General features: G+C 44.1%; 2 protein-coding genes across 3 annotated transcripts; both read left to right on the plus strand.

The window, feature by feature from the left end:
- Positions 1 to 1,953: 1,953 nt before the first annotated feature.
- On the plus strand, positions 1,954 to 30,695 carry LOC106628271 (uncharacterized). 2 transcript variants are annotated; one of them, XM_014254112.2, is made up of 18 exons: positions 1,954 to 2,051; positions 2,556 to 2,811; positions 11,632 to 11,736; positions 12,638 to 12,724; positions 13,628 to 13,801; positions 14,512 to 14,660; positions 16,494 to 16,667; positions 17,173 to 17,572; positions 17,767 to 17,929; positions 19,645 to 19,756; positions 23,080 to 23,170; positions 23,720 to 23,806; positions 25,499 to 25,651; positions 26,155 to 26,284; positions 26,422 to 26,454; positions 28,051 to 28,154; positions 29,203 to 29,286; positions 29,917 to 30,695. In XM_014254112.2, the coding sequence occupies exons 2-18, from the start codon at positions 2,776 to 2,778 to the stop codon at positions 30,019 to 30,021; spliced, it is 2,187 nt and encodes a 728-aa protein (XP_014109587.2). In that variant the 5' UTR covers positions 1,954 to 2,051; positions 2,556 to 2,775; the 3' UTR covers positions 30,022 to 30,695. The 2 variants fall into 2 exon arrangements, with proteins under 2 accessions (XP_014109587.2, XP_087920677.1); XM_088064551.1 differs by having other exon boundaries at positions 1,984 to 2,051; positions 2,598 to 2,811.
- A 9,222-nt stretch (positions 30,696 to 39,917) lies between these two features.
- On the plus strand, positions 39,918 to 44,462 carry CBLN4 (cerebellin 4 precursor). The gene is made up of 3 exons (XM_005524860.2): positions 39,918 to 40,419; positions 41,624 to 41,740; positions 44,161 to 44,462. Exons 1-3 carry the CDS (start codon positions 40,153 to 40,155, stop codon positions 44,356 to 44,358), a joined length of 582 nt encoding a protein of 193 aa, XP_005524917.1. The 5' UTR covers positions 39,918 to 40,152; the 3' UTR covers positions 44,359 to 44,462.
- Positions 44,463 to 70,423: the final 25,961 nt, after the last annotated feature.

Genomic DNA, 70,423 nt, shown 5'->3' on the forward strand with positions numbered 1-70,423 from the left:
TTATTAGTTATTTAAAGAATAATTTCTTTCAGCTCACATTTTTTAACCTGAAATAACTTATTTCATTATGTTCTTTTCGTAGGTATGAGAAGGTTTAGGAAAAATTCTGTAATGAAACAAAAAAGAGACTTGTTCCTATTAAACACATATTTAGGTTGACTGAAAACTGGTCATAGGTTTAGGGTTTTTTTTTTTCTCTTTAACTTCCACAAAAAGCACAAAGGAATGAGTTATCCACAAGATGATATTGGAAAACCTTTTGGGGTTTGGCATTTCAGAGAGCAGGTGGGGAATTTGTTTTCTGGCCTGTGAGGTGACTCTCAGGGCTGTGAGATAACAGAATCAGGGAGGCTGGAATGGATGCTCTCACCTCGTGGATGGAAGGAAGTTTGGGAAAAGGTGTTCAGAATCTCTGGGAGTAAATCTGAGACAATCCAGTCTTTTTAGCCTATTTTTTTTTAGATTTAAGGAGAGAACTGTGATTGTTCAGCCTGGAGAAGCTTTGGGGTGACCTCATTGAGGCCTGAAGGAGGAAAGGTGGAGAGAGAGGATTTGCAAGGGATGGAAGGACAGGAGCCAGGGAATGGCTGCACACTGCCACAGGGCAGGGCTGGATGGGATATTAGGAGAAAATTCCTCCCTGTGAGGGTGGGCAGGCCCTGGCAGAGGGTGCCAGAGCAGCTGTGGGAAGTGTCCCAGGCCAGGATGAACAGAGTTGATGTTTTCCTACAGCACAACTTGCCCTGCTGGTCCAGAACATTCCCCTGGTGCACTGCTCAGACAATGCACAAAGTGTTCTTGTTCTTCCACCTTGATTCCAAGCCCTTTCCCCCATAATTTCCATCCCCACTGGAGGGTGGTTTGTTCCAGCAGGGAATTTCCCCGTGTTTGCTGCAGCAGGTGATTCTGGCACATGTTGGAATCGATTCACTGAGAGCAAAGAAAAGCAAATGACACCAGAGCCTTTATTAAAGGAAGGTGTAATTAACAGCTTCAGATTAATTGAAAATGTTTGCTCTGAGAGTAGCAATTGAGCTCTGCTCTGATTAATTGCTTTCTCCCAGGTTTTGTGGCCTTGCAGAACGTGCTGCTCTCCAGGCAGCAGAGGGGAAAAGACCCTCTCACACCTCTGCAGAACCTTTGTGAGAGAAACCTGTCATTTTCCCTTTCTGAATGTTCTGTGCTGCTATAATCATGCTATAAAGACAAGTTCCTTAGGATTCTTTAATTTAAAAAGAAAATTATAATTCCTCATGGGCTGAGGATTCTAAGGGGGAATAGGCCAGTACTAGAAATGTGATTCTGAGTGAATTAGTTGCTATTTTATTTTAACCAAATAGCTTCAGATAGCTGTCAAAGAAATGTGTTTCCCATGAATCCTTTTTCTAGTTTAGTGAAAAATTTCCATTTATCACGCTGGACATAGAGCAGACAGAAATGAGGGCACCGAAAGACAATCTTTTATTAAATATTTCTTTAGAAGACCTGTATTTAGTCAGGCCCTGTTACATTATTGGCTGTGTTAAGCTAACGCTCCTTCAAAGACTTTTAATCAGTTCAAATGATTAAACCCTGTTTATATCAGCATATATTGACCTTCCATTTAATTTCCAGTGCCTTGAGTGATCCGGGAGAGTTTGTTCCTATTCCTTCCTCTCCCACTTGTCTCTGCAGAGCTCTGGCACTGGCGGGTGGGGTTTGTTCCTGTGGGGATGAGGCAGAGCCCACGCTGGGCTCAGTGTGGTCCAGGGGCACCTGCTCTGCCCCATCCCCTCAGCTTCCTCTCTTGTTTCTATTAAAAAAGCTGCTTTTAGAGCAGCAGAGGAAGGAGACCCGTTATCAACCCCAAATGTTTTCAATTCCTGTTGCTTCTTAAAAACTCTGCTTTGCATTGACGTCTCAGAGCTTTTGCTTTTTCCACTCTGTCTCTGCTTGGAGGAGAAGTTGTAAAATGTGAAGAGTTCACCTTCTAGCTGTGTCTCCTCAGAACTTTCAGTGTCCAGATTGATTCTGACGTGGGTTTGTGACATTGCAGGAGTCACCATGTGAAGGTGAGGAACACAAGGTGTGTTTTCCCTGCAGCTCATGAACAATTTTTATCAGGGCTGGGATTTGATTTCAGGAATGCTTTGCTGGAAATTCCCTCTTTTAATCACAATTCTCCCCTCCAGTACAGACAGAAAAAGTTTAAAATATTGTTTATCTTTGTGCACTAAGCTGCAGGTGGCTCAGTGAGGAGATATTCAGTTTGGAGATGTGTTAAAATTGCTGCTGTGCATAAAAACACTGCTGGGAATGTTGAGTGCTGTGTTTGCAGCTCCTCAGGCAAACTTCCTTACATTTCTCATGGAATTTATTTGGGAATTAACATATGCTGGGTGTTCAGACAGATGCAATGTAATAAATCATAATAAGCAGTAATAAATCATAATAAATAGTAATAAATCCTAATTTCAGCGTTCAGGGCTCTGTGATCTCAGGAAGTCACTGGAACATAAATATCAGTTCAGGAAAAGCAAACAAACAACTTCTACATTTTTCTGGTCTTTCCACAGAGCTGCCATAAGGAAGCAAAGCATCATTATTGTTTCTTTCAGTTCTCAGCAGAAAAGGAAGTAACACTTAACAAAAGCCATTGGCTGCAAGATTTCATAAGAGAGAGAGGCAGAGAGAGAGAAGGAGCAGCATGCTGTGGAGAAGCAGGTGTGATCCATGAATAAAGTGCTCCTTGCCACCCTGTAGGATACTGATGAAACAAACAGAATTTCCCCAGACATGGATAACACAAGAACAGCAGACACTTTTTCACAGGTAAAGGCAGAAAGTGTTATGGCTGGTGTGCAAGTGCTGCTTGTTGTGCCCAGCTGGAGATGCTTTATCAGAAACTGGGAATGACTTTGTGCTTTATTGGCGAGGAATTTGCAGTAGGTTTTGATGTAATGGACTATTATGTGATATGAGCTCAGCCTGGTCTAATATATCAGAGAGTGTTTGCAGAAGGTGTGTAGCAGACAGTATTTTTCTGTGCTTTATTCTTGAGAAAGTTAAAACGTGCAAAGTTTTCCTGATAGAAGGAGAGAAAATCAGTCTTTCTCTTGCCATGCTAGAGAGGATTTATTAACACTTTATATTATATGTGCTAAAAATTTCCATAGGGTAATTGGAGGGGAGAAAATGTACTTTTATATTATAGGCAAAAGCAGTCTTTTGATAATCCTGCTGGAATCTGAGGTGACTGATATGCCAGGAGTGAATGTACATCAGCACTGTGGATTTGTCTGAGTGCCTGCCACACACAGACTGGGAGCGTTCTGCTTGTTTAGTATTTGGGAGTCTGGAACCTGGAGAATTGAGTGGGGGAAGCTCCTCTCTGGCTGGGACAGCTGGTGGGATTGGCAGAGGGAAAAGAGCAATCAGGGAAAAGAAGGATTGTGGTGTTTGGTGTGCTGAGTTCTCCTGACTGGGTCATGTGGAGGATCCAGCCCTGCTTGCTTGCTTCCCCTCATTCCTCAAGCGTGAGAGATTCGCTAGGCCAGGCTCTGCAAAACCCCAGAGCAATCCCACAAACGAGGAGGAAAACCTATTTCTTGCTCTTTGGTTTGTGCCAGGGGAAGAAGGGCTGTGGTTACAACACCATCTCCCTTGGCCTGAGAAAGCTTCGGAGCAGGGCTGGGATGGGTGACCCAAAAACCAAATCCCTGAGCTTGGCACACATCAACTGCTCCACCTGAAGGGAAAGAAGACCTCAGCTCCCATCTGGCTCTGCCCCAGGGAGAAGCTGAGGTGCTGCCATCTCCCTGGAGCAGCTGCTGATGCCAGAGGGGTTGGAAAGGCAGAATCCCTGGGATGTTTTCCCTCTCCCTGCTGCCCGTGGGTGGTTCTGGCCTGGCACAGACCCACAGGCAGCTGGTGAATCTCTCCTCTTCCCTCCTGGGAGGTCGGGGGCAGCACAGATGTGGAAACAACCAAATGTTTGCTACCAGAGAGCAATTTTTTACTTCATGTGAATGAGAACCAGCAAACAGGAAACCATGGCCAGATGGTGCCACTTCTCACTGATTTTCACCCCCAGGCCTGCAGTGTGCACATGCACAGAGCTCAGCTTGTACCAGCACCAAAATACCCACAAACCTGAGAAAAAGGAGATTGAAACTTCTTGTGAACTCCCTCTAAAGGCTGACTTTGTCTTCCTGAGGCTTTTCATCTGAGAGCTGATGAGATCATGGTGCAGGGTCAGACCTTCTGCTTTTCCACCCTGCTTTACTTTAATCAACAGCTTTAAAGTACTTTATCCCCGTGGATTTCCCCTACAATTTTCATTAGACTTTTTCTTAAAGGCCACCTTTCTTAGGTGATGGATTTTTTTCCCTATTTTTTTAGTTTTTTTTTAATTTCCCTGGTCTTTTCTGAGGTAGAAAAGTGGATTTTCACTGTATATTCACCAAGGGATCAATTCTATTTAAATGAGGCCAAATGATTCCATATTTTCTCATGTGTGTATCCATGAACTTTCACCCAGCCTTGGCAGCAGCTCTGGTGGCCTGAGGGACAGGGCTGAAGCACATCCTGATGTGTGTCCTCCTCATCAGCCAGACAAAGCTCAGGCCCCTCAGTTAAATCTCCTGATTTGGAGCTCCACGTGTCCTGGTTCACTCTCAATATTGCCCAAATTCCTGAAACTGGCAGCACAGTGAATATTCCCAAGCCTTTTTTTGAACAGAAATGATTTCCTGACTGTAAGACCCAGCTTAAATAGATGTTCAGGTAGCTGATTCTGAGCAATCTGACTGTTTGGAAAACGTGGTGTATTTTTATAGGCAAGTCTTGAGAACAGAACAAAACCCTTTATACAGGCAAGGATCACATCCTGCTAAATCTCTTGGAGTTTAGGAGGAGATGGATAAGGAGGAATTCACCTCAATATTTTGCCTGGATGATTTAGTAACAACCCAGAATCCTGGGGAAAGGCAAAGTCGGGTCAGAAATGATACATCAGCAGATGGATGCTCACTGGGGGGGGTTCTGCAAGCTCTTAGTCCATGTTTTGATTGGAACATAATGAAGGGTTTGCTCATTAAATGTTCCAGCTAATTAACATGAAACTCATGGAGACCCTGGATCCCCAGTTAAATGTGCATGAAATCAGTGCTGCTTCCTCTCTGTTGCACTTCATACCTTTTGCTTTGCAGGTGTTAATGTGATTTAATAAACCTCCAGCAGAATCAAATCTCTTGTTCAGCATTTCGTCATTTCAGCAGCCCAGTTCCTGCTTGGAATGAATCTTTCTTTTACAAGACATGAGGGCACAAGATGAGATTGGGAGCCTGTCAGCAGAAGGATGCACGTTTTTCTCCAAAATAATTAGATGTCACTGTTAAGTAGCCCAGCAATCTTTGTTTCTTCACAAAATTAATTTGACTCTTACATTAAGAAGCAAATATGATAATCCTTGATGCTTCTTATCACTATTTTACTAGTGGATTATTTTAATTACCATCACTAAAGGCACAGAACGTTATTATTTTAGTAGCAAACTGAAATGCTCCTGTACGAGCCACCTTCTTTATTCTGTTTCAGACCATTTTGTAGCAGAGCATTTAAACTATACCTCAGCACACCAAGAAATTGCTGGCCAAGTTCACACTTAAGTACTGAAATCAAGAATAATTTAAAATATTCAGGCCATGGACTGTGGTGATGCTGAGGCTGGTTCTGATAAAGGAGCACGTGGTGCCTGAAGGAGATTTCCAGGAAATATCTCTGTCTTGGAAATAAAAGCTCATCATCTGGGTGGAGTTTTCCAAACTTCTTAAATCTCTGCCTGCTCCTTTCCCCTGGAAAAGCAGTGGAACCTTCAGTTCTTTGCAGGCTTGGAGTGAATTAAAGTGCCAAACAAGGTTAGATATGACCCAAAGCTTTTGTTTAATTTTGTTTAATTTTGTTTAATTTGTTTAATTCTTCTTGAGGCTGTTTAGGGGTGGGAGACTCCATAATTTGCCCTGGACTGCTCAGTGTTGTCCTTATATTTTCCAAACTTCTCAGCAGAACCTCTTTTGCTGTCATTTCTCTCGTGTTTCTCCTTACCCCACCACACAGGAGCCTCCTGCAGCCTGTGCCTGCCCCAGGCTCTGAAATCCCCATCCTTCCCTTGGAAATCCTGTTTTCCCAAAGCTCTGATGGCTTTCATTACCCTGAGCTGGACTCCAGCTCTTTTCTGGAGTGGAAATCTCCCCCCTATTCCAGCAGAATCCTTTGGCAGTGCTGAGCACTCTTATTCCACTGTTTTGCTGCTGGAATCTCCCCGAGGGAAATTCCCTTTTATTGCAACAGCACCATGGTGGGAACTGCTGTCACTTTGCAAGCTGCTCAAACTTCTGGGCTTTTTCTGCAAAAAAATATGTTCTTCAGCCAGTGCTTGTGAAGCTGGCAGTTCCTGCTGAACATCCAGATTTTTTTTTTTCCTCTGCCTGCTGAATTATAGATTATTGCTGCTCTCGTTTGTCAAGGTTGTTTGGAATTTGAGTCCCCCTTGCAGTTCTTTCCATCTGCCCATCAAAATCTGCAAATTTAATAAACAGAATCTCCAGTCCTTCAGCAGAGCACTGAGGAAACAGTGAGTAACGCAAAAAGAAGTCAGCACCACTCAATTTATCCTGAATTTTCGCAGTGAAATTATTTCCCAAGTGTCATTTCCTGACGAGTTCTCAGAGCTGATGGAGCAGGACGGTCCAGAGGGAAAATCTGAAGTGTTTGTCTCATGTGAGACCTAAAAAAGGTCATTTTTTTTCCAAGGGAATTTTAAGAAATGTCAAGGCTTTGAGGTTCTTCAATAGGGTGATATTTTCAATATTGAAAATAGTTAAAATTGTTGATGTTGTAACTGTGCTATGGACATGTCACTGGGCACCAGTTTCTATCCTCATGTGTTTGAGAACTGTTCTTTGAGAGTTTATGTTGTAATCAATCACTCCATGCCTTTATACCAGTAAGAAATAAATTACAATAAAATATCTTTTGGTCCCTCCAGCTCCTTCTGGAAGTGGCAGAATTTCCAGTGTTTTCAAGGAAATCAAGCTCCTGTTTGATGAATCCCTTCTTCTTTGAATAAATGTTGGCAGATACTATTCAGCCAGATATGGATCTGCAAAAATAATGCAAACCATTATTACAGATGGATAATTTATTTGATGAATAGCAGCTCTGTTTGACAAATAATATCAGTCTGTCTCTAGGCCTGGCTACAGAAGATGGTATTGCCACATAAAAATACCACATCAGTCACCTGGTTTGAGATTGCATGTAAATTAAAACTGAAGGCCTTTCAGATACCCTGGTCCTAGGAGAAAGCCACTCCCCTGGAAATGTCTGGGAGCACTCAGCACATCTTGGGCCGACCTCAAACCTGGTGAAAGTGAATAAATTAGGAGAGGGAAGTTGGTAACACCAAGCTGGAGCTTTAAGGCAATCCAGATTGCATCTGTTGTCTTTAAAATCACTTAAATGACACATTCAGCATGCAGGCAGATTTACACCCCAAAATAATGAGTTCTGTGTAAAGCAACAGCTAGCCCGACCTGATCCTTTCCTCTTGGGCTGAACCCCTTTTCCTTGGAGCACAGAAGTGCAGAAGATGCTGCTGTGGAGGATTTGGAACAATTTCCCCAGCCCCCTTCCCTCTGGATCCTCTGGAGCTCCTCTGGAGCTGCTGTCTCTTGCTCCTGGGAGGGAGCAGGTGAGGATGTTGAATGTTTAATCAGGACAAGTGTAAGGAATGCTTAACAATGAAAAACTTGTCTAGAAGTGAATCAAGATCGCTCCTCTCCGGTGCAGGGAGCAGGATTTCTGCATGGCTGGGCTTTGCTGTTCCAGGAAGTGACAGAGCTGGGGCTGTGATCTCCTCCCAGGTGAGCCTGGGATGGTGCCTCAGCCTGTCACACCAGCCTCTGTGACATTCCAGGAGTGGTTTTTTCCATCAGATTGCTGCCATGTTGTAGGATTCAGGCTGGGTGGTCCGAGGAGTAAGAACAAGCTGAGCAAAAGGCACAGAGAGTTTGAGATCAGCTCCAACTCCTCTGCAGGCAGCGCAGGGAAAGGGCTCTGGGGTGGCAGGAGAGGTGTGCAGGGCTGGATTGTCCCCTGGAGAAGCCCAGAGAGCCCAGGTGGCTGCACAGGAGTCAGAGCCACCCTGTGACCCTCTGGGGAGGGTGAGAGGCAGAGAGAAGAGCCAGAGGAACACGTTTGGTGTTTTATCCCTGAGCAGTCCCCCAGGTGCTGTGTGCTTCCCTCTGCCCTGCTCCAGAACAGCTTGGATGATGTGGCTTCAACCCCTTCTTCTTCACTGGCTCTTGGAGGATCTGGGATTATTCCAGTAATATTTCTACAGCATCTGGACTCTGTGCAAACCCTCTAGAGGGTCCTTTTAGGTAAAGGGGAGAGGCAGGAAGGCCTGGGAGGGGTTGTGTGCAGGGCAGTGTTGGCAGCCGCCCCAGAACAAGGCAGAAATCTCTTCTCTCCCCATTAAACACATTTTATACCAGGCCAAAAAATAAAAACCTCACCTCTCCTTCCAGGGAATGTCTGGAGCCCCACGCTCTTCCTTCAATTGTGAATTCTTTCAAATCACTTGTGTGGCTTTACTGAATTTGGGGAGGGTGATGAAAATTTAATCTGTTTTAAGCAAGCTGCTTTAACCTGGCAGGTGAGTGCATTATTAACACAATCTCGTGTATTTCCTTAATGTGTCTGCTTTAAAAAGAGAAGAATTTATTTTTTTTCAAAGTTTTGTTATTCAGTCTTGTATGAAACATTCAGTTTGGTTGCTCCAGTCACATTTTATTAGGCAATATAGCACAGACTGGCTTATATCCTCATTTTGGTGGCTAATATGACAAATTTTGTTTCTTTTTAAGAAAAATATAAGCAAAACAAACACACTACAGAAATTGTGTCATGCTGAGAGAAAAGGCCCAGAGATACCAAAGGATAAAGGTCAGGGTCTGATACAGAACTCTTGTTTGCAAGTAAAAATACCCTGAAACGTGATTGTCAGCAACCTAAATGAACCAGACTTCTGACAAAGAGTTCTGACAGTTCTCATAAGCTGGAAAATGCCTTTTTTGGCCTCTCTTGGCTTTGGAAGTGTTCCCCTCCTCCTTCCAGATGTGCAGAGAGTTAAGAGAGGTGTAAACCAGCAAGGTGCTGTTAAAAATAACCTGCCCCAAGCAGTGCCTTTGTGTGCTCCTCCTCTGTCAGGGGTCTGAATTCCCAACAAACCTTCCTGGATTTAAACAAACAGAATGATTTGTTTCTCTTTTGTGAACGTTTTTCCCTCCTTCATCCATTTTTAATGGAATTAAGACATGTTGCCTGTTTCTTTCACATCTCGGGCAGAAATTCATTTGAGTCTAGAGGAGAGTTTGGCGAAGGTAAGCAGAAGAATTGAATATTGAGTCGAATGTCTTCCTTTCTACATTTTTTTTTAAAGAGAATATCTTAAAATATTAAATTTGGAAAAAAAAATAGAAGAAATTAAAATTATCATCATGCTGCAAAAATTCTTTGAACCTTTCTCCAGAAAGCCCAACAGGCAAAAATCCTCTCCAACTTCATCTCAGGAGCTGCTATCCTGAACAAATAGCTCTTGCACTTTGGAGCTGGCAGAGTTTTGCCTTAAGGTAACTGCATTTTTCAGTTCAAATATATCCATATTCGTGTTTACTCACACAGAGCCTGTTGGGTGGGGAATTGCCTTGTTAAGATCTAATGCTACCCAGTGCGTGTGAGGTGTGAATGTGTGGCCATTTAAAATCCGGGGAGATCATCGTAGGAACCTTCTGTGAATGAAAATTATCCGGCAGCTTTCCCTCCTTCCTCACTGCTCCCGTTCCTGTTTGCAGCTGGGAGCTGGCCCATAACTCACCTTTCCATTAGCACTGAAAATTCCAGGCCTTTTAAAAACAAAATATTTCTCTTGCTTTTATTTGGAGGTGGTAAAAACGTGCAGAGTTTGTGTCCAGGGTGAGCTGGCAGAGATTTGGTGAATAAGGAGTGCTGGGCGTAGTGTGGTTGGGGAAAAGGGGGAACCTGTGGCTTTGCTGGACCTCTGGGGTGGGACTGGTGGTTTTTATGGGGCACATCAGCTGTGCCTGGGGTCTGTGGGGTTGGGGTGGGTGGAGGTGGTCAAGGAAGGACTGGACATGGTGGGGATCCACCACAGGTTGGGCACAATGGTCTGGAGGGTTTTGCCATCCTCAGTGATGCTGTGTGGCTCCAGGAGGAGCTTGTGCTGTGTTGCTGGGGTGTCCAGCAGAGGAGCTGCTCTCTTTGTGGAGAGTGGTGGGTGTAGGGAAAGCAGGGCAGGTCCTCAACACCTCCAGCTGCAGCTGCAGGGGAGGCCCCTTCCCAACCCTGCTGGTCCCTTCCCAACCCTTCCCAACCCTTCCCAACCCTTCCCAACCCTTCCCAACCCTCCTGGCCCCTTCCCAACCCTTCCCAACCCTCCTGGTCCCTTTCCAACTCTTCCCAATTCTCCTGGCCCCTTCCCAACCCTTTCCTAACCCTCCTGGCCACTTCCCAACCTTTCTCAACCCTCCTGATCCCTTCCCAACTCTCCTGGCCCCTTCCCAACCCTCCTGCCCTTCCCTTGCTCCTGCCCAGCCTGTGCTGGGCTCTGCTCCTGGGGAGTTGGGAAAGAATGATTTGAAATCCCTGGAATCTCTCTCTGTGGTGAGGTTGTTCTCAGGGCACCGGGAACACTGGATCCCGGAGTCTGGATACAAAAATCTCCAAGTTCCCGAGCTCTGCTGGAGCTCCAGGCTCCTTCCAGGCTGCTGCTCTGCTGAGGAAGGGCTGTCACAGGGGGGCTTTGTGCTGTGTCCCAAAGGAGGGAGGTTTGTGCTCTGCAGAGCACATCCAGCTGTGTGCCAGCTGTGCTTCTGCATCCCTGCTGCCTCCCCTGGCCTTTGGTCCCTGCTCGGTTCCTGTTCACCGTCACAGGGAAGGACAGGAGGCTTGGGAAGGCTTGGGAAGGGTTGGGAAGGGGCCAGGAGGCTTGGGAAGGGCTGGGACATCACAGCAGCGACACAAACCCGTGTGAGAGTTCATTGGCAGCTCAAGCTCCTGCTCTGGGGAGAGAAAAAGGGGAAGTGCAACGCTGGTTTTTCATGTGCTGCACTAAGTCCCCGTGGCAGCTGCACCTCCCTGAACCAACAGCAATTTGCCCCTTCTTCATCCTGAAAATTTCAAATGCTCCTGGTTTTCCTTTCATGTTGTCCTGTAGGTAGGGCTTTGCACTCAGGATGAGCCAGGCTGCCATGCAAAATTGATGTTTTCACTTCTTGCCAGGGTTTCTAACTCAAAAAGGTTTCCCCCTGGCAGTTCTATCTCCAGATATTACCACCACATCTTCCAGAGCTGTAAAAGCCCCTGTATATTTGATATCTTGTGGACTTTCACCGGGTTTCAAAGGGAGATTATATTTGCTGGGCAGGTCGTCAGTAGAACATAAAATATGAGTGAAATTGTAATTTTCTGGCAGCTACCGTGGCTGTATCACGAGCATTCTGTATCCTCCACAGCCAGATGAAAAACCGTGTCCCCTAAAACATTTGACTGACTTTTTTTATTTCCTAGTTAAACCAGGAAAAAATCCTCAAAATTATGAACATGGTGAAAAATAAAGAAGTGAGCATTGAAGGAGCGCTGCATTTGGCACAGAAGGAGGTGTATGCTGAAAAGGTGAGGCCGCTCCTTTGATGTATTTTGTAATATATCCAGGTGCTCTGGAGAGCCCTGCTGAGGTGAGGAGCGTGTCTGGATTGCTCCCAAGGATACAATCCTGGTTTGGGAATCACAAACAGCCCAGCTCCTGAGTGAACAGGACAGGGGTGACTGGCTGGTGCTGCCTGTGTGACGGCAATTCCCTGGAAGTGCTGTGGCTGCACTGAGGGTTACCTGGATTAAGGAGTTCAAATCCATACAAAGGTTGTTATTCCGAGGGTAGCGGCAAGTCCTGGATTAATAAATGTGGGGCAGAATCAGGGCATTGCAGAATCACAGGATGGTTTGGGTTGGAAGGGACCTTAAAGCTCATCTTGTTCCACCTCCCTGCACCTCCCACTGTCCCAGGTTGCTCCAAGCCCTGCCCAGTCTGGCCTGGGACATTTCCAGAGATGGGGCAGCCAAAGCTTTTCTGGGAATTCTATTCCAGGGCCTCCCCTCCCTCACAGGGAAGAATTTCTTCCCAATATTCCATCTAAACCCCCTCAATTTCAGTGTGAAGCCATTTCTGGCACTCCATCCTTTGGAAATCTTTGTTTTTTCTGCAGCTCCTTCAGGCAGGGCAAGGCTTCTCTTTTCCAGGACCTCACCACCCTCACAGCAAAGAATTTCCTCCTGATATTTAATCCAAATTCAGTCTCTGTCAGTGTGAAGCCATTCCCCCTTGTCAATAATCTCTCTCCCCATCCTCATTAACGTGATTAACAAAAGTCAGGAGGACACATCTATCTGTCCCTGTGGAATTCTCCTGCAGGGCTCCTGTTTCTGTTCACAGAGAGAGATTTCACCTGGGAACAGCTGGATTTGGGTGGCCAAACCTTATCCCAGCGTGGGATGTGACTCCTGTTCTGTTTTTCAGGACCCACAGGATTTGTTAACTGGGTCCCAGTTTAACTTCATTATCTACAAATACAAACACTACCGGTGGCAGAAACGGATTTTGCAGGTAACTTTAAAAATTCTCACTTTCGCTGCAGTGAATAAAAATATATTAATGCAAACTTCTGTCAACAACCCCTGATGGTGATTTCCTCCTTTCATGAAGTCAGGGACAAAGGTTTCATGTTTTTTTCCCTGGTTTTCATTAAAACTACTCATAGATTGGACAACATTTGATAATGGACAAGTCCGAATCATGGATGCTACAGGGTGGTTTTTTTATTTACTACATCTTAACTGTACAAAATGTAATTTTCCCACCATTATCCACCATTTTTTTGGAATGAAAAGATTATTTATTTAGACATAAAGCAGAAAAATGGAGAGACGTGTAGTAGATGTGGGAATTATCAGTCTGAGAATCTGGATTGGTTTAATTTCAGTTCTCTAATTACCAGCAGCCTTCAAAAGTCAGAGATAATCATGAGAAAGGTTCTGGAGGTTTTCTGCTATAAACAGGACAGAGGGAAAGGCCACAGTGTGGGCATTTGCTGGTGTGGTCTGCACGTGCAAGTTTTTAACTTAGAAGTGCTTTTGTAACCACCTGCACTTCAGAGACTGAAGGAGTGAGGAACTGAGTGAGTGGTTCTGCCATTAGTTTGTGCTGAAGGGGAACTTTCTGCACTGGGTTTTGTGAGACGAGGAGAATTTACAAAGAAAGAATATTTCAGAGCGATGCATTGATGCATATTCATCTAAAGAGATGTGTGGAAACACAGCTTAGGAGGAATATCTGGGGGCGTTTTTGTGACTAAAACAAACATTGGGCAGCATCTTAATGGTGGAATGTAATTTTAAAATGATATTTATTCTGGTCTTTTATCTAAACCCCTTCACGTGATAACATTGGGATGCTGCCTTTGCCTTTCACCAAAGACGGCCTCGAGCGATGCAGAATTTTCTATTGCAGCTGGATTTCGACAGCAGGACCATTTTTAACATCGAGAAAGGGACTATTAAGAAGCAGTTCCCCTTCTCACAAGTCAAAGGCTGCGAGGACGCAGAGAGGAGGCGCTTCAGCATCGTGTTCCAGGGCAGGCAGGAGTACGAGCTGGAGGCTGTGTCCCTCGATGATAAAAGGAAGGTGAGCTGGGCTGGTGGCACCCAGGCACTGCTGTGAGTTGTGCAGGCAGGGAAGGAGGGAGGGGTTCACCCCCTGGCCCTTGGAACAAAGGGAATGCCAGCTCGGGATGGAGCTTGGCCGCAGGATTTTGGCACAGCTCGAGATGAGATGTGCGAGTGGGGCAGTTCTGCAGCCACAGCATGGATGGAACTGCTCTGGGAGTGTTCAAACAGGCAAACAAAACTGGTGATGTGCACAGCTGAATCCCAGCTGGAGCTTTCAAAGCACTTTTTTGTTCTCTCTATAAGGTATTTGTTAAAATGCCCGATTTTAAGGCTGAATGAGGCTTGTCCTCACGCTGAGAACAGACCCAGTGGTTCATCTTTGAGCATTGTCTGAGATTTTCAGCTGAATCAGTCGAGTGCTGCTTGGGCTTGAGCTGAACAGAAACTTTGTCCTGGACTACTTTAGACATGAATTAAAAAGTTCTGTTTTACAGTAACCCCTTCAGAGTAAAATCATATTCTCCTTAGACAGACAGGTTTAGGCATAGAACCAAAACTCAGTGAGGTGGTTTTGCATCATAGAAAGACCTGAGATATCTTATGTTGATTTATTTTACCCATTTGGCTGTGGCTTTGCACTTGTAAAATCCAACTATTGAAGTCTTCATTCATTCAAGGGAATTAATATGGAAAATATTTTTTTCTCTGCTGTCATTTATTATTTAGATAATCTACCTGCTGAGCAGAGTTATACAGAGCAATTCTTCCAAGAGACCAGTGGAGTCCTGCCCTGGGAGACCTGCAGAATGTGATGTGATCCACGAAGGGCTGCTGGATTTGCAGCAGAACACTTCAACCTCCACTGAATGGGTGAAGTATGAGCTCTGGATTTTGTTAAATTTTCTGATAGAGGCATTTAGATTTGAATGTAATGATAACTTAATTATTTATTTGATTTTTTTTTTTTTTAAAGTGTAAGGTAGATGCCGAATCTGCCTGCGATGGAAGCACTGCAATGAGCTGTCAGTGCAGTGGTGCTACCCAAAAAACCCAAAAAACCCAAAGCTGTGATCTGGAGGCTGCTGGGAGCTTTGGCAGCCCAAATCTATAATGGTGATGGTGCTCAGAACAATTTTGATGCTGTGACTTTGTTTCTCTCTTGACTTTTCCCTCCATTCTCAGTAATCCAGGGTTTTTTCCATGGTTTGCTCCCCGTGCTGCAAACAAACCACCCTTCCCCAAGACAGCTCCTGAAACACCTGGAAATTTCTTAAACCATCAAAGGACAGAAAGAGAGAGGAAAAAATTCTGTCTAGCTAATGGAAAAAAATTCCCATTGTAATTATCTTCACAAGGCAATTATCTCAAAAGACTTCACAGTTCACAGAAAATGATTTTAATTGCTTTTAAAAGGCAACACTGTAAGTCTTGTAAACACTATCCTCGAGTGTGTCCAGGATTTGTTACCTTGCAACACTGAACAGGTTTGTTAACAAACAAAAATTGATTTCTGTTTATCTTGTGAAGCAAAGCCCTTGTTGTTTTCTCCTTGATATTAATCCTCTCTCCTCCTCCTCCTTTTTTCCTTTTTTTTTTTTTTTTGGCAAAGTAAGTGATGGTGGAAGCATCTGGAGATCTGATTGAACCATAAGTCCCTGCCTGGAAGAAAGGAGAGATCAATAGCACTGCCAGCTCCATTAAACAATTCTTATCACTTTGACTGTTTGTATGGGAATAGATGCAATTTATATTTTATGTTTAATTTGTTCTGGAGCAGCTAAACTTATTTAAATTCTTTCTAGAACACCTTAATCAACCAGCCACACCTTGAAGAGAGAGGGGAGGGAAAGAGAGTTTTGCTGGAACTGCCAGAACGATAAAGAAAGGCAGAAATCTTCCAGAAAAATGAGAAGGGAAAAGCTTAAATAAGAATAAAACCCACAGTAAAACCCAACCTCTTGTTGGGACCTTTGTTATGAAGAGCAGGGCAGAACTCCAGAGGAGAGGCTGCAGCAGAGGGTTCTGCTGGGATGGAAGCTCTGAATGCTCAGGCAATTCCTTCCAGGATTCATTATAATTTAAAGAGCTTTTCCCCAAATTTTGGCACAGTCACTTCTGCTGGAAGCCCTCAAGAGCAGAATACTTTGACCCTTCCCTGCCAAGTGACTCCCAGGAATGAGGGATGAGCTCCCATGGAGGAACAGGATTTCCAAGAGAGAGGGATATTGGGCTGGATGATTGGAAACTAAACTTGGTGATTTGCTTATAGCTTGGTGGAGTGAAACCTGGAAGACACAAAAACCCTGAAGCCTCGTTCTGCACTGCTCACTCATAAAATTCCTTTAAAAGCTCAGAGTCCCAAAGATCCACCGCCCCAAATAAACACGAGGAGTAAATGGACAGGGAGGGACAGAGCGTGGCCAAAAAATTAACAGGACTTGGGTGATTTTGAATTGATGGTCAGATTTAACTTTAGCTCTCAGATTTTATGTCCCACTTTACTTCAGTGTCAGCTGAAACACAGAAACTTTCAAATAAGAACATCCCAAAGATTTTGTGCGCTGCTATTGATATTTTTGACTGTTCCTTGGAGGGTGCTGTAAGAATGTGGAGCTTTATTGACACTGGAAGGTGCTTTAACAAGGGCCAGGCTGTGTGAACACGAAGGCGGTGAGGAATGAGCTGTGTCTCCATCCCTTGTCCTTCAGGTGCCTGGCACAGCTGCGGGAAGGAGAACTGGCTTTGTACTGCCTTGGGCTGGGGGGCAGGAGCCCTGCAGCCCCTGCCACAGCCACAATTCCTCTGGCAGCTGGGAATGTGGGGCTCAGCAGGGACAGTGGCTGCAGCACCTTCTCCCTCCACACCAGAGATCACCGATATCTGTAAGTACAATTAGGAATTTGTCAAAGCAGAGTTGCTGCAAACAAGGCCAGGCAGCAGAGGATGGCGATGGCCCAGAGGAAAATAGCAACACAGGAGCAATGAGGCCACCAGAACGACACAGATTCCCCCTCCCATTGCTCTGCAGAGATCTGGGGAGGGTTTCAGGAGGAATCCCAACCTGATGTGTTGGGATCCTGCCTGTGGCACCTGCTGGAGGTGCTTTGTCAGGAGCTGGGGAGGAGATGCCCCACACAGCTGCTGGGACAGATGTGAGCGGGTTCTGAGGGGCTGTTCCCCCCAGGCAGGTGTGACACACCTTCCCCAGGTGGAGAGGAGGGATAGTGAGGTCACTGCACGGCCAAACCCCAGCGATTAACCGAGGAGGTCAGAGCCAGCAGCACCGGGCCCCTCAGGCAGGCGCAGCACTCTGCTCAAAGCAGGACTCTGCTGGGCAGGATATTTTTCACACTTGTGGCGTTTCTGGATGTCCTTTTTCCCTTGCAGGTTCCGGATAGCCCCCACAGTGCAGAGCAGCAGGCCTGAGGCTGCTGGCAGGCTGTGCAGAGAGTGGCTGTCCCTCCTGGAGAGGCACTGCCAGCCGGGCAGCGCTGCGCCCCAGCAGGGAGCTGAAGGATGCAGCTCCCCTGAAGCCGATTATGAGGAATTTATTGTGCCTGTGAATGAGCAGAAGGAGGAGACTCCCCACCCTGGTGGGAGCTGTGCAAGGAGCAGCCTGAGCAAGCCCCCAGCCCCGCTGGCAGGAGCTGCAGCCCCAGCTCTGCCTCCTGCCATGGGCACAGCTGAGGGTCCCCCAGCCCCTCCTGCCCTCCCCCAGCCCTGCAGCCCCTCTCCAGCAGCAAAGAGAACCAAAGCCTTGCACTGGGATGTCGTTCCTTGTGACAAGGTGAGCATGAGACTGAGGGGAGCTGTTAGAGGTAAAAAAAAACCTAAATAATGTAGCCAGTTTGACACGGATATTTATGAGAGTCCAGCTGTGCCTGGACAATGACCTGGATGCCCCTCTCTGTGTTTGCATGGAACAAAGAGCCTCTGTTCTTCTGGCTTTTTGTTTACCCTGTGTCCCTTCTGTATTTTTAGATTCAAAAATCTGTCTGGGGGTCGTGTGACCCATGCAAGAGAAAAATAGATGTCTGCAGGCTGTGTGAGCAGTTCCAGATCCAGGACACAGCAGTGCTTTTGGGCAGCGAGCCTTCAGTGAATCAGCACATCCTGCTGGACAGAAAAGTTGCACATAACTTCAGTAAGTGGATTAACAGGGGCTGTGTGCTCCTCTCTGGAGCTGAGCTCTGCCTGCCTTTGCTATTTCTGCTTTCTGTCATGCAGTAAGCAAGGCTGTGTGTAAATCATCTTTTAACCCAGTGCTTCTCTCTCTGGAAAAAAAAACAACCCCATGGCTCAGTTGCTCCAAAGGTGGCCCTGGATGCTGTAGAGATAAATCCCCAATACGCTGTTTTGATACAAACCTGGGTGTGCCACTGAGCTGTGATGCTGCTGTCGTGGGGCAGATGTGTGAAGTCATCCACAACACCCAGGAAATCAATTTAAGCTTCTGAACACAAAGGCTTTCCAATTTTGTGGGCTGCAAAGTCACCAGGAGCAGGTTGGGAGGCAGAACTTGGAGTGCTGTGCTGCAGTGGGGCTGAGAACCCGTCTAGGGGGAGGTGGGTTGGTGAGAGGAGCCTTTGGGGCAGCTCTGGAATTCTTGGCTGTTCCCAGGCTGAGCTCAGGCTGTGCACAGGATCCTGCTCTTGACACCCTCTGCTCTCCTGTTTCAGGTGGGATTCTACCAGAAGCCTGACCTAGAACAGCCTTTCAGAGCTAATGAAGCAGCTCAACACCCAACCCTGGTCTCCCTATTAAAATATTGTAGAGGTCTTTTCATTCCCTTGTGAGAAGTGGTAGATACTAAAGGGGCAGCAGTAATTGTTCTTCAAAGGGCACTCTGATTTCTGCCACAACAACACCTTTCCAAAAAATATCTGTAAAACCTAGAGATGCTTTAAGATGATTACATGTGTAAAGAATTTGAGGCAGTCAGTTCTGAAGTTTTAATGATTCCATCTTGATGAACATGAATAAGAATGTATTTTGGAAAGCGCGTAAAGTTTTAATTGGGAAATGTAAATGGAGATAACTCGGAATTATTGCATCCCTTGACTAACAATTGGAAGGGTTAAAAGAAAGAGTGATGGGAAAGTGCCGTTGCAGATAAAAGAATCTTGTAATAGCACTTTTATCTACTAAATTATTGCAGTTTCTTTGAGGAAATGTCTTGCTTTGCAAATAGCACCATTCCTCCTTTTGATCGTGTTCCTCTTCCAGCACTTTTCGCTGGGATGTTCTACATCCCTTTCTTAATCTTATCCTCATCAGTGAGAGTTTTGGCATATCCTTATTATAATGGACATTACTCAGATCAAAAGTTAATTTGATCCTGAGAATTCTGATTAATCTTCCTGCAAGTGCTGCAAACCACAGTCCTTAAATTAATGAGGAAAAAGATGAAGCTCCGAAGTGCCAGTAGGTTAGAAATCCTGGAGATTCTGAACGAAGTTGTGAAAGCCAGAGGAAAATGAGAGTTCCGAGAGATCTCCACACTAAATTCAAGGCCAGCCTAGGAGAAAATAAAAAATAAATAAATCTAAGTTCTCTAATGGATTCTTGTTGAAAAAAGAAATTTCTGCCACACAGGGAGCAGGTATCAGCAAGAGACAAAAAAATCATCCTCAGATTTGTTTTTCCTTGATGACTGCTATGTAAATTTAAATACAATATGAAGGCCGAGTTTTTACCTCATGACAGCAGCTGCTAAATATTTCTTATTCTTTTTGTTCATTATTTATGTTTTTTTTTTGCTTTCTTTTTTAATTCTGCTAAGTATAGATGAGATACTTTGGTGATTTTCCTTCCCTTGAGCATTCCCTTTCAAGTAACCCAAAAATCCTCTTTCTCCAGACATTTTTCTTAAAAGTTTCCGTATAAAACCGAGTGAGCTGAAGGACAAACTCTTCATCATCCACGAGGAGAATGGTGGGCTCACAGATGAGCAGATTACAGCACTGAGAAGGTAATTCTGGGGGGAATTGTTTGCTTTTGGGACCTTTTGGAGAAGGCAGAATCTTCTGCAAGTGATGTGAAGTTTGGAAGGTTGGAGAGGAGGAAGGCAGACAAGAATTAAAGGAGGTTTATGGGATATTGGGAATATTTGAGGGGCAGAGATTTGGGGGGTTCAAGCAGAGTGGAGATTTCTGTAGCTGTAACAAAATTGGACACATTTTGGGAGTGCCAGCAAACTACTGGCATGTGAAATTCACGGGAACTGGATTTTATCTTTTTGAATAGTTTGAGATGTAGAAAGAAAGGAAAGAAGTGGGATCCTAGAGTGGGATCTGCTCCACATCCCAGTCCCCAGGTGATATTTGGGCCATTTTAAGAAACATTTTTACATTCAAAAGCTTGATGTGAAACTGAAAAAAATGAGTGTTTTGCTAAAGAAAACTGGGAAAAAGAAGACACTGGCAGATAAAGTGAGGAAGTAAATAATTGATGTTTCTGCTTCTTGTGGAATCAGTTTAATTTTGGCCTTAAAATCCTGATCTGAGACAGTAATTTTGAAGTCTGGAGAATCCTATCTGTACTTGGGAAGCGATGTGAGGAAGAACAGACACGAAACATGGAATTAATGTCATACTGTGGGATGGTTTTTGAAGTAAGGAGGGACATGGGTAGGATTGAAATGTTTTTTGATTTCTGGGGGGCGTTTCCTTGCTGTCCCAGTTAAACCCCACACCAACTGGGATCTGCTGGAAGGTGCACAGCCCCTCTGAGGGGCTGCTGAAAATCTGACCCTAAAAGCTCAATGAGAACAAAAATATTTTATTGCAGTGCTGGAATTGGGCAGGAAAGAGCTGCAGGGAAATGTTTGGACATGGAGACGCTCTCCAGCGCCACAGAGCTGTTTCTGGAATGGCAAAGGGAAAGGAAATGTCTCCAGCCCCATTTCCCAGGGCATCCCCTGCTCCCACCTGGGTTCAGAGGGAAGCACTGACCCCACTCTGCTGCTCAGGACTCAGTCCTGACCCTGCAGACTCAGTCCAGGATCTCCAGACTGCTGAAATTGCTGCGCCATCGCTGATTTATGGCCTCTGGGCTCTTTGCCATCAGACAATAATAATAATGATGATGGCAATGAAGCTCGAAATATCATATTTTATTCCTTGAAGTCTTTCTTTGATGGCAATAATGCTGAGGGAATATTCCCAGCAGTGGAATGTGTAAGGGATATTGATTGTTGTATTGCTCTATGTTGTAAAATTTCAAGGATTCAAACGATGCTAGCTGGCTTCAAGGATTCTGTCCCTGGGATTATTATTTACTGCCAAAATTGATGAATCCATGTGCAAATCTTGCACTGAGAGGTAGCTGCACTTTTTTCCACCCCGAGAGTTTTGAGTGTAACTGGAAGAGTTGAGATCCATCTCAAAGTGACGGCTTGGATTCCCAAGGATGGAAGGAGCAGACAGGAATTCTCCTGGAGCATCAGCACTCCCAGGTTTCCCTGGCACGACACAAGGAGGGCACTCAGCACCTCTGAGGAGCTTTCCACCCCACGGAGGTGTCCCATGGGAAATCTCTCCTTGGAGAATGGTGTGAACCGTTCCCAGGTGACTCCGAGCCCGTGGGCAGGACAGCAGAGCTGGCAGGAGGCTGGAAAATTCCTCTCAGTGCAAATTGTACCTGCCAGAGTGTCTGAGCCAGGGCACAGTGTCCAAATCCTGCTGCTGGAGAGTGAGAAATCCTTCCAGCCACAGCCAAATCCCGTTTTCAAGGCTGGGACCAGGGAGCAGCGTCCTGCTCATGCATCCAGTGGAAGTGATGGGATATCACTGGGAATGTCAAGAATGAATTTGATACAGAAACCTCTCCATCTCTGAATGATTCCTTATCCTCATTTCTTAACAGCAAAGCACTCCACGTCCCTCTAAACTTATTTTTTTTTTTTTTTTCCAGAGAAATGGGAATCTTTTTCATTGTGCAAATTCCATTAGAGCTGCATTCATGTAAAAAGATATTTATGGAATGCATTCATGTGTTTTTGTGCCTCCTTTCTCATGGCTCCCATTGTTTAGTGCTTTGAGCTTTAAACCTTCCAGATAATCTGTTAGTTCCATTTTCTATGCATAATGCAGCTAAAGAGTTTTATGGGATATCAGACTTCTGATTAAATGAAGATGTTTGCTGTCACCTTTTAAAATACATTCTATGAATTTGCTTAAAAGCTCAAACTATTTTTAATGTAAATAAACACCCTTTCATTTGCCAACAGCTAACTTATTTTTAAATGAAAATTCTCTTTTTTTTTTTTCCTTGATGTTAAAGTGGGCTGAAAGGATTACATTTCAATCTGCTACAATATAGAGTTAATTCAAACCCCAGCAATTTTATAATTGGAATGTCATATTAATTATTGACAACAGTAAAATAAATATTAGTGTTTGTCCTGTGTTTAACTTGCTAAAATATTTGCCTTTTTTTTATCTTTGAGTACATTCCCTGACTTTTACTGGAAATGTATAGCTCTGCCCATGAATGTTTAATCACTCTTGCTGCAAATTTAGAAGTTTGTTTTAAGAGAAAGAGAAGAGAGTAGGTCTGAATACTGATTTCAGCTTCTTTACACTCCTCACATGTGAGCTCTGACATCGATTCCATTTTTCTGAAGAAAGCTGTGAATTCCCCCAGTGATGGCTCAGACAGGCAGGGAGATCTGTGTTTGTTTTTCCAACTGGAGGAATATTTGAAGACATCAACCTTCTTAAAATCCGTGGCCCTGGAGGATTTTCTGCGACCTTGTGCAGAAGGGAGGAAGGTGTGGGTCTGTGTTTTGTGCTGTCACCGTTTAAGCAAGTGAAAAACCCCGTAAAAATCGTGATAAAGAAGAGAAACCCTCGAGGCTGGGGTTGTTGGGGTGTCTGTGCAATGCCAGGAGGGACAGGATGATCCTTGTGGGTCCCTTCCAGCTCAGGATATTCTGTGATTCTGCCTTACCAGAGATAAGAAAGGATCCAACCTCTTTGGAAATCAGGGCCTGAACTCCTCTGTCTCGTATTTCTAAAATATTCTGTCATTCTGAGTTCTCTGTATGTCTTGGGGTGGACATTCTGGCTGTTTCCAGCCTTATCTACGTAGAAGCTTTTCCAGATATCCAGAGGTGTCTGCAGATCTCTTTTGCCTCCCATCTCACACTTGGTTCAAATGCCTACAGAGGACAAGCAGTAAATATGAAACACAGACCACACAAAACGTAGGGAGCTCCAGGACAAGGGATTATTTTATCAGAATCCAGAATGAAGAGGAAGATGACACCTAATTTTAATTTTGTCTTTACAGATATTTGCCCACACCCAAAGATGCAGGAAGGTACCTGTCCTTCAAGGGCTCTTGCTCAGAGCTGCACGTGGTTGACCAGTTTATGTTCGAGGTGAGGAGTTTCAATACTAAAGGACACCACATCCTATTTTTAGGGCATTCTCCAAGCTAAAACCACTGCAAGAAGCTGTTGTTTAGAACCTAAATTTACAATCTCACCCAGAATCAGCATAAAAGGAATATTCTGATGAAGAGTTGACACAGGTAGATAACAAAAAGAGAACTATGGATCTCTTTGTGTCTCCAAGTCACGCTCCCTCCTCTTCCTACAGAGTAGGAACTGATTTATCCTGACCTAAATCCAGATTCCCAAAATCTAGAAGCCATCATCTATAAAATTATATGTATTTAACCATTTTTGCTCACAAGAAAGGATTAAAATTGATTTTAATACTGTCTGCCCAGGAGCATCCAGTGAATTTGCAGTTATGAGCCAGAGCATATCCAGGATTAGGATTAAGGCCCCGAGGAAAATGAATAAATGAGCACAGAAATCAGGCAAGCAATGGCCCAGCTGAATTGCTCAATAAATAATGAAAGGTATACACATGTTTTGGTATAAATGTAAGTTTTTATTCTGGTTCTGCTCAATTCTGTGCAGATGTGTAAAATCCCTCAGCTGGGCCAGAGGTTGGATCTCCTGCTCCGTGTCCGTGAGCTCCCCGAGAGCATCAGAGATCTGGAGCCTGTGAGTACCAGGAGCCTTTTTTTGTGCCTTTTGGTGAGTGTTTGTGATCAGCATCTGTCTGTTTGCTCAGAGAGGCCCAAATCAGCTCAGGGCAGATTTCAAAGCTGTGTAGTTTGGAAGGATTCTTTTTGGGTTTTTTTCCCACTTGTGTGTTTAATATCATCCTTATTCCACCAAGGTTCAAGATGATGGGCATGGCAGTAGAATAGACTTCCACAGAGGAGGGAGAAAAGAACAGGAAAAGATCCTCAAAATTTTATTTGGAGTTATGAAACTTTCCTCCTTCTTTGGCCAGTGATAAGACAGAAGTGAATTTCATCATTCAAATTCAATTCCCGTTGTGGGGGGCTTCTGCCCCCATGAGCTGAGAGAATCAGTCTAAGACACGGAGGATTTTTTTTTGACAAATCTCAAAGAGATTTATTATTTCCTTAAGACTGAAGGAGCTGTTGCCCTTAAGGATTACAGCTCTGGGCTGAAATTTTTGGGAACCAGAGCTCAAGTGCCTCTCTGCCTTTTTCCAGGATGACCTAAGTGTGGGGAGATGCAAATAAACAAGTGCCAGTCTCGTGACTGGATCCTGCTGCTCCCAGCTGTGCCTCCCCTGCCAGGTTTTGTCCATGCTCTGATTCAAAACAAGGATTTCCACACCATGAAAATCTTTCAGAGGTTTTTGCCCTCGTTCTGCACGGGAATGAAAATAAAATGTGAAAGTTCTGCGAGACCAAGTTGTTATTCTTTTTCTGGCTGTGATTAAACCCACAGTAGCAGTGAGGGGAGCTTGGAAGAGGAGCAGATGGAGAGCACAGGGGCGATGCAGAGGTTCCTGACCCTGCCTGCTGCAGTCACACCTTTGCTGTCCTCCACTGAAGCCAAATATTGAATATTTGAAAGTTGTGCTATGCACTGTTTGCTTTGATGGATATTTAATGTTCACTGAAGAGCTAATTAGTGTCTAAGTACGTTCTTTTGCATGCTAACACGTATTTTTAAACCACAGAATATAGACCTAAAATCCCAAGGGGCAATGTGAATGTTGGCTTTGATCACCCTCTGGCCCTGAGCTGTGCTATAAATGCTTTAACAACAGCTGTCAGTGCACCCATGTGCTTCATCCTCTCCCTGTTTTTAAACTTGCACTGATGAAAAGAGGTGTGGTGCTAAAAAAAATACAGATTTTTTAACTGAGAACAAAATCACCTCCTGTGCCTATAGCCCCAAGAAGGGAGGTGGCTTCCCTGGGAAAACTGAGTTATACTGAGTTGGAGTACAGGAAATGATCATTCTTCCTTGTGGGGAAACTGTGCAAAGAGTTTTGATAACAGCATTGAGCTGGTGTCAAAGGAAGGGAGGGAGGTGAAGGATGGAGCTCCAGACTCTGCTTTCCCTGACCCCTGAAATTTTCGCAACCAAACTGCAAAACACTTTTTGTGCACAGGAGGCTGAGGTTGTTTTGGCAGAGCTGGTTTGGCAGCCACAAAGGGTGTGACTCCTTTTGGGGTGACAGTGCCAGCACAGCTTTCTTGGGGGCTTGGAACTTGCTGAAAATCCCTGAGGGATTTGGACAGGGAGATGTCCTTGGGCAAGGGAGGGATTTCAGGAGGGGACAGCGAGGGGGGCACAGGGAAGGTGCAGACACCACGGATTTATCCACATTTTCAATCTGTCTGAGGGAAACTTGGTGTGTTTCAGCTGATAATCCAGAATATCCAAGCGAGCAAGCAGCTGCAGTCCAGCCCAAAGTTTGTTGCTGTTTTGGAGTACATTTTAGCCATGGGGAACCATCTGAATGAGAAAGCTGGTAAAGAGGTGGCTAAAGGATTCCGACTGTCATCTCTGGCCAAAGTGAGTAAATATTTTCTTGCAATTAAAGTCTTCCTATTCCAAGGTTTGTTAGCCATTAATATGAACTGTCCCTGAGCGTGGAGAGAGGCAATAATTCCTAATGAGGAGCTCACATCTTACTGCCCACCCTCGGTTACACGAGAACAAAATCCTGTTTAACAATGAATTCTCTCCTGCCTGTGATCACAAGCTGTGTTTCCCCATTTCAGGCAGCAGCACTGGCTTTGTGCTGCTGAATTTGCTGTGTCTCTAATGAGGTAGAACATCCAAATGCTGATTTGACACTACAATCCCTTGGCATGAGGAATTGTCTGACACCAGCTACGAACCAGGAGCGCGCGTGGAGCAGCAAAACGAAAAGCAGAACTTTAACTCCGTTGTTTCCTATTCTTGCCAAATACACCTGGGATCCATCAGCACCTCTGCTGCTCCTTTCTCGTGATTTATTTGTTTTTGAAGGGGTGGCAGCTCAGTGTATCAGTTCCTGCTCTGCTCTGTTGCAGCTGCCTCTGCTGAGGGGCAAGGAGAGGACGTTCACCCTTCTCCACGCCCTGGTGGAGCAGATCCTCCTACACCAGCCCGAGCTGGCCACGTTTCCTCAGGAGCTGACAGAATTTGAAGCTGTTCCTGATGGTGAGAGGAGGGAAGCGGGGGGAAAATGATCAAATGATCAACAAATAAAGAATTAAGTCCTTCAACTTCTGTGCAAACTCCCATTCTTGCCATATAAATGATATTTATATCATTTTCCCCTCTCTCTTCCTTTCCAGCGTCCATGAAGGGCCTCAGTGCTGAAGTTGATGGTATGTAAATGTGGTTTCTACATTCAGATTTTCATGCACTGTGCAATCATTTGGAACAGGATTTCACTGCACCTCTGTAGTTTGTAAAGAGAGTTAAAGGCTCAAAACATTGAGGTGAAGTGTTGCCATGGAGATGCTTAACCTGCCATGGTACTGTGAAGAATTTAAAAACAAAAAAAAGAAATATTGAAGTGTGTCCAGGTGGTTTAGAAATGTAAAAAAAAAATGTACTGGCCATGGTAAATAGAGTTTATCGTGAAATAAAAAAAGTTAAGTGGTACAAGTTCTCCATCACAGTGATGGCTGTGAGAGCCTCTGGGACTGGGAGTGCAGCAGGAGAAAACTTCCTGGAGTTCAAGAACTTCCTGGAAACAAACTGGTTCCCTTCTCTGGAAAGGATTCCAGCACCAGTGAAGTCGACAGGAAGGACAGAACGAGGTTGTTCAAATGGAAGATGGATTTTGGGAAGATGGATTTTGTAAGATGTATTTCCAGCTCCCCATGGAACAGTCCCATGGCCTGGGAGCTCAGTGCGTTTTACACTGAGCCCTTTGAGAGCTGATAGCAGAGTGACAGTGGCTGGAGACGATGCTTATTATGTTGCAATTTATAATAATCTGTGTTTTGAAGGTGTGCCGTGGGTGTTGGCCACAACTCCAGACCAATATTCCCAATTTCAGCCTTTGATGACAGAGCTGAATGATGCTCACTCTCACTTTTGGTTTGGCAAACCCTTGCACCCCTTCAGGGCCAGCTCTGGCAGTAGCTCAAGGCTCCTCCAGTGTGTTTTATCCTGCTCCAAGAAATTCCAGCGCACCTTTTAGGAGACATAAATCACTAAATATAACAATATTTACCTTCATTCACTCATGGTCTGCAGGGACAATTCAAATTCAGTGAGTGTTTTAAGGACAGTTTTGGAGAGTGCTGGGCCAGGCTGCACCGTGGGGAGCAGAGCTGCTGGAGATGTCCAAGGACATGGAGCCAGTGGGGTGGGCTGGGCTCTTCCCTCCGTGGGTTCCTGCTGTGCCCAGGGCAGTCACTCCAGGCCAGAGGGGAAGGAATGCACCAAAACCCAGGGAAGCAGCTTCTCCCAGCTGAGGACACATCCTGGAGCTGCCCAGCACAGGGCAGGAGATGCCAGAGGAGCCCCCAGAGCCGAGGCTGTGCCCTCTGCCCCAGCTGCTCCCAGGGAAGCAGCCCAGTGCCAGCTGACAGGATTTCTTCCTGTTCCACAGAGGATTTTTTATTCTTTTATCTTTATAAGGAGCCCAGAACTTCCTACACAAAGATGTGGGTTTGAAGGATGTTATTTCCACGGTTAATCCCAGTGCAAGGTCAGATTTATGGCTGCTGCATTACCATGCTCTCGACCTCTTCATTATCCTGCACTTGCTGGATGTGATCACATTTTTACCCTGAGAAAATGCCTCTTTCAGGAGCTCTGCCTCTCACCAGGAAGTTAATACTCCTGGATAAATGTATTGCAGACCCACATTCTCTTCTATTTTCCTTCTGCCCTAAATTAGACCGTTGCAGCCCTTTGGACACCTCTTCGTGCTGGTGAAATTCCTCTCTTTCTTTTCCTTTTGTTAGTTTTAAAAAAGGAACTGGAGAACCTTATCCAGTGCAGGAGGCTCATTAAACCCAAAGCAAGCAAGGCAACACCTCAGGAGTCCCAGTTCTGCAAGGAGCTAAAGGTAAATCATCCACAACCTCCCTAAGGGAGGAGTAACCTGGGAGTTTGTGCTGACACCTGGGACCAGGAGAATTTGAGGGAAAGTGGATTTTTATTCCCTTCTGAGGGTGTCTCGTGCTGTGATTTGCAGTGTGGGAAGGGTTTTCAGGTTTGTGCATCTCCTGCTTTTCCTTCCCAGGCAAGTGGATGAGGAGCAGGCAGCCCCACGCTGCCCTGGAGGAGCACTTTGGGATAATGGGAATTTTAGAGTGAATTTGTAATTATTTCTTCTGCCCTCAGACAGAAGGGGATTTACAGAGGATTGAAGAATCATGGAATGGTTTGGAAGGGACCTGAAAGATCATCCAGTTCCAGCCCCTGTCTTGGAACACAGAATGATAAAAACCTGATTATCCATAAGTCATTTCCAATCCTTTAGGCTGGAGAAGCCCTTTAAGAGCAAACCCAGCACAACTGGGATGTCCCCAAGTGCCACATCCCCTTCCTCTGATCCCCTCCAGGGATGGGCATCTGTGCCAGGGCTGCACAACCTTTCTGATGGAGAAATTCATCCTCAAATCCCACCCAACCCTCCCCTGGGGCAGCTGCAGGGCTGTGGCACCTCGGGGGTCCCAAACGAGCTGCTGAAAATGTGGGTGTTGCAAACAAATCAAAATGAAGAAATTGGTTTCCAGGTTTGTTTCTGAAGGCTGTTTCTGCCCTTTAAGGACCTGAAACTGGCAGTGTTTGCTGCAGGGGCAAAAATCAGGAAATCAGGACCTTGTGATGCTCCCCTGGCTCTGCTGCTTTTCACAGATTTAGGTTTTGTCATTTTATAACACAGTTAAAATTCTCTAACTTCAACCTTTCTTTTTTTTGTTTTTTGTTTTTTTTTTTGTCTTTGATGTCTTAATACTTGCAAGGGAATGTGTGTGTGCTTCTCTTTTGTGAAATGTGAAATTTTTATGGCATGAAAATTTCGCCTTGAATGGTTTTGCTTTCACCGCTCTTTAATTCCTGCTTTAATCGTGTGCTCCTACAGCAAATTAAGAAGTTTTATTTTATTACAGGATTTAATTCAGAAATATGAAGGGGATCTCTCCCAGCTGTCAAAAAGATGTGAGGAAATGAAGAAGCTTTATAGCAACGTACTGGTACATATCAGATTAAAATGCAATGAAAATAAACCTACATTTCTTTTTTAAAAGGGAGGAAAGGAGGGGAAAGGAGTGCAAGAAATTCCCACTTGCTTTATATTTATACTGGCTGTAGAAAAAGAAAGAAAATCCCATATTCAACAGCAGTCAGAGATCTTGAGGAAAGGGACAGAAATGCGGTGGTTACCCCTGAAACTGGAAGAATATCCTGATCCTGGGATTTGGACAGTTTTGTACACATTTCCTTTAATGAATGGATTCATCTCCCAAGCTGCAGAGCCAGAAAACTTCAGGATTTACTGATTTTTCTCCTCTTCAGCTGGAGATTTGTAGTCCAGCCAGAGAGATTAACCCAGGTTACTGAGGCAGCTCACTGAAAGCTCCTTAGATCACTTTTATTTGGGATATTTTGGATCTCAGTCCCCTGGAGATTTCAGACAGCTCAAAGTTTGATTCTTCCTCCTCTTCCCCTTCCTTTTTTACCTCTTATTCCGTTTCTTTATATCAATATTAACAATAATGGAGATATTTACATTTTCTCCACTCTTTAAATTTAATTAAGCTCCTGGACATGGTTTAGATCACCCAGATGTAAAAGTTTAATATTCTTTTATTTCCAATTTCCAGGTGAAGTTTGGGGAGCCTCCAGACCTGGACTCCCAGGAACTCTTTGGGTGGATATCGTCGTTCATCACTGGGTTTAGGAAGGCGTGTGCTGAAGTCACACCATAAAAAACCAAATTTTATGGAGAGCTGAGGGAAGGAGGAGCCCAGAAAACAGTTTTTAATTGTTTTTTATTTTATAATGATCAGCAGCACATTGCCAGTCTCACCTGTGCAACAGAACACCTTGATTTGGAGAGAAATTCAATTTATAATGTGTAACTTTCAGTGGTATTTAACCTGTAATATCCCAGATCACTTATGAACCTCTCAATTTTGTGCTTTTGTACCTTCAGATTCCCATATATTGAGAAAAGAAACACTTTCAACCTTTCATAATTCCTCTTTTCCATTTTTCCCTTTGAATGCCCCAGCTTCTGACCCAGTTTTAATTATTATTTTCAATGAGTAACTTTCTGTGTGCTGATGGAATTTCTAAAGAATACTTCACACGTTTTATAATGAAATGGGGAGCTGATGCCCACAGAGGAGAATATTTTAACAAATTCTTGTTTATTTTGCTATTAAAACATTGCAAATGTGGTATGTAATGAAGAAAGTCTGAGTGTTTTATTTTGCTCTGTCCCCCCTAAGCAGGACAAAAAAAAAATAGCATTTTTTTATGGCTAATTTCATGTATTTGCCATAAATGCTATAGAAATTGATCAATATTTAAGATTTGCATTGGCAGGAAGAGAAAAATGTCAGAGCAACAAGACAAAAAAGTACATCTAAGGAATGGATGTGAGAGGAAATTTTAATTTAATTTAATTTAATTTAATTTAATTTAATTTAATTTTATTTTATTTTATTTTATTTTATTTTATTTTATTTTATTTTATTTTATTTTATTTTATTTTATTTTATTTTATATTTTTTATATTTTTTATATTTTCATTTTATTTTTTATTTTATTTTTATTTTATTTTATTTTATTTTATTTTCCATTGGTTTTTGAAAGAGGAAATATTTCTGTTGTGTTTGTTGGCTTTTACATGCTTTTAATTGGAATAATTGCATGTTAATGTATAATTGTATATTATTATTATTATAATTATAATGTATATAATTACATTACACTTTTTACATGTTTCTTTAATCAGAATAATTATCTGGAGCTCAGTGTATGGCAGGAAAAGAAGGCCTAGAAATGCAAAGATGAAATGGTGTGTTTAACATTAAAAGCAGAAAACAGCTGTAAAAGGGCATTGATAAAATCTGCCACTTTCCCTCCCAGATTTGCAAACAGTGTTGGGTTGAGAGAGAAGTGAATCTGATTTATTTTAGGAAAGTTATCTGATTTATTTTGGGTCTTTGTGCCAGGCTTTGGGCTTTGATGGGAACTCTGAACTCTCTCCCCGACTTCAGCCCTGCGTGGTTGGGAGTGACCCCTGGGAAAGGCTTGGATGCACTCACAGCTCAGAATTCCCTCCTCAGAGCCCCCTCTGAGCTGGAATTTTCCCTTCTCCACATCCAGCATCTCCTTTGCTGCTCCAGGGGGGCAGGGGAAGGGCCAGGACAGAGCCTGGCTGCTGCTGCACACAGAATTTCCCTGCTGGGGCAGCCCAGGAGCATCACCAGCAGGGCAGGGACGCTTGGGCACTGCCTGGAAAGTGGGGGTGGAAGATTTTTTCCATGTCTGAGCCAGAAAAATGTGTCACTTGGGCTTCCCAACAGTCCTGCCAGGACTGTGCTCCCAGGTAACCTTCTCAGGGGCAAAAGGAGTAAAACAGAGCCAAAACTAGCGCTCCTGAGACTTGTTTTACATAAAAATATTTGCAGAAGCAATTCAGGTATTTAGTTTTATGCCAAATTGGCTGTATTTGCCTCCAGTCAGCATCAGAGCAGTGATACCTACAGGATCTGCAGCTTCCATCCCTCATTTCTGCCTGAGAGAGGAAAATCCAGCTCCTTTTTAATTCCTTGCAGCCCTGTTCCACAGTGCCCTGCCCTGTGCATGTCCCTGCCCTGCCAACAGCACTGGCAGCTTTTGATGTGTGTGGTTACAGCTCCAAAATGGGAATTCTCTTCATTTACATGGGAATCATGCCAGACCATCCTGGACACCAGTGCCATTTCCATGGTATCAGGATCCCTGCATCCCTGAACGGCTTTCGTGATGCTCATATTAAATTTCATTGGTTTTTAACTCCAAAAATCCTACTAAGTCTCTTTTAACTAAAGGTTTTTTCCTTTTTTTTTTTTCCTTGTTACCTTTTTTCCCCAACTCTTTCTTCCCCATTACTTTATTTAACAGCTTGTATTTGTTTTATAGCTCAGCTGGCAAGGCCTCTCCCAATTAAAAATATCTCCTGCCCAGTGGTCGATATCTGTGCCTTTGTGGGAACATCCTGGAGCATTAATTAAAAAAATTAATGCCCAAGCACCTCCTTGGCATGAAGTTCTATCCCCTTCAGAGAGCACAAAGCTTTCCTGTGGAGTGGGAGATGTTTCCATTTTCCCAAATAAGCTGTTCCTTCCTGCCTGGGAGCTTGAGACATCCTGATTTATAAAAATAAATCAAAACAAAAGGTAAAAATAACTAGACCTCGTTCCCTACCTCTTTCTTTATTTCTTAACTTATTTAGCATAAGGCTGAGGTTTTTCAGGTCTCTTAAATTGTATTATTTACAATTATGTGTTTTAATGGCAAAAAGAATAATGTTTTTTACGCCTCAACATTTATTTGGGATTATATAGACGAGCTCCAAGTCTCCCTGTGGATAATATCCTTGGAATCCCTCCTTAGCAGGTGATGATTTTATCCTGCAAAAGTCATAAAAGCATTGGGTGATGCTTCTTTTTGTGGAAAATATTACTATTAGGAGCAATCTGACTTGCAAGAACTGCAGTATTTTTATATTTGGGTTATTTTTTTCCCACAGAGCTGATTTTTGGCATATTCTGGAATATGAAATACTAGTGAGGGTGTTAGAGGAAGTTCAGGTCAGTGGAATTTTTGTCAATATTCAGCTGTGGGTCAGCTCAGCAGCATCAGAACCACTGGCTCCAGCAGCAAAAGGAGGTTTCTTTCCATGCTTTGTTTCCTTAAAATGCACATTTCTGTCAGGGAAGATAATTTCTGTATCTCACAGCTCAGCACAGCCCCTCTCTCCTCCCAGGAGCTCCCAGGAGAAATCCCTGACTTTATCCAGTGTCAGAGCACCTCGATCTTTCCCAGGACACGCTGGGAGAAAGGGAGCTCCTGTCGCTCACTGGAGGGATCTGAGCTCCCACAGGGGCACCACTCACAAGGGCTTTTCAAGAATTCACAGGTTGAAATACAAATTTCTCTCCCCAGGGGCAGAATTCTCCCAGGGTTTCTTCAAACCAATAATGCAAAGAGCAGAGATCACCCAGCACTGGAGAAAAAATTTAACTTCCATAAATCCACAGTTATATCCCAGGGCAGTGGCTGAACTTTGCTTTCCCATTTTCCTCTTTTTTTTTTCCCCCCATTCCTACCTGAACTGCAGGCACCAGGCAGGGTGCTCCTGCTAATTTGTATAAACGAGCAGTTAAATTAAAATTGTGGTCACTTGGAAGGTGTTCTGTGCAGAAAAGCTTTGATATCACTTATGGTTTCTGGCTTGAATTAATGCCTTTCAAATCCAAACCAGTTTCAGGAGAAGGGGGAAATGCTGTTGGATAAAGAGAACAAAAGTGGGATTTCTGAAACCCTGTTGGGTGCCCACTGTACAACAACCAAAGCCTCAAAGAGTTCTCAGAAAATCCTCCTGTGCTCAAGAACTTGCTGAAATCCTCCTGTGCTCAAGAACTTGCTGCTACTGAGGGCTCAGAAAAAACACAAATGAGTTTTAAACTGCTCGTCTCAAAGAAGAACACGTGGAGAACTCCAAACCTGCAGGCTGCTCTGAGCTGGGGTGACTCCAAGAGCTCCTGGGCAGACCCTGCCTTGCTCCCGGAATTTGGGATGGGGATGTTCACAGGTAGATGATTCCTGCATGAATGGCTCAGTCAGGCTGCCAGAATGCTCCACTGCTAACTTTTCTCCCCAAATTCAACATAAATATTCATTTTTTCCACTGTTTAGAATGTACTGAAAGCTGAACCAGCTGCTTTATTCCCGGAGTGACAAAGACCAGGGGAGCCTTTGAAAGCTCCAGCTAATTCAGGTAGGAACACTTTGTGAAAATAAGATTTTCTTCAGCCCTGACTCGAATCCTTCACCTCACAGCATGGTGTGGTGTGTCTGGGTTTTTTGGGTGGACATTGAGATGACTGCAGGCATTGCTAAATGAGCTTTAAGCCTCCCCACTTGCTGCCTATTTACCCAGGGATGAATTTTGCCCACTGGGGACGTTTTATACAACGGCAGTCAGCAGTAATTAAACAAGAGAAAGCCACAAAGTAGCTAAATATTGCTTTAAGCTCATCTGACAAACGAGACATTTGAAACAAAAGGGTTCAGCTGCAGATTTGAAGTCCCTGGGTGCAATTTAGAAGCGCTGCAATGTGTTTTGAAACACAAATCACTCCTTTGAACAGGTATAAATAACTGATGATCTCTGCCATGGTGATGTCATGTGCTCATAAACACTGACCTAAAAATCCCCCAAAGGTTATTGTCCATAAAGTACTGATGAGCAGATTTATACCAAAATCCTTCTTGTAGCTCCTAGAAATTCTCCTCAAAAAGATGTGTAGGACTCAGGCTGAAATGCTGCAATTCTAAACAGAAATTTGCTCAGTTCCAATGCAGGAACTTTTCTCAGCCAGTAAATAACTCCCAGATAAGATCCCAAGTTGCTGTCATGAATGCTCACACTGAAGCCTGTTCCTTGGACTCTTGCCATTCAAAACAATCTCATCTCTCACTTTGCTGTCAGGAATTAAACTGATTAGGAAAATCAAACCCCACGCAAACCCTTGAGGTGATGGAATTACTGAACTTGCCCTGTGAAAGGACAGCCCTGCTGTGATGACTCTGCTCTCCAAGCTGCAGTGGATGAAGCAGCTCTCCAGTTCCTCAACCCAAAATGCACAAAACTTTGTGGTTTAGCTGTGTAAATCATTTTTCTGCAGTTGTCTCTCCCTTTCTGCAGGCAGGAAAGCTGTGCTGACACCCTCCCCAAAGAGCTGCAATCCATGCAAAAAATAACTGAAATACAATAGCAAACAAAATAGCAAAAATAAATTTTATGATAAATAATAAATAATAAATAATAAATAATAAATAATAAATAATAAATAATAAATAATAAACAATAAACAATAAATAATAAATAACAATAAATAATAAATAATAAATAATAATAAATAATAAATAATAAATAATAAATAATAAATAATAAATATATAAATGATAAATGTATAATAAATATAATAAAAAATAGCAAAATTAAATTTTGCTTTATAACAAGTTTTAAATGCAAATACCTGCTTTAAAAGCAGTTCATGTGTGTACTTGATTTTATGGTCTTAATCCGCCTAAGCTCTGCTTTTACAGGAGGGTTGGACGTGGAAATATTTCCTGGAAATATTCGGAATAAAAATAAATACAAGAAATATCAAGCTATTTGTGGATAGTTTAGTGAAGATTAATGATGACATTTGCTGGCCCATTGATGTTGCAAACAAGTGACTCCTGCCCGGGGTCTCAGAAGGAGCAGGAAGAACTTCCAGGGTCGCATTTTGCTCTCACTTTTACACTGATGCAAACCTCATTTAAGCCTTGGGCTCAGAGCAACAGAAAAACTGGAATAATCCCAGACATCCATCATGGAGTAAGTGCTGCTGGAAGGACTGGCAGCATCTGCCTGGGAGAATTTCAAACCTCAGTTTTCACCTGGTGCTTGGGGCTGGAGCCTGCTCAGCTTTGGTCAAAGAGAAATTCTGGCTGCTAAAGAAATGCTGAATAAAGACCTCAAGTGCCAGAGCTGTCAGCAGATCTGAGCAGTTCTACCTTTACACATGCAGGCATCCTGCTGACTCATTTCCTTAATCACCTCCAAAATTCACAGCGAGTTTGAAAATTCTCTTTCCTGAGGAGGCCATCAAAACACAGATTTATCACAGCAGAGTGTCAGGGAAACTAAAGCAGCCCAACAAATATAGGTAGGAAATTGGTTTTCATTGTTTTGTCTGTTCTGCTGCTGCAGAAAGTTTAAAAAATTCTTGGAGTTGGGATGGATTGAGGAGAAGTGCTTTAAAATAGACAGACTACTGAAAGAGCTTACTTAAATAAAACAAGGAAAATTGGAATTTTAGATTAAAATAAAGCAAGGAAAATCTAGGCTTGAGTCTGCATCAGTTTGAATTAAAGTCCAAAACCTCCTATTCCTTGTAGTCACGCATGCAGCTGAAGATTTTATTACATTCCTTCAGGATCTGCTTACATTTTATGCTCATATAAATGAAGTGAAATTTACTTTATGAAACATTTACAGGCTGTTTTTTAGGAACCATCAGGCTCATTAGCCAGGTGAATTTGTCTTGGGTTTGGCCAACAAACTGTTTGAGCAGCAGAGAACCACGGGCCAGCTGTCCGGGAGCCAACAGCCAGATGGAGATGGAGGCTCAGGAATTGCAATTCCAGCCTGGAGGGGTGTCAGGACACAGGGAAAAGGCCGAGCACGAGCACTGCTGGGGATTTCCATGGCTCTTCTGGGATGGAACCTCCCCGTTCCCCCTCATCCCACATCTTCTGCTCAGGGTGGGCTCGGCGCCGCGCGGAGCCGGGAGCAGGTCCTGGAGCAGGTCCTGGAGGGGCTGGAAGTGCTCAGCTCCTGCCAGAACCTCTCCACGCTCTGCAAACACAAAGCTCAGCCTGACAGAAGGGAAATATAATTAGGCTGAAGAAGAAAGGCAAGGAGAGGAAGGAGGGCTCTGCTACCGAGGGGTTAGAAAAATTCCGAAGGCCTCCAAGCACGAAGCTCAAAAGCGTGAAAGGAAGTCTGGGGCAGATTATTCCTCCCTTTTGTAAGGCAAATGACTAATTATACAAAGCAAGATGTTCTGTTTCCAAAGAGATTTGGGAGGTACCATGCCATATTGATACAGAAATTGTATTTAATGCAGGTTTACAAGGCGAGAGGTAGAAGGAAATGTAAATGCAAACATGGTGTTTTATCCTGATTCTCCCTGAGGCTCTTCCCTCTGTCAGAAAGCTGCCTCAGTGCTGGGAGTCTCCTGTGAAACAGCAAAATTCTTCCAACTGGAGGCAGCTTTAGGCTTCCAAGTGTGTGTCCAGAAAGGGAAAGAAGCTGTGAGCTTAATCCAACTGAATTTCCATTGTTGTGTGCAGTTGCTATTCGTTTTACTCATTTTTACTTCAAAGGAAGAAACACAAAATCCCTGTTAGAGGGAGCTGGATCAATAGTGAGAAATTCCTTGTCAGACGAAATAAGAACAATCATTAACCTTGGTGCTTAGGAATGAAATGCAAACTCCACTTTTCCACTCACCTCTCCCACAGCACCCCCTGCAAACTTCCCTCATTTTGTTCCTTAATTAAAGCCCTGCTCAGCCACCCAAACAAGGATTGCTAGAAATAACCTTGGAGCTCTCTTCCTTCTGTTTGGGTGGGAAAAAAAGGAGGAGGTGTTTCCTGATGTGGATCAGGTATTTTGGTGATAGGGACCCTCCAGGCTGCTTCCTTAGGCATGGATTTGTGGATTATGGATATTATTTATAGCCCTGATGTCTCTTGGAGCAGCAGGTGGAGGAAGCTGATGGGCAACCCCAGCATTGGTCCAGGTGTGGGGTCCCCTGGCCAAATTCCAGCCCACTTCAGTCATCCAGCTCGGGGTTCCCAGCACAGGCAGGAGCTGGAGCTGCTGGAGAGGGTCCAGAGGAGGCTCCAGGAGGAGCAGAGGGATGGAGCAGCTCTGCTGGGAGAGCTGGGATTGCTCACCTGGACAGGAGAAGCTTTGGGGTGAGCTCAGTGTGGCCTGGAGGAGCTTTGGCCAGGGATGGAGGGACAGGACACAGGGAATGGCTTCAAACTGGCACAGGGCAGGGTTGGATGGGATATTGGGAAGAATATCTACAGAGACAGTCAATGTCACTGTCAAACAAAATCAAAACCAAGTTTCTAAAATTGTTGTGAAGTTTTTAATCTCTGAAAATCATCAGCAGTTTCAAGTTCCAGTTGGAATTTATGTGTACATGTAATTAATTATATTTGCTGTTACTTGTGCAGTGTTAAAAGGCTACTCAGCAGCTTTAGGGACAGAAGAGATTTGAAGCAGGAGATGTTGAAATAGTGTGGAACTATTTATACATTTGTATTTACAAAATCTTTTCCCCACAGCTTTGTTTTGCTGAAGTCCTCAAACATGTTCCTGTGCACAGGAGGGAAACTTTTAATCTGAAGATCAAATTTCTACAAGAGGTACAAAGCTGTGCTTCAAGTGTTTGTTTGATTTCTTGTTTCCTTTCCTTACACTAATGCTGCTTCCCAGCTGGACCCTTCCATCCATCCTTGTGGCACTGAGCAAGAGGATATTGATGCATTCCTAGAAAACAGAAATATTTTTGCCTCTTGCCTGATCAATGGAATTCCTTAACATTTTATTCTGGCCTTCTGAATTTCAGGGAGTTTGATGCTTGCTAAGAATTTTGGCTGCTTTATGGCCTCTCAAGGACTTTGCTGAGTTCTGCAGAATTAATGCTTCACCCTCAGCTCTCCACATCAGCTGAAAACCCCGCTCACATTTGCCTACAGAAGCTTTGGTGTTCAGCAGAGAGTGGATTTTGGTGCTTTTTATTCCTCTTCTTAATTTCCTGTGGCATCTTTTATTTCTTCTGTCTGTCCCTAGAGATGCCTTGGGCAAGCAGGGAGTGGAGGCTGCTGCTGGTTAATGGCTGAGCCAGGACATATTTCATATTTGTTGCAAAGCTCTTACAGGCACAAAAAAATTTGCTGTACTGAAAGGCATCTACCTAAAAATCATTTGCTCAATTTCTTACAAACTATTGGTGCCTTTTTTTGGTTTGGATGGATGGAAATCTGTGTGGCCAGTTCTGCTTCTGGGAGCACTGTGCCATTTCTGCCAGTCCCTGAAGAGAGTTTAGGTTTCACCGGGAGATTATTTCAAACGGGAGATGCAGGAAAGATCTTGTTTGGAAGCCAGCACTGAGCTACTCATGATTTTAATCATCTCGGAATTGATGGGAGAACTAAGCGAAGGTACCTGCTCAGTCTCCCAGTCCTTCCAACAGACGCCACAAAATTGAATTAATCACAGACAGAGATGTTAAATGACACACAAACCCGTGGCAGCACAGTGAGGAGACACCTGGCCGCGTTAATCCTCCAAGAGCCAGCAGGACAGCCCTGCCGGGGATCTCGGGTGTGATATGGGGAAAGCTGTTCCCTCCTGCCTGCAGGGGCCGGGGTGTCCTGCCCCAGTCCCAAAAAGCTCCGTGCCCTGGGAGGCTCCGGCAGGTGCAGGTGCTGCCTTCCAGGGAGGCTGCAGCTCCCTCCCATCCTCCTCCTCCTCCTCCTGGAAATCGGGGATGCTGCGATGTTCCGGCGCTTTCCCTCGGGCTTTGCAGCTGCTCCACAAGTTGCCGGGGAGGACGGGAGTGTGTGCGAGCAGGGGGCGATGCCGAGGGGAGGGCTCCTGGCCATGAAACCTGGAGCAGCCCCCGCTAGGTGAGAGCTGGGCAGGTTGGCTGTGACATAAGTGCTGCGGGAGGGGGAGAGAGACACAGACACGGACACACAGACACACACACAGACACACAGAGACACACAGACACAGAGAAGGACACTCTGCAGCTCCTGCCCGTGCTCGCAGAGGCAGCTCTGGGGGAAGCTCCCACCTCTCCTCTCATCCCGGATCTCCAGCTCCAATTGCCGGCGGTCATGGCAGCGCCACATGGGTTTATTTCTCCGCGACCTCTCGTTTCTCTCTCTCAGGAATAATTCACCTGAGGGTTTTTTTTTTCCCCCACCTCCCTTTCTCACGCTCTTTTTTGATGCGGAGAGAGGGGAGAAAAGGGCGTTCTGGACAGCGCGTATTTCTCCGGGCAGCTTTTTGCGGCGCGTTTTAAAGAGCTCGCCGGAGGAGCCGGGGAGAGAAGGAAAGAGAGAAGGAAAGAAAAAAGAGAAAAGAAAGAAAAGAAAAGAAGAAGAAGACGGCACAAAGTGGTGGCGGTGGGAGGAGGAGAGCGGAGGAGGAGGGCGGAGGAGCGCGGAGCGGTGGCCGGAGCGGGGCTCGGGTGCGGACCATGGGCTGGCGGCTGCTGCTGCTGGCCCTGGCGCTGGGCGGCCGCGTCGCCACCGCGCAGAACGACACCGAGCCCATCGTGCTGGAGGGCAAGTGCCTGGTGGTCTGCGACTCCAACCCGGCCCCCGACGCCAAGGGCTCGTCCTCCTCGCCGCTGGGCATCTCCGTGCGGGCGGCCAACTCCAAGGTGGCCTTCTCGGCCGTGCGGAGCACCAACCACGAACCCTCCGAGATGAGCAACAAGACGCGCATCATCTACTTCGACCAGGTGAGCCCCAGGGAGCGCCGCATCCACAGGTGCCGCCTCGCCCTTCCCCGCATCCCGGCTGAGAGCTGGGGCAGGGCAGGGCAGGCTGGGCCCGGGGGGGCTCCAGGGGCTCCCCCTTGGCCCCGGAGAAGCGCGGACCGAGCCCCGGGGCTGCCGGGGCAGCAGCGCTCGCTGGCACCGCTGGGGCGACATCGGCCCGAGGGGCTCGGGGGTCTCAGCCCGAGTAGGGTTTGGACTGTTCGTGCCGCTTTTGAGAGGGGGAGAAGAGCGAATTCTGCGGGAAAAGCCTTGAACTTTCCCAGCACGATTAATGTCCGGCTCCTCTCAGCTCAGCACCGATACCGGTGTGCAGATACCTGCACACGCTTTAAAACCAGCTCCCGTCCTGGGGCCAGTCCAAAGTCCTTGAGACCGAGGGTTCTTCTTGTTCCTGCAGCCTGCTGTAGCCAGCAGTAAATCGTGGTGCCAGCTGCAGCCAGATGTGCCAGGCAGCTCAGGGTAAATAACTCTAAAGGGTTAAATAACCCTAAAACCCCATGGACAATCCCGCAGGCTTCCGAGGGCTGTGCCTGGAAATATCAATTAAAAATAAAGCATAATTAGGTGGAAAGAGAGCAAAATGCTGTCATTACAGAGGCTGTTTAGCATATGGGTGATGCACTCATCTCGTATGTTCCCCTCTGTCACTTCTCTCTGTTTAATTAAACCCAAATTATTATTAGCGCTCGTTAAAACAACTGAAGGCTCCCAGCCAGGCTTTGCTGGGATGTGCCAGCAACTGGGAGAACTGGGAATGGCTCGTGCTCCTCACTCACACCTGGCTCTCTGGGAAGGCACTGTTGGCTTGGCCATTGCTTTTCAGCCCAAAAATGTGTGCCACTCCCAGAATTGGTGTTTTCGTGTCCTTTTTGGGGGAATGAGCAACAAAAATGCCTTTTAAAAAACAGGTATGGAATAAAGGACTTGAGGGTATGGTATAGTAGCAAAGTAAGAAACAATTCCCCTCTTACTTTATTTGTAGTAAAGTCCTATAAATACAACTAAATACCCATTTTATGAGTTATTCCAAAGTAATTGAGAGAAAATGAATAAACCAGCTTAGATGTAGATTAAAATGTTTCCATTGGTGAACGGTTTCTAAAGTTAACAATCTGTATTTTCCTTTAGCCTGCACTAATTCCATGCTGTATTTTTCTGCTTGTAGATCCTTGTAAATGTGGGCAATTTTTTCACGTTGGAGTCTGTCTTTGTAGCACCACGGAAAGGAATTTACAGTTTCAATTTTCACGTAATTAAAGTCTACCAGAGTCAAACAATTCAGGTATGTTGATTATAAAATCTTTATTTAAATTGCTCATTTAGGATAGAATATTGACTGAGAACGAGAGCATTTAAAGGAAAAATAGCTTCATTTACAGCAACCTGTGGTGTTGACTTCCTTGCAGTAGAGTCCATTAATTTAAAATGAACAGAAATAAGGCAGGAGCCTCACCTCAGATAAATCACCACAACTTCACTTCCATGCCACGACTATCTGGGGTGACAAGGAGCATTCAATAGAATGAATGATCCAAGAGTAAAAGAGAGCTCTGAATTTCACTTAGATGCTGCTGAAGAGTCGTGTTTTGCTCCAGGTTAAACTCACTGTGTGGAACACAGGAGTTCTGGGTATCTGATTTGAGTATTTTTGGAACAATTTGTGCCCTGGCATCTGGTGCCAGGTACCTGGTGATGCCCTCAGTGTGCTGAGGACCAGGGTTGGTTATTTCCTTGCAGCAATGTCTTCTAGGGAGCCTTCACAGCGATTTGAACTTCCTTTTTTCATCATCTAATGTTTAAAAGGTGTGTGATATATTAGAGAAAAGGGGTAATTCTGCACTTTCTTCTGTAGCTCAATATCAACGGAGCTGCCTAATTAAACACAAGAGGGAAAAGCCTTTAAATTCCTGAACATCCCCTTGCTGAGCCAACAGCAAATTCCTTGAAGTAATTCCTTAATCTCCCTGCCAGGTCACACAGTTGCTGTGACACCTCTTGGCTTGCCAGAGCTGCAGGAACATCTGTGGCTCCCCTGGTTTCCAGCACGAGAGCTCCGGCTTCTCTGAAGTGTCTGATGCTTTTCCCTGCTCTCTCCTGCTCCTGGATGTGGTTTCCAGCCTGCCAGGCTGAGCTGAGCTGGATTTCTGCAGGAGGAGTGATCAGACATTGCTCTGTGGCTGCTCTGGGTTGCTGGTGAAGCTCCTGGGAGAAGTGGAGATGGCAGAGAGCTGGTGAAAGCCACGATCCCATCTCTGGTGAAATTCCCCTGCAGTTTACAGCAGAAAATCCTAATTTCAGTCAGGTCAATGACACAGCCTTAAATGAAACATTGACCTGAAAATCTCTATAATGAGTTTATAATCTGTTTAATGTGCTCAGAATGTGTTCTTTTCACTCTCTTGCATGCTGAAGGTTGAACAACTTTCTATCAGCCACTTCAGTGTATTTAAAATGCTCATTGCCAGGAAAGGTGCCAAGCCTTGGGTTCTGGAAGTCCAGCTCAGACTCTGGCATTTCACAATCCAGGAGCTCACACCTGGGAGTTTTGTGGCAGGGAATGTTGACCCAAAATCTTCAATTGATAAGAGATCCTGAAGTGATGGAGGGGTTTGCTCGGCTCCCTTTTGGAAGGGTCAGTGTGAGCTCATCCCCTGCGAGCCTGTCATGTGTCTTGTGCTGTGATTGAATTCCTGTCAATGATTCCAGGGGAGCCTGAGGGAACAGAAAGAGTGAGAAACCCAAGGCAAGCAATGAGTAAAGCCTCGATGCCCTTTTTCTGTGGGGTAAATGGGGATGAGAACCAGAAACCATTGCAGTGGTTTGTGTCTCAGCCACATCCAGCCCCACTAAATCACCTGCAGGCTTCCCACACAAGCCATGTTCCTCTGCCCCCACAACATCTGTTAGAGCCATTAAATATCATTAAACTGCAATTGCTTCCCTGGAGACACCTGATTAAGTGGATTTCCCAGACAGGTGAATCCCAAATAAATCCCAGCCTCTGCTGCCCTGACTTCTGCTGAGCACTAATTTATTCTGTGGTGGCTCCCATTAAAATTAATAGGACCATGTCCAGCACAGTGGATGTGGGTAAGAATCCCATAATTCACCCCCTGTGCCTGCATTAGAGCTGCTTGGAAAGGAAAAACAGCAAAGCTGATGGCTTTCCATGGGGGAAAGGAAAAATGCCTGGACCTGCCCATTCCCCCAAGGCCCTGCCCATCTTTATTCAGAGCTGCTGCTCCCAGAGCAGAGGCTGTGCTGCCTCACAGGAGTTCTTTATAGAAAAAAAATGGAGTTAGTTTATAAAGCTAAAAATGTGTTCTAAACTTCAGAGCTAAGCTGCCATCAGTATTGAGAGGGACACACATTTTGTTCCCAGTGAAGTGTAAGCTCCCAGCCCACTGTGGTGTTTCTGACACCTCTGTAACATCTCTGTGTGCCCAGATTTCTTGGAAATACATATATATTTTTTCTCCTGTGTGCCTAAATAACCCTTGAGATAAGCAAAGTGACACCAGCAGAGGTGATGCCTCACTCAGCTGCAGGTCCAGCTCATGAACATCCACATGCCTGTGCCAAATAAATGTCATTATTAGTTTAAAACAACCCAAAAAGCACCGAAGGCTGGGCCCTTGCTCCGTGGTTAATATCCAGGTATGTTTTGCAGTTAATTAGAGCTTCTCAGGGGCTCTCTTGCAGGTGAATTTGATGCTGAATGGGAAGCCAGTGATCTCTGCCTTCGCTGGGGACAAGGACGTCACCCGTGAGGCCGCCACCAACGGGGTGCTGCTGTACCTGGACAAGGAGGACAAGGTTTACCTGAAGCTGGAGAAAGGAAATCTGGTCGGTGGATGGCAGTACTCGACATTCTCCGGCTTCCTGGTCTTCCCCCTGTAAAGTCACTTTTCCTGTGGCGTTCGTCCTCACCTCTGTTTCATGAAGATCATTTTGTCGTCATGGGAGTGATGATGGTTCTTTATTGCTTTCTCACGGGTGATTTTGGATTCTCTCCATGGATTTTGGCCCCATCTGAACTACTCAGAAATTCCACAGAATCCTGTGTGTTCAAATACGATACCTTTGGACTGAGACTAAAGCAGACAATAAATATCAATGCTGAAGGTTACCGTCTAAAGCCGCCTGCAAGATTTATTCCAATTTCATTTCCTGGACTTACCAGATCCGTGGAAGAAGTGGATTTTCTTTAACTGTGAAAAGACTGGCACCAAATCTTTGATGTAGGAGAGTCTGAGTTCAGACTTCAAGCACGAGTTAGTGTGTTGCTGCCAAAGAACATTGATGTATTGATATATTGCTCATGTTTCTGTCCCGGGAGCGCACATTCCGCTCTCGTAGAGAGGTAATTCCTATTGCTAAGAGGCTGACTCGAGTTCTCCTCTGCCTGTTGTGTGTTGGATGGGTCACCCAGTATTTAATCACAATCAAGTCCAGCCTCCATCAGTCTGAGGGGTTAGGGATGTGGGTTGGTTGGATATGGAACGGGTTCCTCTTTTCCATGGGCTGATTCCCAAAAGGAAAAGCAGATTATAACCATTCAGGGTTAAAGGTGGTCATTCAGGCACAACTTTGCTAAAACAGCTTTGCCCTGCAGGACACATCACACTTGTTCTTCAGTTTTAATTAGCTTGATTGGTAATTACTGCTTTGTTCAGCTCCTGAGGGATTCCTTCCTTAGACACAACCACTTTGTCAGCTGGAGATGAGATCTCCTTTGTTTGTATTTCTGTGTATTTTCCAGCCCTTCTGTTGTGTTAAAGGTCTTATCTGATTTTGCCTTAACTCCACGGGTGTATAAAAATTCAGATCATTTCTTTAACAAATATGAAATCCAAATAACTGGGACCTAACTTGGTACAAAAGCTTCCCAGCTTTTTGTCACAGGTCATGTGAATTCATAAACTTATTTATTATCTCGTTGTTCCATAATAAAGATTAACATATGTTAGCTGAACTTTTGCCCTTCGGATTTTGGGAGTCACTCCATACTATTTTTTTAATTGGATATAATTATTATATGCAAAATGGAAACTTTTTGGGATTCACAGATAATATCCAGGGAGGCAAAAAAACTGCCATGAGTTAGTCTGGCAGAATCCTGGAGGTAATCAGAGCGATCTAGAAATAACCTATGCATTTTGTTTAAAAATAAAATTTAGGCAGAAATGCTGGCCTCACTGAAGTTGGTGTCAAGAATCACATTGATTCCAAAGGATTTGGGATGAAACCTCTGCTCCAGGTTCTGCCATCAACATGAAACTCCAGAGCCATCAGATTGAATATTCAATAAAATGATTTTCACATGAGCTGCTAACAAAACCTTCATCCCTCGTGCCCCAAATACACGGAATTGATGGATCTTTGTGCCTTGAGTATCATGAAAGATTTGGTTCTAAATTAAAAATTTCTGCCTGCTTGAAAATGTTTGTGGGTGGAAGCATCTGCAGCAACCTGGGAGCTTCCCTAAAAGCCACCTTGGGCTGGGATTTGCTGTTTTTGGGATCTGTTTCCAACTCCTTCCCTTGCTGGCCAAGTGCGGTGTGCCTCATTGATATTTCACTGATTGAAAATCTAATTCATGGCTGGTTGGTGCTCCTCATAAAAACATCAGGGGATTGGTGGCACAGCTTTGTGCCCAAATTCCTGATTTTCCCTCACCCACCACAGGGGATTTTTCAGGCTGTTTCAGGAGGATTGCTGGGTACTTTGCACTCCTGTAAGTCAGAGAGGAGGTGATGTTTTCCCCACACAATTTTGTTCCTGTTCTGTTCCCACTGCAGTTGGGGAGGAAGTGGAAGGACCTGGCGAGAAGGTGAATGATTGACATGGCTGAAAAATCTGAAAAAGTCATGATGACCAATCAAAAAAATGTGTTACTGCTGTACCCCCAAAATGTGTGTATATAAATATATGTATATCTAAACCGCCTGGGATTGCAGATCATCGTTTGCATGATGTTATAAAGAGGTTACTTGTCCTAAGAGCTTCTTTCAGATGGGAGCATTGGTATTTTGTATAAAATTGGTAAAATCCACCATCTCCCCCTGCCCATGGATATATCTGTAATGTAAAAGAAAAGAAAGAAAAATGGCATTAAAGGTGTCAGTATAATTTCTGAATGACCAAATGTATCTAACTTCTTGGATTTGTGAACAAATGATCTTTCAAGGCTGCTTTAGCATCCAGCAATAATCCCGAGCTATCTCAATATTGCTTTGATTGCCCCTCAGCAAAACATTCCTGATTTCTTCAGTCATTAATGCTTATTTAAACTTGAGCTGGAGAGACTGGGAAGTTATTAAATGGAGGGGTACATTTTGATGGAAAATGGTTCTAAAAGCAGAATTACTAATTAATTATTTTGGTGGTTAAAAGAAAGGTTTAAGTGGAGCTGCTGTCATCACAGGGGGCTGAGCACTCAGAGGGGGCCTCTGGGGACAGGCAGGTCACACCTGAACATTTAAATAAGAACAAACTGTGGGGTTTAGACACAATTTGGGCACACCAGATCTTGCCCTCATTTTTATTGTGTTGTCCCACCTCGGCTGTGTCAGCAGGAGCTGCTCCCAGAAGAGAGAGGATGAGCCAGGCTGGAAAATAAAACTCCTTTTCCTTCTGCCTTCCCATGCCCTGCATTTCCTGTTGGGAAGCAACAGCTCAGGAGACACTTCCCTTTTTAAAGGGTGTTTAAGATTAGAGGTTGGATTGTTTTCAAAGAGCTTCAACCCTGCACTGAGCTGCTCTGCAAAGGTTAGAAATGACTTTCTGATCCTCTGCAATTCCAGCAGGCTTTGGGGAGGGCACAATCCCTCCTGTGCTGCACAGGGTGAGGATCTATACCCACATCCTTTCCCCACTTCACAGTTCCCCCAGGGAACTCTGTACCTTACAAAGGCTGTGCAAGGAAACTTTTTAGCCACATGTGGGAAGGACAAAAGAAAGAAGTTATTTTCTGAGAATAACAGATTTATTTTATCATCAGTGATTTCTTAATGAACGAGATCAGGATTATTGCTTTTTATCTGGTTTATTCATATTTTATCCATATTTTTTTGGTGAAAATAAGGGGAAAACCCCTCCCTATTTTCCTTTCTTTTACTCCTCAGTGATGTAAATGCTGTTGATAGAGCCAGGTCTCCCTGCTCTCCTCTGTTCACCCAACTCTGTCTGTTGATACTCTGTGCTGTGAGGAATTTGGGCTGCACAAGACAAAAAACTGCAGAGCCCAAAAAAATCCTGTTCAAAAGAATTTGGTGGCAATAGTATTTCTGAAAAGGCACTGAGGTAGCTTTGAAATGTTCACAAGCTCTTCTGTCTCTACATAAAAAGGAAAAACCAACTTTGAGTATTCCCTTTTTTTAAACAAGGCTTTATATGTGGTTTATGTTACATCATTTTCTAGCAGTGTCTGAACATTTTATGAGCATTAATTCAACCACTTTGGCCTTTCTATGGCTGAGCAAGGGTTGCAACCTACTGAGAAAATGGGGACAGGGTTTGGGAAATGATTCCCAGGTGCCAACACATCCAATCCTGGTCCGGTTCAGTTTGCTGGATCAATCTTTTCCTGAGATGTCTTTTAAATACAAAGGATGTTTCTGGAGTAAATGGAATTCTGCTGTGTTTTCCCCTCTCATATTATATCTAAATAGCATTCCTAGAAAGATGAATGCAGTGGAAGGGTTTGAAATGCCTGAGGAATTTCCCAGTTAGCTGCCAACTCTTTGTTTTGGCCCCCAGAGGAGCACATCTGCACACAGAGTATTTTTGCAAGCAGGTTTTAGAACAAAGAAATGCAAGGAGCTCTATGTCCCAAGCACACCAAGGAGCTGAGCCATTAATGTGAAATATGGGCTGAAGGAAACAGGAAAATGTTCTCCCCCTTTACACTCCTTTTCTAGGGGGTTCTGAGTTGGGAACATCTTTTACCTCAGCAATTCATGTTGCCCTTTATATGGTAAGAGCTCTTTAAAATATTCAAACTCTTTGTCTTCCAAAGACAGCATCACCAGATAACTCAATGGAAATTCTGCCCAGGGACAGAATTTATTGGCTGGCACTTGCCACAACAACATTTTTTTTGTTCTTTTGCTGTCCAGACAGAAAAGGCTCCTTTGGGAAAAGGAAATTGTCTTAGACACTCAGCTGAAGCTATTTCTCTGTTGCTGGTTGGGAACGGGGAGGGGAATAAAGCCCTTTTCTACCCTGAGGGCAATTAATATAAAGAATGATGATAAAATCAGTGCCTGTTATAAAATTGATGATGGGAATCTTGGGGAAGTGGCTGGAAGAGTCTGTTTGGTGTGAGCTGTGAGCTGAGGCATTCCATGGAAGTTGTGATCACTATTTTAATCCTCACACTTTGAGGGAAGGGCAAAGTTGCATCATTTTTAACAGGTCCTTCTCCTTCCCCTCTTCTCCCCCATTTTCCTTTTGCCTCGTGCTTCTTCTTTGCTGCAAAGGAACAAAGTAAAAATCCATCTGGAGCTGTCCTGGAGTCCTGCTTGGTGCAAAAAATCCATGTGTGGGCTTCTATTTAGTTTTATTTCCAAATCTCTCTCTTTTATTTATTTCTTTATTTAACATAAAGCAAACGTTTTCCCACTTTCATCCCCTCAATTGATTTTCTGAAGCACACAAAACTGGCTGTTGAAAATCCTGCACAAAGATTTCATAAACTTGTTTTTGTTTTATTTTTCACTTCAGAATTTCCATCTTTAATCTCAAGGGGTGTGTTGATTTCCCTGCAGGGGGGATCAAACATTATGGATTTTCTCTGCTGAAAAAATCCAGATCACATAAAGCTCACCTGGCTTAATGATTCCACCAGGGGCTCATGGCAGTGTTCAAGCTCAGTGAAATTTCCAGGCAGATTTTGGACACTTTAGGACCAGACTGTGGAAGAAAAGGTCCAGGTTTCACATAAAAGTTGATTTTCTTTGTGCCTAAAGCCCAGCTGCACCTTCACCCTCAATCACTGCCTCATGGCATGATGGTGGTGGCCAGTTAATTTTATTTGTTTATTAAAGATTTCCATAAATTGTCATTCTGGTGGTCTTGTGAGACCCTCAGAACTGGCCAAGAAGTGTCACCAGTTCCTCCAAAGCTGGAGAGGAGGGACATTTTCCTTTCCTTTCCTTCCTTTCCTTTCCCTTCTCTTCCCTTTTAGACAAGCACAAATATTTAAAATCAATATTGATTTAAATTTATTGATTTTTAAATTAATTGATAACCATTCAGCAGTGATTGGTACAGATAATACCAATTATTTGTATTGTTATAACAGCTCAGTTACTCAATGCTACAAAATTCGGGCAATTTTTTGACCATTTTTTTTTTTCTGTATTTTTATTAATAAATCTCCCTGGGCACTGAAGGAAGACACTGAAGAGACCTTCAACAGAAAGAAAATGGAAAAAATTCCAGGATGCAGCTGCAGGAATCAGAATCCAGGTGGGAACACTCAGTGTAACCCAGATTTACAGCCAGAGCAGGAGATAACCTGATCTCTTTAAGGACACCTCATTCCTCATTTCATTGGGACAAATAAACTCTGGCTCATTTCTAGAAAGCCAGATAATGAAAACATTTGAAGAATGAATACCTAAAGCACAGGAATGCTGAGGAACATCAGGACTGGGTAAGAAATGAATTCTCCAGCGGCATCGAGTGTTTTACTTTTTGTGGAGTGTTTAAATGGATTTCTACAAAAATAATAAAGGCTTCTGGAGGAGATAACTCCAAGCCCATCTATCTTTGTTGCCTTGAATTCAATAGTGGTTAAGTGAGATAGTCTGGGCTTATTCTGCTGCAAACACTGATTCAGTGGGCAGGATTCAGCTGTCAGCTCCTTTCTGTACAGGAATTATTTCCCTGAACGAGCAGGTTCAGGTTTTCATTTCATTTTCTTCAGGTCTCTGAGAGACAGCTGAGGGTTTACAGCTCTGATCACATAACAATGTCAGGAACAGGAAATGTGCTGAGTTTAAAAGTCTGACTTGCAGGCTGCAGCCCAAATCCCTGGGTTTTTAGGAGCTGGATTGAATATTCAGCACATACATCGGGTGGAAAAGGCTTTTCTGTGCTTGTAGGAGCCTGGCTCAGACACGGGGGTGGCGTAAATGAGGTTTCCAGTAATGGCAGCAGCCCAAGATTACAACTGTGAGCACCTCTAAACTCTGATGATTTGTCAAGAACTCACCCTGAAATGAGAAATTTCTCTGATCTGAGGCTTTGCAGGGAAAGGCTGCTCAGCAGAGCAGGTCAAAATGCAGCAAACACATTTGATGGAGAAAAAAGGCCGTGGCTCACAATATTTAATATATTTTTTTAGATGCAGGAAAAAAGAGCAAAGCCTGATGAGCAAGAGCACCTGCAAAAACTTGAAAAATAACATTCAAAACCTTGAAAAATACCATTCAAAAAGTCCTAGCAGGAACACATTGTTTAAACAGTAAATAAATCAATAACGCTTTGAGCAGGTTGTGCAACTTCAGGGGCTGAAGCTTTTTTCTCTGTAGTAAATCTGAATTTAAGGTGCTCAAAAGGGCACTGCTGGGTTTTTTTCTGGAAAGCTCAGCTAAGGAATTTGCTTTTCATGATGCCCCAGAGGGTCCCCACAAAGTAATAAGTCAGCATCATTTTCTAGCTGCAGCTGATAACATTTATTGCTAATTCTTTAAACCCTTCTTTAAAAGAAAACAAGTCTCCAACCTGCATTGCACCCACAGGAATAATCTTTCTTTTCCTCAGTTTGGTAATTCAATTGTGACTTGTAAACTTGTGCAGCTGTAGCAAAAATAGTCTACAGTCAACTCTAATCTATCTCGAGGAGAGTAAGAAGTGCTTACCAGCACTGGTGTAGTAAATCCTGGCTGCTTTATTAAATAAATGTAGAATTTCACTCAGAAGCCTTAAGGAAGAAGAGTTTTAAAAGATCTGAACAATTTAGCATGCTCTGAAGCTGAATGAAGATTGATTGAATTTTGGAGTGAGATATAAACTGATGCCAAACCAAATCCCACTTAAATTCACTTTGTGAGAAACGTGGCCAGTATTGATGTCCTCTGAATGGTGAGAGACAAACCAGGAGAAATGCCTGAGGATCACAGTCCTTCTGCCCCTGGAAAAAGACTCTAAACACATCCCAAAAGCTATTTATAAGTGTAAGTCAGCTCTTGAGGGTCTTTCCATAATCAGCACACACGAAGGCAGGATGGGACCAGCATGTCCAGAGCTCAAATCTGAAGAGATTTCATGGATTTGGGTTCACTCCCTTCTGTGTCTGAGCTGTGCATCTGCTTAATTCTTTGTTGCAGCAGCAGCAGAGGTTCTCCAGGGATAGGAAATGCTTTTAGAAGTAATTTGTGGTGCAGGCAGCCACACAAACCTTCTCTTGCTGGGCAAACCAGGGGCGTTGCTCCCAGGTGGAATCTCCTCCCTCTTGCAGGAGTCTCTGAACTGGAGCAGTGTGGGTGAGACACATTTCAGGTTAATTTCATATAATGAGTCATATTCCTTAACAGAAAATTAAAATCTGCTGGCTTTTAGCAAAGGAAGGGGTGTGACAAGGTGATAAATATCAGACCCAACGTCCTTTAGCCCTGCTGGCCTTGGGAGCCTCCCCCAGGTCCCAGCCCCTTCCAGCTGGGAGAGGAGCAATCCCCAGGGCAGGATTTGGGGTGCTTCCCTGGCCTTTGGCTGCTCTCAGGGTGACCCCAGCCCTCCCAGGGCTGCTCCACAGGGCACAATTTCCTCTCCTTGAGCTGACCTGCAGCAGGCTCTGTCCTTCAGGCAGGGCTGGAGAACCCATCCTCACTTCTGGGACTCCTTCTGGGGACTCCTGGTCCACCCAGACAGGTCCCAAAACTTTTATCTTTGCTTTGAGGCCTTTTTAAATCTTCAAGAAAACTCCAATGAGATTTCTTTTCCTGAAGCACCTGCTCCCTGCGTGTGCTGCACCTGGGGATTTGTGTGCTCTGTGTCCAGAGGGTTTGAGAGCAAGGTTTGATCCCTGGGAATGTTCCTGTAGCACCTCGATCCTCCCACTGGCCTGTGGGATTTGGATAATTTTACAGCTTTTTGAAATCTAAGCTTGTTTAGCATCTCTAACAATTTCTGTATTTTTATTTTCCCAAATAACCAAGAGCAGAAGTACCAGTGTGGGGTGGGTTACAAAATATACATTATCCTTTAATGTATTAAAGATGCTTTCTCCAAATTCCTGCTGGCATTCGGAGCACACCAACTCCCCTTGACTTTCTGATGTCCACAGAGTGAGGAGAGTGGATGCCATCCACCTTTGAAATGGTTGGCAACTGGATTATTTATGTAGTTATGCAGAAAATGGTTTCTGGATTCTCATTCTTTACCAGCAGGTAAGGAGTCCCCATTTAGGCTTGGAAATATCGGTGTGGGTGAAGTTGTAATGCTGCAGGAAAGGACTGCACTGCTGGGGACTGCTTCCAGCAAGATGAATTTGTGTGGCACCGAGCTCCCAGGCCTTGAACATGGCACTGACATTAAAATGCAGCTCAAACAGAAATCTAGAGACAATTATGAATGGCTCTCAGCCGTGGCTGGAGGGCTGCTCTTAATTCTCCCTGGATTTTCAATGTGAGGGATGAGGCTGGAGAGCCTTGTTAGCTGCAGAAGTTAAAGTCAGAACTGAGGGCCTCAAATGGAACAGGATTAAATCACCTTAGTTTAGGCCAGATTCTAAATTCAAACCTCACATTTGTAGGAAGTCTCATTAAAAACTCCCACCCTCAAAACACCAAGGTGCTTGAAGGCAGTGTAAAATATAAAACACCAATAATATATTTTCTTTTTGTCTCTTTGAAGCTGGAGAATTTGGGAATTGGTCACATTGAAATTGAGCACCAGACAGCACAGGGATATTTCTTCACCCCCAGCTGCTGTTTTACACAAATATTGGAGAATTCCACACTCCAGCTCAGTTTCCCCATCTCTGTGCTCATTGCTGGGTTCCTGGAGGCCACAGAAGTGCCCGAGAGCCCCCAAAATCCCCCAAAATCCATCCCTGCAGTGAGCTTGGGGCAGGCTGAGAGTGCTGCACACCTGGGGCTGCAGGAGGGGAGCTGGGGAGGGTTTGGGACAGCAGCAGAGGGACACAGCCACACTCACCTGGGGCAGGAAATTTGGCAGCCTTGGGGGATTTTTGGGGAGTCTGGGATTGCAAACACAGCGAGTGCATGAGGTGACAAGAACATCTGCTGCTGGCTTGGTTTTTTGTTGAGTATGACCTCAAGCACACAAAAGTAAGAAAATTTCTGCTTTATTGCGTTTGTCTGGACAGAACTGATTCAACAGATGATCTATGGACACAACAAATCCTTAAAATGAAAAGTTCTTCCCCGAGATAGGATGCCTCCTCCAGAAAGTGATACAAATTGCAGAGTGATGTGTGAGGAGACTTGTAAGCTGCAGTCCTGAATTTCAGATTTCCAGGAACTGGAACACACACAGAGTCCCAACTCACTCCTCAGATTTCAGTAAAAGTCACATCCAAATACAAAATGGGATTGCTTCTGCAGAAATTGTGGGAGGAAATCATACGTATTTCATGCTGGGACTTCAGCTTGGCTCATTCTTGTGCCAGTTTCTACATATTCAATATATACTGGAGGTGTCCAAGGCCAGGCTGGTGGGGTTTGGAGCAGCCTGGGATGGTGGAAGGCGGTTGGGGATGGAATGAGATGAGCTTTAAGCTCCCTTCCAACCCAAACCACTCTGGGATTTTCTGTTTGCAACTTTGCAAAGCTCTAGACAACAGAAATCCAACAGCCTTAAAAACATGGCCCCAGAGAAATGTCCTCTAATGGGGCCACAGCTTGGAAACCCCTTAATTCAAGGAAATTGATTGTTAATTGTGTGTTCTCCAACCAAAGCACAGGGACAAAATTAGTCCTGATTAACCAAGTTATATCAAATCACCACTGAGCTTTCCTGAAGTTCCACTCACTGCCTTCTGCCAGGCCCTGCTGGATGCCAAGGGCAGGCACAGATCATAAATTATAAATAAATATAAGTATTATAATAAACCTTAAATAAGTAACAGGTTAATGTGACAAATATTTACTTTTACTTAGGAAAAAATAAAGATTGGCCTATTTAGTGAAGCTCCCCTGCTCCAGATCCCCTCCCTGGGGAAGGAGTGGGGATGAAGAGCTGAAGAAAACAGAGGGTTTGAGTTGAGTGCACGGAGTTGTAGCTACTCCCACATGTCTGGAGTCAGGAACTGGGTAAAGACAGCTTAGGAATGACTCCACTGATTGATGGGAAGAATTCCCTTCTTATTTGAGGGGACTGGAAGTGCTGTGAGGGCTGTGAAGAGAGGGACACCACGTGTGATGGGAAAAGGCACTGCTGGTATGATGTTAGGAGGAATATTAGCAGGAATATCCCGCTGCCAACAGAAATCCCAGCCTTGGATCATCCTCTGCCTGCAGCCCAGATCAAAACAGGTCAAAACAGAAGACTAAAAGTAGAAAAATAACATTTCAGAGCAAGCCACTAAAAGCCTGTATCAGGGACAGCTCAGGGCTGCTTCTCTAAGAGCCTCTGGTGGAATCCAGATTGCTCAGGATCTTCAGCCATTGAAAAATAAAAAATCTTCTGTAGTGAAGAGCACCAGCCAGAGAGTCTGGCAATCTGGAACTCATTTGTTCAGTTAAGTGCTGAATTCCCCCGTTTTCTCCCTGTTTTCACCCTCACCATGGAGCAGGTCTTGAGGATTCTGTTCCCTGTTTGGATTTGGGTTAAAATAACTCAATTTATGGTGTTTGATGAAGCAGCAGCATCTGGCAGAGCAGCTCTGGCCTGGGCTGGCACATTCCCCCAGAGCCCCAGAGGGGTTTTTGGGGGTGAAATTCCCTGAAACTCCCTTGGGATCCTGCTGGGCTGGGACCAGTCCATCCCTAACAACATTTAATTGCTTTCTAACTCAGCGGCAAATGGAGCTGATTGAGCTGTGCTGCAAAAGAAGGCTGTGCTGTTATTTCTTTACAAAGCCTGGCTTGCTTTTGGAGCATTTAAAATGTCTTTTTTTTTTTTTTTTAAATGTCAATTAACAGCTGACAAACGTGAAAGAAATGTATTTATGGCATGATGATCTCCAGCCTCACATCCCTCAGTCTTGGAATGTGTCATCACTTTTTACTCAAGTGGAGCTTTTGTTGGAAGCTTCCCTTATTTTAGTTTTAATGAGAATTTAAGAATGGAATGAAAATATAATCCTGCTGCTTAATTCTGGCATAAGCCTAATCGAGTTTATGCATAACAAAAATGTCAAGGCTTGTATATTCTGCTAGAAGCCCTTACTTTCAGGAAATGCAATTAATTACACTTGAACATCCTAGAGGTTTATTGCTTCAGATAAAAGCATCCTGAGCACCTTCTTTACTATTATTTCCAGAAGAAAAACAGTGTAAAATAAAGATAATTGAAGTATCTCTGACAGACAGGTTGTTTTTTCTTTGAAGGAACTGCGTGGCTTTAACAAAGAACCTCCTTAAAGAAATTTAGGAGCAGCTGCTTTGCATAGAAAACTTTGGTTTGTGGCAGCCTAAGTCATAATTTACTTTATTCTGTGCCTTTAAATATAGCATTGTACATTTCCATGGGTGATCTGGATGCCAGTTTAATTACCCAACGTCACTTTATATAAGACTGATCCAACTATTAAACCAGAAATTCAGTGCTAGGGCAGAATGGTGCTGCTAAAACTGAAAAATATCCCTTTAGTTCTGGCAGCAGTCCTGGCACAGCTGAATTTCCTTCCCCTGGGAAAGGTGTGGGGAGGGAGGGGAGCTGGATGGAGCTCCCAGGAAGACACACAGAGCTAAAACTCCCTTCCACAGTTGTCCTTCTCTGGATCTTTGGCTGGGATTAGGATCCTGACACTGATTTGAGTGACTGCTGTGAGCATCTTGTGGAAGAGGGGGGAAAAAAAATATCCATGAAAATGTTACACTTAAATAAAAGCTCCCAGCAAAATGCTCTGCTGCAAGGAGTGTTTGCATCAGAGAGAAACAAACAGCTTTTCCAAACTCCTGGCAAATTTATTCCAATCAACTGTGTAATTCCTGCTGCTCATTGTGCGTTTTCATCATCGTGTCTGGCTGTAAGAAACTCACCCTGATTTTGATCAGTTTGATTTAAAAGCTCTGTAATTTTTTTTTTTCCAGCAGCCAAGTTTTGTAATAGTTTTGTAGAGAGCAGTTTTTATTTCATGGAATCAATGATATGGATTTCCCTTTAAATATAAAGATTGCCCAGTTCCACACTGGATGCTGTAACAGCATTTCAGAGATGAAGGGGCTGCCTGCTTTGTTCAGGTCACTTAATAAATCACCCTTTGTTTCCCAATTTGGGCTAAAATGAATCCTCAAGAATGAGGAGGGTTTGATCCTTAACAGTGAAAGCTTTATTATGTGTTACACCAAAAATTTTATCACTGTCCAGCCACCCTATAAAAATTCAGGATTATTTTTGCTGATTGATGTTTATTTAAGTAAAATATCATTAAATAACTAAGAACAACTCAGGGCTCCTTCTGGCCTCACTTTCCTCAACTTTCCCTTGAAAAAGTTGGAGGAAAAGGTCTAAAGCAAGCAAGTTTCAAAAACCTTCAAACCTGTCTTTCTACTAATCTGCTAAGAGTTTTGAGAGTACTCAAAAATATTAACATGTAAGAACACCTTCAGAGCCAGTCCAAGTTCCTCATCCCTTTTTTTGCTTTCCACCAAGGTTTTTCTGCAATAAAAGAAGCCAAAAATGAGAAAAAAAAATCTTTGCACTCTCCCTTTTTCACTTTGTTACAACTTTCTTTAAAAGAATTGAAGAAATGTTGGACAATGGCAGCGATGAGGGGAATCTATTCCCCAAATAACTCCCATTTTCCTCTGTGAGAAATTGACAGACCCCAAGTTTTTATTTCAAATTATGAAGCTGGAATCCAGCTGGAGGAAGAATGGCTGCTTCATTCAGGAGTGAAACGTTTGAGAAAGCTTTAACAGGGAATTTCTGAATGGATTCAGAACTCCAGAGAGCAGGAGAAGAAAAAGGGAGGTGAAGCATTTGGCCATGTGCAGCAGGAGATGTCGAAGCCTGATCTTTTCACTCTCTCAGTAAAGTCCCCTGAGCTCAGGGCTTCTCACTTCTGCTCCTCCTGCTCCTGAGTGCTGCTTTCAGCAGGGCACAGAAGGCTGGGAAACTGCTGAGGCTCCTTCTTCAAAACATTAATATTTATTAAGTGCAATTAATGCTTTCACATACTGCTCACTCCTGATGGGAGAGATTTGTAAGCACACCACAAGGCGTGAGATGCAGCTTTGCAGAACCCAAAAATATCCCAGTTTCTTTCTCAGCTACTCAACATTGCACCAGGAAAAAGAAACCCCAGAGCCCCTTTCTGAACACTTGAATGAAGTTCCCTCCTGTACAGAATCTGAGACATAAAATCCTTGCACTGGTCCCCTGAAAAGGTAAAATTTGTGGTAGGAAAATTAAGGGATACTACCCAAATTAACAGAGAATTAAGCTGCTACAAGTCACAGACTATTTAAACTCCACACGACACTTCTAACATAAAAACACCCCCAAATTAACAGAAGATCTGCTTCTGACAGAGTAAATGATTGTGGCAATGTGAATTCCTGCCTGGTTTTGGTGGAGGTGAGACAGGACAGGTGCAGTGCACGGGTTTCATCCTTTCCTTGGAGATTTTTGCCTTTTTGCTTTGTGCTACAGAGAGCTGAGCTGAGGATCCTCAGCTGAGAATCCCTGAAAGAAGCCACCAGCAAGACACAAGGTGGGAGTTGGGGTTGTTCTCTCCATGAGCTGGGAATAACTTCCATGCTGAGCATGAGCTTCAATCCCAGGGGTCACAGAGCAGAGCTCCAGCCCAGCCTGGTGCCCACAGCTCACCCTGCTGCTCTCATTTGGAATGTTCTGCACATTTCTAGGAATTCAGTGAAGCCACACAGATTTTTGCCACAGAGAGACCTGGGAACAGATGCTTTTGGACCAGGAAAAGAGCAGGAAAAGCCCTGGGAAAGAGGAAGATCTCATTGCTTCAGGAGTTTCTCTGACTTTCAGTTCATGCTTTTGGCTTCCTGTCCTTCCGCTTTGTCCTGGGCCCCACGGAATCATCTTTCCACCACATCAAACCCTGTTAGCATTTATTGCCTCCACAGCACAATGTTTGATATCCTGTAATGCAATAAAAGTCAGCTGCTCTACATTTGACATCTGAATTGTGTTAAGAAAGGAAAATCATTATAAAATGAATATGAAGAGACTCCACTCCTCTGGATCATTCCCTGCTGGAGGCTGCCCATGAGGCAAGGAGAAAGAAAGGACATCATAAATTCCATAAAGGGCTTTTTTCATGGCCACGTTGCTGGAGTGTAAGCAAACTCTTATTTACTTTGTTCAGTGCCACAATTAGTGAGGATCAAAGTGCCTGCAAGGGTGTTTTATACTGTAAATTATTAGGTAATTAACCTTAATGCACCCTGCTTAAAATCTCCAAAACAGCTGAGAATATCCTTCAAAAGCAGCAATACATGACTGCATCTCTGCTTACTAATAAATAAAATGAATAAAATGATCCTGTGATGGGATGTGAGAGATTGGGGTGGTGCTAATGGAGAGTGTGCAGGAGGAAGAGGGAGAAAGAGAGAGAGAGAGAGAGAATTAAATCATCTTTCTTCAGAGCTGCAAGAGATCCATATCACAAAGATGCAAATGAAGCAGCATCCAAGTAAAGGATGCTTTGCTGGCAAACCAATCCATTTTATCATATTTATTGCATTCCGTGAGGGATTAGACTTCTTTTCTTCCACAACCAAAACTGGTTTATCTTTATAAAAACAAGGATAATAAATGAATAAACCAGATTACCTATAAATAAAATAGATATTGTTGGAATCTATATCAGGGCTGCCAATTCTGGTTTTGTGGCAGGAGAGGTTGCTGGCAATGCCAGGCCCTGTAAGAGCAGAGCTGGTGGTTTCACTTGTATTTTCACAGAAATGGGATGAGTTTGTGATGCTCCACAGGGGATCCCAGCTCCCAAGAGATGGAGCTTGCACAGAGCAACTGGGACCACTTAGACTTCCCTGAGGTGCCCCTGGGAGCTCCAAATATTTCCCACTTAAGGATTCCAGCTGTGCTCAGCAGGAGAAAGACAATGTGGGCTCTCCCTCCTAGACACCTGTGTTAAATGAATTATTCTCCACTGGAACGTGTAGACACCTGTGTTAAATGAAATATTCTCCTCTGTATCTGAAGGGCAGAGAGATTCTGCATTTCTAATTTTACCAATTTCAGATTTTATGGCTGGAAAAAAACCAAACAGAATCCTTTTGAAATGAGTTTAAATTGTTCATTCTCCAAGGCAGAGAACTCCTGAGCCTCATCAGTGCTAGGGCAGAGCAGAACGAGCACATCAAGTGCTGGAAATCATCTCTGAAACACAGAAATCTCCTGGAATTAGAGCTGGAGCTGCCCTGACTCCAAGGGTTTGGGAGGCAGAAATGTCTGTCAGTTTTTAATAATTTCTGGAATGCTGCTATATTTTTGTGGATGAAACTCTTGGAAGGTAGGAAGTGACAGAAAGTGCAATAACTTGCATGGAGCAGTGCCAGCCCATCCCTGCAGGCAATCTGTCTCTATTTGGGAGCCAGAGGTAAGATAAAATATAGTTAATATGAGAGTAGAACTTTTTTCAGCATTTGTTAAAAATACTCCCATTTTCTCACCATTTGAATGAGAAAGTAACCTTTTCTGGTAAAAAGGGCTTTTTTCAAAAAGTTGATCATAATCATAGAGAATTAAAACTGCTTTAAGGAAGTTTTTTATCTTTGAAAGTAGTTGCCATTTGGAGTGTTCTCTGGATGCTTTCAAACCAAAGGAATTAAACTGTTTTCCTATTTTAATTACACTCTTCTGGCTGAAAAGGTGGTACAGTAATTAATTTAATCATTCCGAACTATGAAAGTCCGAATTACACAGAGCTTTCAGCCTCATTTCTGTTCAGAGTTCTGCACACTTGAAATCATTAACGTGGTCAATATGAATCAGTTCAGACCCTGCCAGAAGAGAATAAAAATGTTGATTTTATGAGCCATGGGAGCCATCTGGAACCATCAATTGCCACGGAAGGAAATTCATTCCCAGACAAAACATTGGATTCAGCTCTCCCCCAGCCTGCCAAGCTGGGTGAGCTCCTTCCAGGAGAATTATTTCTGTATTCCCTGACAAGTTATCCAGCAGCAGCTCCCTGAGTGAAGCTCGGATCACAGACTTTGTCAGAAATAAATGGAGTTTCAAACTCAGCTTTTCTGGACTTGTCACTGCTGCTGCTGCTGCCATGGGCCCTGCAAGGCAAATTCTCATCTCAGAGCTCCTCTTCCTCAAGGTCAGCCCAGAGCTGGGCACCTGACAGGGCTTTAATGATCATCAGTGGGTTTTGAGGAAAAAATACAGCTTTAGTAAGCTCTAAGGGTTTGTTTTTCACTCAAAAGATAAGCTTAGCTACAGGATTTTTTATGTAAAGAGAGGAAATGATTTTTATGGACAAGCAGAGCCCTGCCAGGGCTGCTGCTGGGATTCCCTGTCTCCAGGAGCATGGGATGGAGCTCCTTGGATGCCCTGCCTGTTTGGAACGTGCTTTATTGCTGGTCTGCACCGTGGATTTCCCTGCCAGAACTCAAATCTGGTTCTGTTCTGCTGGGCTGCTAAAGGGAGAGAGAAGCAAACCCTGCTGGGGTGGAGAGCCAGAGTTTCCTGTCTGATCCCAGCCTTTCGTTTCTGCAGCATCTGCAGGAGGTGTTTTAAAAGGACAACATTTTTAAAGCCACAGCCAGGAGTTTATTCCTTCCTCATAACTGATTTAGTGCCTCAAATCAAAGGTTTAACCTCCTCCTCCACCAAAAATATACAGAGCACAGAGACAGATCATCTGTTATCTCTGTAAAAATGTCACCCACCATTAGCTCCTCCTATTAAAATGCATCTTTATTACCTGCTGTAATTATGAGGAATTTGAGCTGGTTCATATATTTTCCAAGAGAAGGGAATGAACAGCATCTCCTTTTTCCAACGGGCCTTTCTCAGGGCTAAGTCTGCCTTTATCAGCTGAGCCCAACCACTGATGTCAAACATGGAACATCATTCCAATGGGATTATTTTAATTTTGCTATCAATGGCTTGAATGGACACAGCAGATTCCAGAGGCATTGAGAGTTTTTCTGATTCAGGGATGAAACATCCCAGCCTAAGGAGTCCTTGCAGCCCAGCTGAGCTCCAGAAGCAGAGAAAAGGGAATTTCTATTGGGATTAGGGACAAGCTGACATGAGGCACTGGGACACAGGAGTGGAGATCCTGAGACTTCTGTCAGCGATGTTTGCATCACCCCTATGATCTCACAATGAGTAAAACCTCTCTGGATTGAGTCCTGAATATTTAGGAAGAAATTCTGGCTTCACAGAAGCCAAGAGCTGATCCAAATTGTACCCACCAGCTTCTCCCAAATAGATATTTATATAAACCCAGCTTTGTTTCAATTCCATGTACATTTTCTCAACTCCAAAGCTGGCAAAGCCAGCTGAGACTGGCAGGGATTTATTTAAATGATCCAGGGCCCAGCCCATGTCCCCAGACACAGCAGTATCCAGAGATGAATCTGATCCAGCTCTGACAATTTACTAGATATTCTATCCTTTAATTACTTAAAGGATTACTCAGTGATTAATTCAGTCCCTCTGAAATCATGGCTCTCTATTCCCATATTTTCTCCCCCTGGAGTCAAGCTGAGCTGTAACAAATCCTTCCACTTTACATTTCCAGCTCAAATTTAACAGAGAGAGGCAGAGGTTCTGTTCAAGTGAATCAGCTCTAACCCCAATTTCCTTTCTCACTTTTCCAGCTCTAGAGAGAGGAAAAAAAGCTGCTAATCATCAGGAAACGCAGTTTTGACTGAGTGAAAACTGCCTTTTGCAACTGCAGGCAATTTTAGCAAGTCTATTGAAACATTTGCACTCCTGTGGCACTGTTGGAACGCTGATATTTTCCAAATTACACACTGGATACAAACCCTGTATTGAGCAGCCTTCCCCCAGCACCTTGGGATGGGCTCTTGTTCCCTTATCCCTGCTGAATAGGTGTTTTCTCCAGGAGCATTTCTATTTGCTTTAGAGGGGCTATTTGCAGCTTTAAGGAACTCCAAAATTCACCCTGAAACTCTTCTGTGCCCTTGGTTTCAGTGGTTGTTAGCTCTGAGCAGGTGCCCAGGCTCACAAGGACACCCAGAACAGTCTCTGCAGCTCCCTCAGCTTTTACCTGGGCTAATTCACAAAGTCTTTCTGTCAGCAAAACCTGCATTTTCTCACTTTTCCAAAGTCAGGAGGAAAGTTTGCACACTGGCCTGGAAACTGGGCAGCCTTGGCTGGAGCAGGCACCAGGAACTGGGGGCACTGGGCCAGGGCCCCTGGGGGCACTGGGGGGATCCAGACTCCTCCTGCAGGGAACCAGAAGGAGAAATACGATGCAGCTCAGAAGATACATCTTTATAAATATCTAAACATTCAGATATTTATAAATCTAAACATTTTATTTACAGGAGCCAAACACAATTCTGACCTCAAAGGACTTGCGATGTACTCTAATCTGGGCTAGGGGCTTGTGGTTTTTTCATGTGGAGAAGCTCCTTAAATCCAGCCTGAACAGGAGGAAACGAGGAAAACAGGCAGGAGAACTGATGAGTTCTGATTCTGTGGGTTTGTGCTGCCTGATTAACTGATTCTGCCTGAATTCTGCCAAGGTTCCCTGTCACCTGCCAGCTTCTGCAGGTATTCTCCAGCTCCTGAGTTAGCTCTGTTCATGGACATTGATTCCCTGCAAGGTTCTCTAGCCCAGGCAAGCCCCTGCAGCCTGGTGTTGCCTCTCCTAACTCCTTATAAACAGAAATTTCTGAATGCTCAGGGCTAAAATCCACCATCCTTCCTTCCCTCCAACCCTACTGGCCCCAAGCTCTGAGTAATTCCCAGATTTCCTGGCTGAGGACCATTCCTGACCTCCCCTGGTTGGTGCCTGCTGTGTTTAGACTGCCAAAGCTGTTTTCTCCCAGGTCATTAATTCCCCCACGTGGATTTGTCAGAGCTTGAGAGGTTTCACACCCCTGGTGAAGCTTTCTCAGCATTTTGAATCTTGAAGTGTTCACAGTTCTGCTGGCTGGTGCAGATTCTCCAGTGTCCAACTCCCACTCTAGCTTTTCTCACTTATTTCTTTGGGAAAATTGGGATCAAACAATGGAAATGTTGAGGAGGCAGCACAGAAGGACAGATGTATTTGCATAAACCTCCCACCCACCCTCAAAACACGAGGGTTTCCTTAGGGAACCAGGCTGAAAAATGAAAATATCCCTCAGGCAGCTCCCGGTGTTTGTACATCTTTGCAGGATCTGGTGCTGCCTGGAATACAAAATGGGATTCTGCCTGGAAAGCCAGAGAATTCCTTGGAGATTTAAAGGTATAAGATTAAGTGAAGGAATTTGTAGTAGTTACCTGACTCAATACAACACTCAAGCACTTTTAGCAGATTGAGCTCTTCCATTTTGTGCTGTAAAAGCCATTGGAGAGCTGAACAATCCTTCAGCAAACACCAGCAGCAAAAAACCCCCATATTCCAGTTCTTATGAAACTACCCTGTGCTCATCTGGTTTAGACACTGCGTTTTGACTGTGTAGCCGGGATTTTGGGGCAGATTCGGCATCCCAGGTGCAGAAATTCCTTTGTATCAGGACTCTCCAGCCTCAGTCTCTTGGCCCGCTCCCGTTTATCCCAGGCGGACCCTGCCTTTGGCTCCGTGATCTGGGATATGCCAGTGCGATATTGGGCCGTGCAAAAGGGGATTTTCTTTAATGATTCCATGAAAAGCTCCCCTGTGGAGTGAATTCCCGCAAGTTCCAGGGCTGTGCGCACCCTGCCAGCCTGGCTGAGCTGCGAGCTCCATCTCCTGCTCCTCATCCCAGAGCTTCCCGCACGGACAGGGAGCTGTCCAAACCTCCCACATCGCACAATCCCCATTTTTTTAGGCACAGGAATATGTTACAATTACCAGGAATTGCCCGAGGCAATGAATCCTGAGCTTTTAGCAGCGCCCGTTGTAGCGACTCCTTTTCCTCAAGCCAAGTATTTGATGGAATTACAGCTCTGGCGTCAGGAAAGGATGGGTTTGTTATCTGTCACTTTTCAGTGCTTCCCAGCCCGGGGCATCTTTGCAGATGACAGCAAGAACACAAAGAGCTCTTTCCCCAGGAACCTGAGGAGCTCTGGATCCCAGACATCCCAGATTTACACTTTGTTGGAGCCCTGCAAGGGAAGAACTGCAAACTCATCGTTATAAAGAGATATGCAAATCCCTCTTTTGTTTTCCAAGGAACCATTTAATTGTCTATTTTTCACCCTCAGATTTTCCCCAGCAGTTCCATTAGCTGACATGACAAAACGCCAGCTCGTTTCATATTTAAATGTAGGACCAATTTGAAATAATACATCTTGACTTTGGGAGCATATTCATCTGTTATTTCTCCATGAATTATGTCCAAAAGAAAGAACCTAAGCCCTTTTCTCCTATTTGCAAGGTTGACAGAAAACTTGCATTCTCTGTATGAAATAAGGTGCTTTTGGTTGGTTTATTTTTAAATTTATTTTCTGCTTTAATTTTTTTTTTCTCTTTCCCAGCTCCCACTGAAATAAAGAGTGTAGGTCCTTGTCCTTTCCCCTGCTGAATCCCCTTCCCTTCCTATTTGCAGATTTTCCTGCTCTTTACTGTAAGTCTCCCCCTCTCAAGCATGCAGGAAATAGAAGGAAAAAAGAAATGTAATTACTTACATCTCTACTGATATTTCCATTGAAGCAATGGAATTTTTTTGTGTTAACAATAGACAATAAAAGAACACAGGAACAATGGATCCCATCTGAATTTGCATTTCTGTTCAACTGATAACAGCAAATCCCAGTTCTTTTCCTATTTTTATGCCATGCTGTCCATGTAGGTAACTCCTAGGGTAGATAATGGTTCAGCAACCCCACTAGAAGATTAAAATCAGGGGTTTATAGGGAATATATTTGGAATATTTGAAGCCTGGGTTTATTGTTTAGAGGGGACATTTCTAAGCTCATTCACATCCCTGCTATTACACAAGTATTTAATGGTTTATTTAATGATTTATTTGTTAAAAAGGAGCCTGCCAAGCAAACAGAGCCCACGTCCTCTCCATGAAACTCATCCTGAGACAGAAATCTGCAAATTGTTCCCAGGGCTGGGCTAAACTCTGCTTGGAGTGCTCAGAATGCAAAGAGTGACGGTTCCTACCAAAAATCAGGATTTCCAGCCCAGGGCTGCACCCTCTCTGAAGGTCCCAACAAGTGATTCCCACAGGGAAAATTCATCCTCTCCATTCCTGCCTAAGGCAGGCAGTTCTTCCCCAGGGAAACCCGGGCCAAACAGATTTACAGCAAGTACAACACACATGGAAAGATATTGTCTTTCTCTGGGCACTGCCAGCCTCCTTCACCCAGCAGCTAAAGGGGAGAATTTCCTGTGGAAAGCAAAATATTCCCTTTTTCTCCCATCAGGACACGCTGATTCTTTGAAAGTGGAACGTCTTCCAAGTTCAAAGTAAAACTTCCCATCAAAACCACGACAGAGGGGGAACTTCCATTACTCTGTTGGTTTAATTGTCAAATTCAGATGGAAAGACAAAATTCCATGCTGGAACATCCTCTCTTCAGGGAAGACAGACCTGATTTCCAAAGCATTTGGTGGTAAATGCCACTGAAGGTGAGGCCAGACAGGGTTTGGTGCTGTTGTTCGCTGGCCTAAGTCCAATATTCTGGTTTTTTCATGCCTTCAGTAAATTGCTGAAAGCCAGACCTTCTCCCTGAATTCAGGGCTTGCTCTTTTCTCTCCTCAGAAATGAAGTTTGGTTTTGGTACAGCCTCAAACATTTGAATTGTTCTTTTTGGTTTTTGCTCTGCCTTTGGTCCCAAAGCTGCATTTCCCATCGTCAGTACCTTTCAGGATGCCCTTGGACACACAGGACTGTCAAAAAAAAAAAGGGATTTCTGCAAAAGTGCTTTGTCAGTAAAAAAACTCCACAGTTGTTTTCATAAACACCTGCACCCTGCAACTCCTGACAGGGATGACAAGAATTCCTCTCAGTCTGCAGCAGGGAAGCATCTTTTTATTTAAATTACGAGGAGATTATCCCACAAATTATTTGTTTTTTGACAAAATATCTTTATTTTGGGATGGGCTGCATTGGGATTCCCCAGTTCTGGCAATGGAATCCCAGCCTGGCATTAACTGACCCCAGCTGGGGTGACTGGGCTATGCCATGCAGGCAGAACACTGATTTATTATTTAGAGCAGGAGAATTCACTCCTGACAATCCAAGTTGTCATTCTAGCAGAGTTTCAGAAGCTCTTGTTTGGGAATTTCCACAATAAGGCAAAGCTTTGATCCCTTTCCTCATGAATGCTTGGATTTATTGCCTGAAATTTCCACTTTATTCAGCTGTCAAGTTTTCCTTGGTGGCCTGCAAGAGAGTGAAACGCTAAATTTGATTTAAAGGTCAGAGGAGAAGTGTGGCACCTACAATCTGCCCTGGAATTGTTTTTGTAACACTAAACAGGCTTTACAAGGAGAGAAAATTGGAGGTGGTCAGAATAAGTCACTGCAATCCCGGTGTCTTGGAAAAGCCACTTTTCCTTTGGCTCCACTAAAAGATAAAGGAAATGGACACATTAGTGCACTGCTCTGGGATTTATGGAACCCCAAGCAGAGTTCTGGGGCTGTAATTGTAGCAGCTAAACAAGGGAAAGCATCAGGAAAATGCTTCTGTTTCAATGTTAGTGCAGCAATTCCAACAAACCTTAATTTGGGGAGACATTTTAATCTGAATTTCCTGGAGGTCTAAATAATCTCTCACCAATCGTCTCTGAGCATTCTCCCAGCAGACCTTGTTATTCTTCCTGCATCTCCACATCTTTTAATTCACCACCCAAATAAGGCCCCAGAAGAGATCACTTTCCCTTAAAATAATTTTACAACCACAGCCCAATATATTATCATTTTAATTAAATATATGAAGTATAACAAGGGCCAAGATATAAATTTCCAGGGGACTGAAGCCTAATTTAATTTCCACATTGAATATATAAAACTTGGGACATAGAAAAACTCCTAATATCCCGGTTTGCCTCTCAGTACAGCCCTTTATCTCGGGTGTTTCATTAGTCACAGAGATAAAAGCAAACAATTACAAACTAACTGGGAATTCTATAGGACATATTCCTTGGGAAGGAAATTAGATATTACACGAAGTGGAAATTTCTGTCTCAGGAAGAAAATAAAAAATAAAAAAAAAAGTTGTCAGGCAATTTCCCTCTGCCTCATTAAAGGAAAGAGAAGTTCACTCACGATCACCATCCAATTCTCTGGAATAACTCAGTGTGCTGCACGGAGTTCTCAGGCTCTGATTTTAACTTCACTTTCTCACAATTCAAGTCATATTTTCTCTTTAAAAAGAAAGGAAAAGCAAAGGATACAGTGATAATGACCCAGGAACTCAGTGGCGCTTTGGTTAATCTCTTTGGAGAGCAGGAGAACATGCACTGTGCACATTGGGAAGCTGACAGAGAAAGTTTTTACTGTATAAAAGTGAGTTCTGATAAACTGGAGAGTGTTTATTTCATCTGGATTTATCAAAATATCACCAGTATGGCAGAGATTTCCTGCAGACAATTTTTAAAGCACAGATCTGGGAGCTGCAGCTGATCTTAAGGAAAACCACACAGCTGTGACTGAACATTTCTGTGTTTGCACAGCCTCTTCAGGGCTTTCCCCCGAAGTTTTGGGCTGTGGCCAGCTCTGCACAGGAGTCAGAGCACTGCTGGACAGCCCTGGCCATCCAGGCACACTCCAAAAACTCCCCAGGGGATGCCTGAGGAGTTGGGATTAAACACAGGGGTGAAGCTTTAACACACTGGGCTCGTTCTGAAGTGACTTTGGGGTCTCTCGGGTTCTCGAGGCTCTCGTTACACACAGTGAGAAGGGATCTGGGGCAGAGCCACACAGCCCTCAGGAGCCACTTCTGGTCACTGCTGCTAAATTTACACCAAGGAGAAGGAAGGTCTGGCCAGGTGGGAAATATTGACACTAAATCTTTCCCAAACTTTTGGAGGCTGATATTCTCACACCAGGAAGGTCTAAAATGAGATTGTGAGGCGGCTGCAGTTAATGACTGGTAAGCAAACTCCCATGATCAACAATGCAAACTTGTTGAAAAACCACTTACCTGTCTATTTCTATTTATTTATTATTGATTATCATTAATTGAAAAGACTCTGACTTGTGCAATATCTGACTGATGATATCTCTTCTCTCTTGGGAATCTTTATTTTATTCATCCAGATATTGCAAACACTTTCAGGTATCATAACTCAGCTGCCATGCAGATTATTTAATTATCCAGCATTCACCTTGAAATAAAAATACCTCAGACAGGAGAACTGTGCCAATAAAAATGATTCACACTTCAGTGGGAACTTTATAATTTGCAGAGATGGAGCTCAAACCCCAAACTCAGACAGCTGGGAATTCAGAAGCAAAGCCTGCACCTGCAATTCAAGCAGCATTGGCTAAACTCCCACCCCAGTTTTGGGATGTAAAATGAGCAGACTCTGATTTTCCTGGGAGCCTGAGCTTCTTCCAGTCAGAGTCAGCACAGAGCTTTCATGGCAGAATCTCAAGAAATAAAAGGAGAAGCAGAGAAATTAATTGTGTTGTTCAATTTTCTAATGGGACCTCTTGAAACAAGGCAGTGGCATCAGGATCCAAATTCAAATCTTCCTGCACTCAAAGTCTGCTCCAAACTCAGTCAGAGTTACCTGGGTAACACCTGAGACAGGGAATGGTTTGTTCAGCCAGGGAAGCTCAGTCCCCTCAGCAGTTTGGTTCAGTTAAAAACATCCCTTTTCTCTCTCACTGTTGTTGCAGTTTGAAAAGTGGCTGCTCTGAAGCTCAGCCAGCCTCTGTAAGGCAGCAAGATCCTAATCAAAGCACTGAGGAAATGAAATAATCCATGCCAGGTTCCCCAATGACCTCCACAAATCCTGGCTCACCAACGGTGATATTTGTTAACAGCAAAATTAACTTTTATTGCTTCCTTTCTGTGTCTGTGTTTGCCAACATTCATTCTGGAGGCCACTCAGAGCAACCAGAACAGATAAATTAGATGAAATTTGGTTTTCTGGCCAGGCTGTGAGGACACAAACATAACTGAGGCTTGTGTTAAGCCATGATTTGAAGAACTTCATCTAATGCTGTGCAGTGCAGTCCAGTGAGAGGAAGGAAGGGGAAGAATTGTTATCTGTGATGTTGGGCTGTGATCTCTGCTGCTCACACAGCATCCTCTGGATGTTGCAGTCACCTCCCAGCCTGACATGCAGCTTTCACTGCTCTGTGGGCAGGAAATAGAAACCCAAATCAAATCTGATCTCCCACTCAGGGGTGCCAATGAGGCTGTGTGAACACTGTGCACCAGATCTAACATGCAGACACAGAGTGGGGCTCTGAGGCACCAGAAGAGCAGCAGGAATTGCCTTCTCCTGGCTTGGATGGGCACAAAAAGTGCCTGAGGTGCCCAAAAGTGACCGCTGCTTCCAACAGGAGGGGAATAAAGGGAAAGGAGTGGTCAGGATCTGGGAATGACAGCATCAATCCCTCCTTAATTATGGATCCCAGCTTTGTGAAGTGGTTTTTTTCTCATGGCAAAGTCGTGCAGGTGGCAATACTTATAAAGAATTCTTTTTGGAAGCTTGTCTTTAGCTGGGCACTGACAGGGAGAGC

The sequence above is a fragment of the Pseudopodoces humilis genome, chromosome 19 (assembly GCF_049639895.1).
Source record: "Pseudopodoces humilis isolate 2021_Gansu_Grassland_sample_001 chromosome 19, ASM4963989v1, whole genome shotgun sequence".
Taxonomy (NCBI): domain Eukaryota; kingdom Metazoa; phylum Chordata; class Aves; order Passeriformes; family Paridae; genus Pseudopodoces; species Pseudopodoces humilis.

Excerpts from the sequence above, each read along its gene's own strand:
- LOC106628271 (XM_014254112.2), top strand. The coding sequence starts at position 2,776 with ATGGATAACACAAGAACAGCAGACACTTTTTCACAG. Across the intron at positions 25,652-26,154 it reads GACTGTCATCTCTGGCCAAA|CTGCCTCTGCTGAGGGGCAA; the intron begins GTGAGTAAATAT and ends GCTCTGTTGCAG. Across the intron at positions 26,285-26,421 it reads ATTTGAAGCTGTTCCTGATG|CGTCCATGAAGGGCCTCAGT; the intron begins GTGAGAGGAGGG and ends CTTCCTTTCCAG.
- CBLN4 (XM_005524860.2), top strand. The coding sequence starts at position 40,153 with ATGGGCTGGCGGCTGCTGCTGCTGGCCCTGGCGCTGGGCGGCCGCGTC. Across the intron at positions 40,420-41,623 it reads GCATCATCTACTTCGACCAG|ATCCTTGTAAATGTGGGCAA; the intron begins GTGAGCCCCAGG and ends TTCTGCTTGTAG. Across the intron at positions 41,741-44,160 it reads ACCAGAGTCAAACAATTCAG|GTGAATTTGATGCTGAATGG; the intron begins GTATGTTGATTA and ends GCTCTCTTGCAG.